This window comes from Ylistrum balloti, unplaced genomic scaffold, assembly GCF_031769215.1.
Source record: "Ylistrum balloti isolate Yb309-2 unplaced genomic scaffold, AGI_CSIRO_Ybal_v1 Utg370416, whole genome shotgun sequence".
In the NCBI taxonomy this organism is placed as follows: Eukaryota; Metazoa; Mollusca; class Bivalvia; order Pectinida; family Pectinidae; genus Ylistrum; species Ylistrum balloti.
In genome coordinates this window covers 715,357-787,445 of record NW_026782282.1, presented here as the reverse complement: position 1 = coordinate 787,445, position 72,089 = coordinate 715,357, and the positions used below count along the sequence as shown (strand labels likewise).

Genomic DNA, 72,089 nt, shown 5'->3' with positions numbered 1-72,089 from the left:
TCAATGCACCCGGATGGCCGCGAACAGCATGTAAACATAACAACACGTGACCATTTCCAATGTAAAAATAGCTTCCTCAAACCGTTAAGCCTGCCTGAAACAAAGTCATTTGATATTAAATATTACTTTACCTAATACTAATAAATACACTGTAATTACTATAAATTACATAAGACAGTCATAACTTATTATCTAATTTGCAAGAAAGCGGGCTTCAACCAAACTTAGGCCTGCTACTCTGTTTCTGTTAATGTATATAGATCTACCTGTAATTGAGCTTCAGAAATATATCATGCCACGATAAACAAAAAACGAATTCAATAGACTAAAAATACCCTAACAAATAAACTGAGGTTTTGGAAACAAAATAAATGTCTAGACTTACCATGTGCTCCGGTTAAAGTACCGTTGGCGCCTATACCAGTGTAACGAACGACGTCTCACGACCCCCTAGTGGCCGCACCGCGGACGTCACCTCTGTAGTTACAATAATAAAAGGGCCCAATGGGTTCGACTGCCGCTTTCGCTTGCAGATTTCACAAACAATTTTCGACCAAGCACTGGCAATAATGACGAGAAGAATTAAAACAGATTCAACAATTTATTATATATTTTACAAGAGTAAAGTTTAGCATGAAAGACATTTAACCGGCTCAGTGAGTGTTTTTAATTAACCCTAACAATTTACAGAAGCCACCTGAAATAAACAAACTTTTACCTAAACTAACTGTCAGGCAGGAACCAATGTCGTGGTTGTCGAAATTCTCTAGCTAAATTAACTCTCGGCCCACGGAATCTGACACCGTTCCTCGGAGCGAGTCTCAAACCTCGCCGAACGGACAAATCTCCGCCACGTGACCGACTCCAAATTTACAAAGTCCAACTCAACACTACCGCCTTCTCCTACGTTCGTCTTGGCGAGGGGGGCACACAAAATCAGCCTCACCGAACGAGAGAAAACTACTCCCCGAGAATACCAATTCTCGAATTATCCACTATTTAACAAAATTTCAACAGCTAGCGAACGTTCCCCTCAATCACGACACGAGGTTCCAGCCAAAACTTAAGTCCGCATAAGTCGAAAAATATACCAAAATACACGGTCGGAAATCAAACCTATCGGGTTGTAGGTGGCAACTGATGTTTAGTAAACCATTTTATAACATTTTAGGGAAGAGATGGGCGCTGACAACACAAAAATCTAACAGATTACCCTGCCCGAATTTCAATACCGACCTATCGTATCTTGGCCTCCAAAAGAAGAGGCTGTGACGTCACTTTTTCTCCCTGAGTTCCTCGCTTCCTCGGACAGGGTTGTACTAAATTCCGGAAAACGACACGAAGCGACCCACGCGTCGCTACACACCCCCCAACCACCCGGGCAGGCTACGACCACGTAGCCGAGACTCAACTTAATGTTTAAAAATCCGTAAAATATTTCTATGTTAAGTAATGGCCTTTGTCCTGGTAATATTGACCTTTGGTCCAATGACCTTGGACTCGACTGACTATGACTCATTTCCTCTCAGGATGTCTTACAATTCCACCAGTGAACGACATAAACCCCGACCTTGACCTTTACTCGGCAATATCAACCTTTGACCTAGTGACCTTGACTCCTTTACCTCTGATCCTTTCTATCTCATGATGTCTTGCCACAATTCCACCAGTGAAAGACAAACCCCGACCTTGACCTTTGACCTAGTTAAGGTTTGTCACCCATAATGGTAATGTATCACCAGGCTGGCCAACGATGGTTCCACATGGATTGCTGTTGAAACAACACGTGGTCCACAGGACAAACCAGGTGGGCCAAAGCCGCCCAAACTTCTCGGAACTGAACTTGAAATTAAAAGATTAGCCATGTGCTATCAATTGCCACATCCAACTCGACTCACAAGACAGTAATAATGAACTATTGCATTTGATTAAGTACCATCATTTCCTCACTGGCCAATAAATTTGAATGACATTTCATGTCTTTACATACGACAAAATTTCACCATTTGATAATAATACCCAATGGAGGCAGGCCCCTATAGCATGAAGTTCAAAATTACAATACAAAAATATTGGCATTATTACACATAATCTCAATTTCCAGATGACTCGGCCCAGTCTTGTCTTTATTACCATAATTGCTTGTACAATTTTAAATTACAATCTACTAAAGACAAATTGGTTGGTATCTAAATGTCACTTATATAAAGTCTTGCTCAATTGTAATTTAGTTAAGAGTCACAACTGTATAATCGGATTTTTCCTACTTTGGTGCAACTCCTGGAGTGTCAGCAATTAATTATTGCCAAACTTTAACAGTAAGTATTCCATATTACAAATATGTGCTTCCCATAAAATAATGGGTCATGACAGTCCTTGTCTTCACATGGTTGTTTGTCCGGAATGTTTAAAGTTCTGGGAAGCACCATAAAATTTATAATTTTAAGCAGATGTTCTCAAGGTGCAGTTAACTCAGTTTCTGAACACTTTCAATAACGACAACTCCTGATCTCTTCAGGCCGTCGACACAATTTACATTCTCTCCACTGTGGGGAAAGTTTTTGGCATCCCTAAGCATGTTAAGCATCATTGAGCATTTGCGAGCATCTTTTGAGCATTTTTCTATGAGTAGCACCAGATGTACATAGTAATGGTTGTTAAGCACAGATGAGCACAATTGAGTATATTTTAAGCATCTTTTGAGCATTTTTCTATGAGTAGCACCAGATGTACATAGTAATGGTTGTTAAGCACAGATGAGCACAACTGAGCATATTTTAAGCATCTTTTGAGCATTTTTCTATGAGTAGCAGCAGATGTACATAGTAATGGTTGTTAAGCACAGATGAGCACACTTGAGCATATTTTAAGCATCTTTGGAGCATTTTTCTATGAGTAGCACCAGATGTACATGGTAATGGTTGTTAAGCACAGATGAGCACAATTGAGCATATTTTAAGCATCTTTCTGAGATTTCCTAGTGCTTACGTTACAGATAATTCAGGCTAGCAGCCAATATAACAGTACATTATTTGATTAGTATAATTTGAATTAATACACTGTGGGCCATTACTGTCATCTCCAAACAATCGAATTTTTACACTTTTATCTCAACAAGTTTAACTTGACGGGACGACGGACGGATGGACGACGGACGCCGCGCTATGGCATAAGCTCACTTGGCCCTTTGGGTCAGGTGTGCTAAATATATGTCCACATATACATGTATGTCAGATTAAAAAAAAAGTATTTTATCCAGTTACATGTCTTAAAGTCCAGACCGTTGCGCTGATGGGTACAAAGCAAGTCCATAGTACCACTCTAACTTTACAGGAGTCTCCAATACATTTCGGTGCATCCACTGAAGAAACGCCCATGGATATTCAAGATTCCGGGCTGCACTGTTTACCTCGCAACGGTTGTCGGGACTATATTTAAATAGATTAAAGATTGCCATCAGAAAAACTACGTAGTATATTTGACAAAGTTTCATAAAGATGTACCGTATTTCTCCGCCAATAAGCCCAGGGGGCCTGTGCATGAAATTGAGTAAAGAGTAGGGGGTGGGCTTATTGCCGGATAAGAGCCTATACCTGACCGATATCCTCGGTCGCCATCTTGGATTTTTCACTACTGTTATCGATGAACAAATCTATTCAGGCGAACGAAGACTGGTTACTGGATGATTAAAATAAAAACAAGAAGAAATATATATACTGAACAAAATAAGTTAAGGATCATAAACTTGAAACAGTGCAGTTTTACATACAAATAATAATATGATTATATTTTAAATTTTAATGACAGAACATTCATTTTAGTCTTTAATTACACAAAACAAATTCATTTGTGGTAATTGCTACCAAGAGCAGATAACCCTGAGTAACAGCACCCTTGAAATCAAAGTGTAAGAGGAAGTAGAGCAAGTTAATCATGTAGACAAGGAAAACTCATCAAACTGCAATTGGCAGTTTAATAGGCAGTATGACCTCCGTTGACATCAATAACTGCCCTGCAACGTCTGCACATGCTCCTTATTAGTCGTCGGTGGCTGATCTGTGGGATGCGCTGCCATTCCTCTTGCAGAGCAATCATAAGCTGTTGGCGGTTCTGTGGCGGATTAGGTCGAGCTGAAACCCGGCGTTGCAAGGTGTCCCAAGCATGCTCGATAGGGTTCAGATCAGGAGAACGACTTGGCCAGTCCATGCGAACGATTGCTTCACGTTGAAGATAGTCGTTGACCACACGAGCACGGTGAGGACGAGCATTATCATCCATCAGAATAAAATCATGGCCAACAACTCCTGCAATGGGCCTTACTATAGGGTGTAGAATCTCGTCCCTGTATCGAACAGCTGTTCAAGATCCATTGTCTATGATGTAGAGGTCTGTATGGAAGTCAACACGGATCCCTGCCCAAACCATCACTGACCCACCACCAAAGCGATCATGCTGGACAACACAGCAGTCTGCATAGCGCTCTCCTTGGGTTCTCCATACCCTCCTCCTACCGTCATGGAAGTCAACACAAAACCTAGACTCATCTGTGAACATAACATTTCTCCAATGACGTAATTGCCAATTCAAATGATGAGTGGCCCATTGATGTCTGGATTGTCGATGACCTCTGGATAAAATTGGTCGGACTGCTGGTCTTCTAGCTCGTAAATTAGAGGCATGGAGTCTGTTTCTCATTGTCTGGGATGAAATCCTTAGATTTGTAGCACGCTGAAACTGAAGATTCAAGACAGGAGCACTCAAAAACCGCTGATGTCGTGCCGTGATGCAAATGAATCTGTCCTGTCGGGCTGTCGTACAGCGTGGTCGTCCAGATCTGGGGCGTTGACGGACGTTATTTGTCTGTTGATAGCGATTCCATAGCCTACTAATCACGCTCTGAGAAACATGAAGCTGTGCCGCCACATTTCGTTGAGTTTGACCAGCTTGAAGGAGCCCTATAGCTCGCGCGGCTTCCATATCATTTAAATGTCTTCGCATGATTAGTTTTTCAAGTTTTCGTTACAAATTGATTAAATGTTTCCAAATTCAACTTTTTTTAGCTTAGAAGTAACAGAATCAAAACCTGCAAGATTCCTCTGTAGTAATAGACCAGTCAGTTTTTCACACCACCATAGTTAACTAGAGCGGAACGGCAAGACCTTCAGATGCACGTGCTTTCACCTTTGACATGACTTTAGGTACATATTGGAGAAACTACGAGTGCAATTACCGGCAATACATGATTTGAATTTTTAAAGATATTATGGTCACAATTTATGATCCTTAACTTATTTTGTCCAGTATATAAAAACAGGTTTGTATTAATTCCATAACAAGTAAATCAAACAAATACAACAAAATCACCATAGCACTGTCAATGAGTCAACACGTTCATGAGCGATCGAAACCACCGAACAGAAGAGTCTCGTCGTCGGATTCCTCTGAATCAAACAGAATACCATCGGCCCTGATACCATCAATGTCCTCCTCAATGTCTGTATCCGCACCGCTGACACCTACTTCCTCGATAAGTCGTCGGGATTGAAGTGAGTTCTCGGATCCGGACAGTGAATTGGAGATCCCGCAGCTGAGAAAAGAGCCGATGATGGTCTCCTCGGTGACACTAGCCCAAGCTGTGCTGACCCACGTAATGACATTCTGGCGAGTCGGCTGCACGATGTTACCATTCTTGTTGCGTTGGGCGGTCCGGAACCAGTCTGTCCACTTTCGGCGGAGAAAAATGGAAAATAATAGATAAAAAGTTGTTGAAGGATACAATGTACAGGGATTTACTTATTCAAATTAGTTATATTGATAATCAATTGATATATTGTAATAATTTAATTTTGAAACGCATATTTTATACAGAGACAGCTCCCCGATTGGGACAAAATGTAACAATAAAATATAAAAAATAGAAAATAACAAGGGCCAATAACTCCTGAATTATGCAAAAAATAGTGTTTTTGTGCACTGCTCTTCACCTTGTTGAGGTCTGTCTACAGAAGGAAGTTTTATGTTGATAACTCTTTTTTTTTTTTGCTCCGGACAAAAGTATGATGGACGGAAGGACGGACGGACAAAACGACGACTATAAGCTCTCCTTTCAGCGAACAGAAAAACATGTGGAATGTATTGATTTATGTTGCACAATTGAACTATATTAACAAATATATGTACAATTATTTAAAAAACTAAAATTCAGCATTACTATTGATTATTGATAGAGATACGAGTATATCGTAAGCATCTGAAGTAATATTAATTATCATTAACATCACAAACCCATACCTTTACTTACACACACTCACCACCACATCCCTATTCCCACACACATTCACCATCGCACACAGTCCCTCACCTCTCGACTCACATTCCTCTTCCCACACACATTCACCATCACACGCAGTCCCTCACTTCTCGACTAACGTCCCTCTTCCCACACACACTCACCACCACATCCCTCTTCCCACACACATTCACCATCATACACACAGTCCCTCACCTCTCGACTCACATCCATCTTCCCACACACTTTCACAATCACACCCGGTCCCTCACCTCTCGACTCACATCCCTCTTCCCACACACATTCACCATCACACGCAGTCCCTCACTTCTTGACTAACGTCCCTCTTCCCACACATACTCACCACCACATCCCTCTTCCCACACACATTCACCATCACACACAGTCCCTCACCTCTCGACTCACATTCCTCTTCCCACACACATTCACCATCACACGCAGTCCCTCACTTCTCCACTAACGTCCCTCTTCCCAAACATACTCACCACCACATCCCTCTTCCCACACACATTCACCATCATACACACAGTCCCTCACCTCTCGACTCACATCCATCTTCCCACACACATTCACAATCACACCCGGTCCCTCACCTCTCGACTCACATCCCTCTTCCCACACACATTCACCATCACACGCAGTCCCTCACTTATTTACTAACGTCCCTCTTCCCACACACACTCACCACCACATCCCCCTTCCCACACACATTCACAATCACACACAATCCCTCACCTCTCGACACACATCCATCTTCCCACACACATTCACAATCATACCCGGTCCCTCACTTTTCGACTAACGTCCCTCTTCCCACACACTCACCACCACATCCCTCTTCCCACAAACATTCACCATCACACACAATCCATCACCTCTCGACTCACATCCCTCTTCCCACATACATTCACCATCACACACAATCCCTCACCTCTCGACTCAAGTCCCTCTTCCCACACACACACTCACTATCACATACAGTCCGTCACCTCTCGATTCACGTCCCTCTTCCAACACACACCATCACACACAGTCCCTCACCTCTTGATTCACGTCCCTCTTCCCATACACACTCACCACCACCACACACAACAATTACTACATGAATCATGGCATACGAATATGCATTTATTTATGAATGTCAACACTACACCTTACAGAGTCTGTAAAGGATATATTTATACGTTAAGATCAAAGTTCATCTGGTCAAATTCATGGGCAAATGAAACAGGCTAAATTCGGTAGTTTCCATGAGTCCAACTTGATTAGAAATTGAAATATTATTTCGTAAATGGTCAAATGACAGCATTGAAGCCGTTATCTTGACCAACAAGCACCAAAATCTAATCAATGGTAGAAATTGGCATGAATATCAGCTAAATCCATTGGGATGTTTATGAGTTATCTTGTACACAAATGCTTTATTTTGAAGGCGATATTGGAACATATAACCTTGACCAATGACCACCAAAATTTAGTCAAATTAATAAATTAATGACACCATAGTATGGTGTGAATACTAAGTGAATGAGACGTTCTGTACATTTCAAAAGTGTAACCTGTGACCCTTAGTCTTGACCATCAAATTCAAATCAGATGTAAACATCGATATTATAACACTGTGATGTGACAGTGAAGGGTCCTTGATATATCTTTTCTACCTTTTTGGTGGCCACTGGGTATAGCAGAAGCTTTCTGCTGTGGATGAAGATATGAACGGTCAAACGAACACTGAATGTCATTGATATGTACCCTATTTGCAAAGTGTGATACACAGGATTGAAAGCAATGTCATGGGGTTATGCTGTACTATAACGATTATTGAAAAGGCTTTTCTTCTTAATGTTGAAGCATGTAAACTACCGATAGAATTTGCTTACCTTTTCATCACAATTACAATACCAAATACACAAACAGCCAAGCAAGAAAAAGCAACCAAATACTGGGAACATCATTACCGACACCACTGCAAAACCAAGTGGGATTATGTGCATTAAAATGGATCTATTTCGCACTTCGGTTTCAAAAAATATATATACATATTGGAAGTCATAACCATTTAACTATACAAAAACCATACAACAATCTGAATGGTGGTATGGTATTTTTGCAAAATATAATTCAAATGATATGATATATAAATCAAAATATGTATGCTTCAGGACTCAATCAATTATTAGGAAATACGTTTCTTGTATTATTTAGGGAATTATTTAAGACGTAAAACTACCCTCGAGAACTTCAACAAATTGGTATTGTAGCCATTATGTTCCATTCATTATTATATTTTTGTAATTACATCATAATACTGACTTCACCTTCGTTATATCAGATAAATCAGAAACGTAATAAGCAGAAAAACGACTTTCCGTACCTTGGAAGTCTGGGTGAAGTCTTAGTGTTGTAAGTTATCTTACACTTCTTCAGGGAATCAATTCCTAGGGACAAAATAAATAAACAAAGGGTATAATACTGAGGTGAATCCAATGTCAATAAATAGACGCTGAATCATCCGCAACATCAAGTCTTATTCTTGTACTTTTTCAAGGGTTCCCTTGCAAATCTTGCTTTTGACAATTTATCCTAATTGAACGTGTGACCATATTTTCTATTTATTTATGAGTTTAAATTGCGCCAGCACAATGCTTTTCGGCGCATGTGTCACTCGACATGGAAACAATAATCAAAATAATGAACAGTGATAAGTGGGAACAGTTTTGAAATACCCGGGTTATTAAAATATAAAATTGTGTTTAGTGTTAAAACACGACCCTGTTGGAACCCTGCCTGGTGTTGACGCCAGTGACAACTGTATTGCTTTACTAATTTACCATGGCAAATGGGAACCGGGAACCACGTTGTTTAATTAGGCATTGACCTATAATAACCACGCGGCGAAGGTTATGTTTACATCGTAGTTTGGGGATGCTGGGGATGTTTTGCAATCCAGAAATGAAAAATTCATTTTTATCATACAGCTTGGTGGAAAGCTGTTGCAAGAAATGATCAAAGTAAGCGACTGGTAAGAGTCTTTAACTGTTCTGTGTTCCAATTCTGGTGGGTATATATGATGAAATGGTCAATAAACTTTTTGTTATTTTAAGACGAGATGTCATCATTTATCTAAAAGTGAAATTGAAGGACTTTGCGAAGTCTTTGCGATCTGTTTTCATGAGCTCTCTCTTTTAGATGCATTCAGCCAAATTTGAAAACAAAAACAAGTCAGCCACTGGAAGGTGTGTATCCATATGAATGCCTGATTTTCAATTTTTGCATTTCAAAGATTCCATTATCTTAAGAAACTACTCCTTTCCTTACCTGTAATGTTGCGAAGAGCCGGTCCACATTCCAAGTTGTCGTTAGCAATTCTACACTTCGTTGTGATATCGTTTTCATCATCACAGCTTCTGTAGCTTTTGTTGACGGTGTCCACTCTCATACACACTCTGATAACCTGGATTAACAAAGATTTTTTTTGGAAATGTAAAGAATTTCAACACATGACATATCAGGCGTCTATTCAAAATGTATTTATTTAACAAATGAACGTCGGTCATACTACATTTATTGTCAATAAGAACGCAATATATGTGACAGATAAATAAAATGACGTCCGTCAATGATCATATTTACATTTTTGATACTTTATCAATTTTTAAATTAAAAAAAAAATTATGCTGTTTGTTTACCTTCAAGAAAAGTTTATATATATATATATATATATATATATATCATCTGAATGATTTATGTAAGGCTACAATGCGTATTATCTTAGCCGACGTGCAAAGCGTTGACGTAACGTCGGTGAACATGAAGCAAACATGACGTCATGCGATTGTCCTTTAGTCCAGATTGCATCAATACTGCTGTGAATACAAACTAGATTAACACTGAATTAAAAGGAGGCCATCAATAATACTTAAGTTTATGTTGTTAAACTTATTAATCATCAGATACTCACTGAAATATTCTCACACCGTTCTCCCTTATAGATGTAATATCCACGTACTGTAAGATAAATTAAATGCCATGATATAATTCGCTAATTTTGTAGTTTTCTGAAGAAGATACATTTTGGTTTTATCAACTATGAGTATCATATTGCACTGGTCACTGTGATGTATCCGGAAAGTCAATCGGTTCCACCAGTCGACTCCGGCATTTAGTATCGCCGTAGAAAGCATTGTTATGAGCCGCCATGTTTGACGCTGTTTGTTCAGCGCGGTTTTCGGATGTTTGCAAAGTGCAATACGTAGAGATACACCACGAATCTTTTACCCTCACTGGAGGATGGATTAAACATCAAACCTAGAAGAGTTGTTTGTTCTCGCACATTTTATTATATCTCATCTATCTTATAAACTATAACCTAAACACACCAATCAGAACGGCATTACATACTCATCATTAATCACACATTATCAAAATGTATATAATTAATACGATTTTATGTTCAAATATTCAAATTTGAAATAATAATGCAAATTATAATGTAGGTATTTGTATATAGAAGGAATAAATTTTTCAAAAATCGCGAGATCATGAGCTTCAGCTCTGAGAATCAAATCATTTCCTGGTAAGATAAAGGACCTAAAAATTACCTGTTAATAAATCCTTCTTTCAATAGCATTTTTATCGTGAACTTTAATTCTAAGTATAAACATAGTGTCGGATAATGTATAATGAATTTCAATAATACTTTAGTTGCATGCTTTACATCTGGAATACAGCTTCAGGTAAAATAAAGAATATAAGATGAATTTTAAATAATACCTTTATTGTTAAATTTACTTACGAGTTAAGAATACAGCTTCAGGTAGAATGAAGTATATATAATGAATTTCAATAATATCTTTATTGCGAGCTTTACTTTGAGTTAAGAATGAAGTGTCGGGTAAAATAAAGAGTACTACATGTGTGTCAAACACATCATAGTCACATGTTTGTATAATGAACATACACAGACGAGCCTCGTTATCTCGATTTCGTATAACTCGAAGACCCTGTTCAATTCCCTGGCCAACTTTATACATAACATTTGAACCCTCTTAAATAAAATACTCTGTTATCTAGAAGTTTTCTCATGGCTCAACGATATCGAGATAGCGAGGTTCGACTTCATATGGTACTGTGTGAATGTCTTCTACGTACCTTGTGGACATGTACATCGGAAAGAGCTACAGTCAGATTTGTTTAGTTGGCCTCGATTAAAACACGATTGACTATAATGTTGACAACCTGGAATTAAAGTATGAATACAACAATTAGAGATATAAGTGAGGTGAGGTGTTTATATATTCTTTTTAACCATTAAATTACAGTATTGGCCGATCCAAAACTCTTCATGCGAAAAACAACGCAATTACCAGATTTGCAATATTTGTTTCCAGGGTCAACGATCAGAAGTGTTTCGAACAATCAGACCTTTGTAACAAGGCATAACAATATTATCAAGTATTCCGAACAATTTGTAGATAAATGTATGTATTTTACAATGAATATGAAAATAAACAATAATGTTATTATCTGCATGTGGGATTAATAGTATAATGACCTCGTCGGAAGTATGCACCTGCTGTGTCAAATACGTACAATATTCAGTTAAGTTTTTTAGATAGCATTCCATCCCGTCCAATGGAATCCTTTTTTCACATAAACATGCTAGATTCACACATACATGGCCGCCTAAGGAGTCGCAGCTAATTTCTTCATCGTTAAGGTCTGTTAAAAATATACAAACATCGGATGAAATGTGGAGAGCTTGATGCACTGTTTTATCATACGGTATTCTGATATTTCCAAGGGTATCAAAATGATAAGAATTAGAAATGTTAAAAAAACAAAACAAAAAAGATATTGACTTATTGTCGGGCTTGATCTAAAATTATTTGTAAAGTTATAGAATATTGGCCGAAGGTAATTTATATCTGTAAATTCTAACCTCATAATTTCGAACTCGTTTAATTTGAAGACCAGTTTAATTCCAGTATCAGATAATGGAGTTAGACGTTATACTGTGTTTTGAAGTTCAAATATGGAATATGACGTATGATATGTAGTTGTAATAAAACAGATACCGAAAATTATATTATTTAATATACCATTTTTGTGTGATAAGACGGTACAGTCGAACCTCGTTATCTCGAACTCGGCGGGGATCGACAAAATACTTGAATAGAAACAGGGTCTTCAAGATATACAAGTTCGAGATAAAAGAGATTCATCTGTATTTAATCAAAATCAAATTTCCTATTTGAACTTCCACATAGAGTATAGTGTTGTTTAACATAAAAGAATCATTGATTTAAGACGCAAAATGCCACACAAAGGAAACATTTCTTTTATCACTTCGTTTATCTTTGAATTTTGAAAAACACATTTGCTTCTTGTTCTTCGTGAAAATGTTATTATTTCATATAATCACACATATATAAACTCTTCTGTGAATTTGAATTTTGAATTATTTTGTCAACGTCTTTCCTATAAAAAGCATTGTTTTCCAAATTTTCTTATATTACATAAATACCAGTAAATTGTTTCAGTTGATAAAACCATTTCTGGGTGGGCTTCATTTCGCAAAATACATCTCGTGATTTAGGAAAGTAACACAATTGGATTGGAATGTTTGGTGTAATTTCAGGAAAGGTGTTTTAATGTGTTTGCAAAGTATGCTAATGAGTATTATGGTGTTATGGAAATCCTAAGTGTTCATCTTCTCACCACAAGATCTTTTGAAGCACATCTTGGAATCTAAAATGCAAACAAGACGACATATAGACAAATTTTAAACATTGCCATGAAACTGAAAACTTAAGTAGTGCCTTCAAGCTAAAAGATTGAAAAAAGCTTTTAAAATGCAAACTTTGCGGTATTTAAGTAAAGAATATTTCTAAGCATTGATTAACGGGAACATCCATTAAAAAGGTTTGCTTATACATATAATTGTATCATTCATTAAGTTGAATTCTCAAATATTTATCAAAAACAAAGTTTACCTTTTAGAGATCTTATTTTCTCAGAACTTTCTATTGTCTGGGTACTTGAAATGAACAAACATTGGTTTGGATCTGAAATTAGAAAAATGTCGCTTTTTTGTAATCAACATAGTAAAAAAAAAATATCAACATATTTCGAGAAATATTGAATCTCTCCCTCCCCCGCACACACCCTCAAACACACACAGAGTCGAATTTTAACGTATCAATAATATTTTATATGCATTTTTGATGCGCTTTCTGACGCTTGTAACGTGTCACGTTTACACATTTGTAAATAACAACCAACAAAACAGACTAAATATTTCTTATATATACATTTTGATTTTTTTTCTTTACTAATGCTCCTTAATAGTGGATCCTGACAACTGATGGAATGACAAAGCAGTTTATTTTAATTTCGCGGGAAAGTCTGTCAACTAGAGGAAGTAAACATAAAATAGGTTTAAAATAACGCAAAATCCCTCCCAGGATGCATTGCAATACCCAACAAACACAGGTAGGTTGACTGGTAAGGAACGACAACTTCATTTTCTACCGTAAGTGTGCAGCGGTCCGCCTTTCTACGTGTCATAAATCACGCTTACGTAAGTGGAGACATGCCTTGTTGGTAAGGCCAAATTCAGCAAATTGAGAATACACATCGAAATGCGGATAAAAGGATAAGCGATTGTGGGAATAAGGTGGAATATTTGTTTGGTATCTTAACGGTTTTTAACTGTTTTCTGATATTTCTTCAGCATACATGGCTCTTTGGAATACTAACTATTATCCATAAATGTAATGAAAAAAATGCATATTCACAACTTATCGTAAATAAATCCTGTCCATATTTACAGCATTACACATTTTAAACCCAGTTAAAAATGATATTCGTATTTGAGCGGAAAAGAATAATCCATTCGAGGTAATTGTATTCGATTGAACTCAACTAACCATCCCAATGAACGTGACTTACCTCTTGCCAGGTCATGCGTGTCAGCACGTGACTTATCTCCTGCCAGGTCATGCGCCTCAGCCAGGCCATGCGTTAACAATGGACATAGTACCAACCAATACATCTTCATTTCTGTAATGAAGGTTTCATGAATACTGATAAAACCGAATCATATGTGTGGTGTGTGACTCAAACATTATTGTCACAATCATCAGCAACAGAATTGGGCACAAGTTACTTCAACATTATTTAAGCCCTCTCCCAACACAAATTACACTTACAGAATTTGGCAAAGAAAGAGGGCATGTATCTAAGCTTATAATTAAATACATACTGGAATGTTACATTGATCTCCGAGCTAAGAAAACAAATCAGACTTACTGTAATTCAAAATATATTGCTAGATTATCATTAAACAAGTGTCCACCGGCAGATTTTCATTTCCTGAAGGAAGTAAGTCTGAATTCGAAAACAAGGCTACAAAGCAATCGTCTCTGTTGTTCATAATTGGGACGATCAAAGAAAAAAAAGCAATTTCACAAGAGTTTCCGCATGAGCATTTGGCGCCATCTGCCAGATTTACATAAAATTGAATCATATTTCAAAAAGCTACATTGATGACGTAACTTTGTGTGAATTATATTTAACTTCCTGTCACCGAACCATAGTACACCGGAGGTTTTGGTTGGTCTAGGATACTCTAGGTTGTTGGAAGTATCATAGTGTAATAATTCGAGTTATTTTAGGGAAATTAGCGGTAGATATTTCAATTCAAGAATCACACGGAGCAAAAACGTTTCCCTCTTTCTTTTTTTATTCCAACTCTCACTAAAAACAAAACGGGTCCGGTGAACCCGGATAAGGTACATTCTAATTTGATTTGAACTAAAATATCCGGAATGAGAGTTGTCTTTCCTTAGACCGTTAAGAAATATAATCGATAACAAATTTCCCTAGACCAGCACACCAGTAACATTACATGCCCCCCTCTAAAAAATGAACCCCGTGAATTTCGATAACTGGTCTGGAGAAATTTTATCGTACACAGAATACAAGATATATTTGAAAAGGAACTCTATCTAAATTCTGTTCAAAATCTGATACAATTAAATACAAAACAATCATACAACAATATGGTTGACCATAGTGCTTTGCAACTTTGTGAATAGTCAACAAATTGAGAAGAAAGACTGGGCTGCTGGTGCTATCAGTTACTAACAACATGTACTTGCGACTGTGAATAGAATCATCAGTATTTGCTGCAAGACAGCTGGTTATGAAAATGAGATATTAAAAAAAAACAAGACTGGTATAGGAATTTGTACGAGAACTATATCCTGACTAGAATGATCTAGGATGATTAGTGTATCAGTATATTGTATACCAACTATATATATCCCGACTAGAAACATTTATAATGAGTAAGGTACTCGGTGTAAAAAAAACATAAACAATCTTTCATAATGCGGTTTGAATAAATGTGCATATGAACATGCAAATTATAATATGTTGAAGGGTGAAACTATTAAATCTATGCAACAATAATTGAACGCTTAAAATTCAAAATTGAAAGGTAGAATTATGTCGATGAATACACATGTACAATGTCAGTATTATATATTCAAACGCATAGTAATGTATACACACATATGTAATTTAAACAAGGGGTGGAGGACGGGGCTTGAGTCCTTGTCTGGCATTGACAGCCAAATCAATTAAAGGGAGCCAAATAGCATTTTGTGCTGGCTCGCCTTTCAGATACTCAAAACCTGCACCATTGCGTCTTTTCGCTAATACACGCTGTGCTTTTCCAGAACCGCTGGATGATAAATCATCAGGGTTGATGTGGTCATGATCACGGAATCGCACAGGTTTCCGGATATTACGTTTTTGTCTGGGAAGAACTGGAAGTTCAGTACTATTCCCGACTATCCCGTCTGTTGACTTTGCCAGTGACTTGATTTGAAATGATCTGTGGCCGGTGGGCTCAACAGAAAGATCACTAGCATCTGTTGACCTGTGATTTGTAGACTGGGCACTAAGGGCAGGTAAGGAACGACGTTTGGACAGTTTGGACGCAAAAGAAGCGCGCAGAGATGGTATTGATTGTTTGTGATCAAAAGAAATATTGCCATGGGAATCAGCATGTGATTCTGAATGAGTAGGCTTGCAATGATGAATTTGGTCTGGACTCTCAGTATTCTGGCTATCAGACTTACAGGAGATGTGGTCAGTATTGTCTTCAAGCTCTGGATCATTTGCAAAGAATGTGACCGGATCCGTTGTACGAATGAAGGCCATCTTGAGTCTATTAATACGCACAGGTCTGGAGAGAATCTTGTTTGTCTCCTTGTTGCGCAAAGATACTAAATGTGGACTCGGTAAGTTCAAAACCTCAAAAGGTCCCACATATCGATCTTGCAGCTTTTGTCGGGGACCAGTAGGGTCATGAGCCATGTATACAAAATCTCCTGGACTGATGTCCAAAGGTTTAGCCCTTGCATTGATCCGGTCTTGTAGAGTTATCTTTGCTTTGATAGCATTGTCTTTGGATTCTTTGCGAATAATTTCAAGACGTTTGGTAAGATTTGCAATAAATGCATGAACATCTTTGGGAAGCTCTTGGAAATTGCTTGCAGTAACATGGTTTGACAATGGGAAACGTAGTCTTTCTCCATAGACTATTTCGAATGGTGAATAGCCCAGTGTACTATTCACTGTACTGTTCATCGAAAATATTATTGATGATAAGACATTGTCCCATTGATGTCCTTTCTTGAAGAACGGGGTGAGCCTTTCAGCTAGAGTGCGATGGGTTCTTTCAACAGAGCCCAAACAATGGTGTGCAAAACTGGGAGTGAAATCCTGTTTTACATCCAGTAATCTACAAACTTCAGCCGTACACCGGGACATAAATTCTGTACCCTGGTCAGAAATGAGCGTCCTACATGCTCCATATGTGGTGGTCAGAACATATAATCCCTCCGATACAGAGATGGCATCTTTCGCTGAAATTGGAAGAGCAAATAAGAACTTACTGTCTACCGCAGTAAAGATGTAAATATTTCCTCTTTGTGAACGTGGTATGGGTCCGTATAAATCAATTTTCCAAACTTCAAAAGGTTTTGCAGGAGTAGGATACATCACTATTCCAGCCTTGGTATGAACTTTCGTAATCTTGCGTGCTTGACACTGATGACAAGAGCGTACATACTCTGTTACCGTAACAGATAGTTTTGGAAAGTAATAGTTTTCCTTAATAGTATCGATGGTATGTTGGATACCACCATGTCCTCCCATAGTAGAGTCATGATAAAGGCGAAGAACATGTCCGACCATTGCTTGTGGTAGAGCTAGCTGGTATTGTTTTAGTGACTTGGTCCGTTTGCTTTTAGCAATACGTGAATGAAAGAGTATTCCATCTAATAGAATATAATCTGACCATTCCAGAAGAATTTCCCGACACTCTTTTTGAGATGCTGGCAATTCCTGGTTCTCCAGATAGGCTATTATTGGCCCAAAGGTAGGGTCACTCCGTTGAAGGTTGCATATATTTTCTTTCTGAAAATTGACCTCCTGTAAGTTTTTTATAGCCTTCTGCTTTGAAATGTTGTCGCCAGGTGGTGAATCAATGTCTGTTGATACCATGAAATGGTCAACATCTGTCACCTCATCTTGTGTGGTTAAGGCAAACTGTCCAATTTCCGAAACATCTTCCTTTGTAGTTGCTGTAAATGTAATATGATTATCCTCAGGATTAGGCATTGTCCTATGGGACTGTAAATCATGTCCGGCAACCTGCATGTCACTTACTTCACAACCAAAATCCATCTGGGAGTGATGTTTACAGTCGGTTTGGAAAGGAATATTGTTCTTCGGAACCAAAGTACCGCTATCTCCGGATGGCATGTTTCTCGACTCACAAGTAGATGAATGCTTTTTCAAAGTTGGGGTGGCCGAAGATACTGTGTTCTTCGTCGTTTGCCAGATTTAGTTTGATTCTGGTCCTCAGAATCACCATCATACCCATCATCTTCATCGTGACCAAGGGCTGGTCTCGAGGGAATAACCAAAACAGGTGATTGTAGACGGGCTGATTGTATATTGTTCACCTGGTCATAGCACTGACTTGAAGATAAGTGGGCTCTCATCAAATCACAAAGACGATGTCCTCCGGGCAAGTGAATATCTCCTGCATTGTCATCTGCATAAGGAAAGAACGGATCATCCTCAGCAGGACTTTGGATTGGGCAAGCTGAATGTTCCTCTACACAGCGGGATAGTGCATCTGGCACTACCATCTCTGTGGCTGGCTTATACTGTAATGTGAAGTTGAATTGTTGGAGTATCGCAACCCATCGTTCATAGATTGCCCCTTTCATCTGTTTTTGAAACAGTGGCCTAAGTGCCTGGTGGTCACACTCTACAAAGAAGTGTCTTCCTTGGACATAAGACTTACAATCCAATATTGCTGTCACCATGCCCAAAAGCTCTAACTTTGTAGGCCCATACGAACGCTGATAACGATTCAAGGATTTTGATCCAAAACGGACAATCCGCTTGACAGAATCCGATGTGTTCGACTCGCTGGGATAACACTTGTACAACATATATCCTATTCCCTGAGAAGACGTGTCAACTGCAAGATGAAATGGTATATTGTAGTTGGGAAAGGCAAGGACATCTGAATTTACAAGCAAGTCCTTCAAGTGTGTTAAAGCATCCTCTTGTAATGATGTCCATCGAAACGTGATCCCCTTCCTTGTCAAGCGTAGTAGTGGTTCCGCAACTGTACTATAATTCGGAATAAATTTCCGGAACCAATTGAACATCCCTAGAAGTCTTCTCAAACCTTTGAGATTTGTTGGAGGAGAGAAATCTTTGATTGCCTGTACCCGATCTGGAGGTGGTGAAATTCCATCCTTAGAAATTTTGTGTCCTAAAAATATGCAAGACTCTTGTGCAAATGAGCATTTATTTGGCCCTAATTTCAATCCAGCAGATTGAAGTCTCTGAAATACTTCAGAAATATCCCTCAGATGTTGTTCAAAAGTTGCAGAAGTTATTAAGATGTCATCCAGATAGTATAAACAGGATTTGAATGTTAGTCCTCTAAGCACTTTATCCATAAGCAATTGAAATGTACTTGGTGCTGAGCTCAGACCCATAGGCAGACGACGGAATTGGAATGTTCCAAAACAGGTATTGAAAGCAGTGAATTTGGAACTGTCTCGATCAAGAGGCATTTGGAAAAAGCCTGAACTTAAATCAATTGAAGTAAAGTACTGAGGATGTTGATTTGAAAATGATTCTGTCAATTCTTTCAAGTTGGGTATCTGATATTGAAATGTTTGTGTTTGAGAATTAAGGTTGCGAAAGTCAACACAGAACCTGAATTGAGATAAGCTAGACTGCCTTGTGATTGGTTTGTTTGGTTGACTGCTCTGTGCTCTCTTTGTGACTAATACAACTGGACTTGTTATGATGATTTTTTTCTGCTTCACTAACAGGGGCAATGATTCCCTGTTCCAGGAGCTCATCCAGCTGATGCCGAAGAACTTCTCTTTTGTCCGGAGGTAAACGATAAGGACGCTGGTGCTTAGGTTTTGCATCCGGTTTCAAAATGATTTTGTGTTGTACAACATCCGTGAAACAGTGAGACATTTCCGGAAATTGCCACACCTTAGTGGACACAACTGACAATACATCAGGGTACACCTGCTCGTACACAATCCCATACACCTACACACCTATCCCTATACACACACATACTCGCACATACGTAAGCATACTTCTCTCCCACTCTCTATGACAATGACTCATAAATGAACACACAGGGGAGATTACTGTATTCTCCTCTATTACCTGTAATCTTAGGACCCCATCATGATTATAAAAGTGTAATTCATACTTAAAAAGAATGAAAAGAGGGACAAGTTTTACACTGAAAACTTTGAACAAGAACAATGTAAGTACACATATATGACCATGTGACAAGCCGTTTTCGGAGAGATCACTTTCCTGCAACTGCTGGCTGTTTTAAAGCTTCAAATGTAGACGAAGTATGGGTTTAATTCAGATACTGCAAATGGATTTTTTAATGTATGGATTTACAGAACATCGCCTTTACCATCTCTGTACAACTTCAAGTGTCTCTCCCTACCTAGTATAAAAACTATCCCAAAATGAAGACCATATTTAATTCTAACAAGAGGCCTTGCGGCCTTGACGGTCACCTGGGATAAGCAATATTGAATATAAAGGTTAGAGGATAGTTATCAAGTGACAACACAGAAATGTGACACTGAATATAGACAGTGTCAATACATGCTTAACATCAAATCTGTCATTCTATACTGATAATTCTGATAAAGTTATTTCAAATGGGAAATAACCAAAGTTATACTAAAATGCAATTTTTTTCTATTTTTTTTTTTTTTTTTTACAGTTAAGTTGAAAAGGATATTTTCTCCCCAGGAAGTAATAGACTCATTTTGGTCACCTTAAGTTGCTTCCATCTATGGAGAGCATTTGATTATACCAGGGACGTATATATCACGTCCCTGATTATACCATATCTGGGTCTTTTTTTTTTTTTTTTTAAGTCAATTTGGCCCCTTTTGGCCCCGCCCATCAGTCCCAGGGGGGGTCAGTCTGGATCAAAATGGGCATACCATTAAGCCATTATCCTTCACTCATAATTCTAACCAAGTTTAAATATTTCTAATGGAAATTAAACAAATTATGCTCAAAAATATAGTTTTTCCTATAATATGAGACCCTGGGGCCATGAAATTCACAATTTAGGTAAAGGACCTTCCATTAATGAAAAGTCATTGATTCTACTATTTATGGATATTGAGAAAAATATTTTTGAAAATCTGAGTCAATTTGACATTTGGTTCATCTCAGGTTCATCTCAGGCCAGGGAAGGTTTCTGCAAAATTTTATTGAAAGCGGATCCGTCAAAAGTGTAAAGTTGTTTACGGACGCATGATGCACGACCCAGAATGAAAGGTATTAGAATATAGGTCACCATAAGTGGCGTAGCCAGGATCTAAAGTTGGGGGTGGGGGACAAAAATCTGGCAACGCCGGCGAAGCCGAGCCGTGCGTCGCGAGCGCCAAAGGCGCGAAGCTTTGGCGAGGGTTGGGGGGTCCTCCCCCAGAAAATTTTGAAAATTTTGGCTCCATTTTCTGCATTTTGAGCGTATTTTGAAGGAAAATAACGACACAATAATACTGGTTGCCCCACCCCTTCCCCCCACTTGCCTACGCCAGTGGTCACCATGAGAGAAAGTCCTCCGTATAATCTATTCCTTGTGCGATATGTATTCGCACGTGTTTGAAGTTTGTTAGTATGCCTGTTGGTTTCTTGTTATTTACCGCGTTTAATCCCAACAACATTTACAAAATGTGATAAACACTAATATTAAATCTTGCTTAAACTGTACTAGTCATTCAAAGATCTAAAAATTTATACTCGTGATCAATTGTAGTGTTACAGCACACGACAACGAATCGTTTATTGCACAGTTACCTATACAGCACGATTCAATTCGATTTTAAACACAATCATAAGGTATTATCAGTAAATTTACAGATATAATATACTTACAGATTAAATCCACCTTCGGATGGCTGATATCCTGTGCCGTTAATACTGAGGATAGTGCATTGATTTGTTTTCTGTTTATATCTAATGGATTACTATTAATAGATGGGGGTTTCTCCTGGAAATTCCTATATTTAGGATTCACGAATCGTTTATTGCACAGTTACCTATACAGCACAATACAATTCGATTTTAAACACAATCATAAGGTATTATCAGTAAATTTACAGATATAATATACTTACAGATTAAATCCGCCTTCGGATGGCTGATATCCTGTGCCGTGAATACTGAGGATAGTGCATTGATTTGTTTTCTGTTTATATCTAATGGATTACTATTAATAGATGGGGGTTTCTCCTGGAAATTCCTATATTTAGGATTCATGACGAATTTTCATGTTTGATTACATGTTTTCTATTTATATCTGCACAACTACTCAACTGCAAGGTCATACATCCAGCATGGAACCTCAGGATACAACGGTCATGGACTGATGATCAGTTGGATTCAGGCTTTGTAACTGACTGGTAGCTTCTGGAACCCAGTTAGGTAGGAAAAAGGGGATAAATAGCTTTCGATAAGTCTTTATACAGAGCAATTTATTCAACGCTGGACGAAGGGCAGTATGACTAAACACAATCCCAATAAATGCATATACAAACCAAACAACAAACATATTCACCAAAATACACAAGAAAACAAAACAACCCCATAAACATACTAATCTGTCCCCCACCTGCCATTCCCAAGACAAAACAACCCCATAAACATACTAATCTGTCCCCCACCCGCCATTCCCAAGACAAAACAACCCCATAAACATACTAATCTGTCCCCCACCCGCCAATCCCAAGACAAAACAACCCCATAAACATACTAATCTGTCCCCCACCCGCCATTCCCAAGACAAAACAACCCCTTAAACATACTAATCTGTCCCCCACCCGCCATTCACAAGACAAAACAACCCCATAAACATACTTATCTGTCCCCCACCCGCCATTCACAAGACAAATAAGACAGCATAAACACCACAGAAAACTCTCGCACGAGAAATAGAAAACTAACCTAAAGGAACACAACATACATAACATCGAAGACAAGTACACACTATCTAAACACATACAACCCAAAATCAGATATAAAGTAGCAGTAACTCAGATATCTGAACCCTTTAAACCCAGATAGTTATTCTAATAAACACAATAGGACTCATAGCCGTACAATAAGCAGAAATTATTACATATTTATTTCTCAGTCTTCTATACATCTATCTTCTCAGTCAAAAAAAAAAAAAATTTTAGTACTAACAAGGTACAACTTATAAAGACATAACACAACCTAATCCCCCACCCACACCCCGAGTATTGAATCCTGCTATCCATCTTGAAAAACCTTACACTAACATACCGCTTTCTACTCCAACATAACATATCGTCTTCAACGTCACTAACCCCTTTTAAAAATAAGCACATTAGCACAAATAGATGCAAGTCGGTAAGGTGAAACAATGTATGTTGAAGGGACAGAATGGAATTAGAGAAACGACAGACATTTTGGAAAGCAGAGCAGTTTACTTGTACTGTGGTCGGAAGGTTAAGCAGATGGGACGTAAAGTAGTAATTTTCACACCAGCAGCAACTAACAACTAATCATAGTCCAGCAGACAGGACTTTAAATGGAGGCCTGTGTGAGAATTGTCCAACCTCGCACAAAAAAGATCCTCCTGTGGTTATTGATAATAAGAGTAGGCACCTAACGCTGCCCATGAGCCTGTATAAATCCAAATTAAACATAACAACATTCTGCCTAATGTCATTTTTATTCTCTTTCGAAAGGACTTCTAAATTTCCCATGATCAAAAATTAATAATCATAGTAAGGCAGTCTGGAGATTCGGCAGGAAAAGAAGACGAGGACCCCCTCCACTGCCTGAAATCCAGACACATCACCACAAGATAACCTTTAGACTAAGAAGTAGTATCCAAATTACAGACCAGTTAATACCCAGACGACTCCAACCCATTAGGGGAGCACCCCCTCACGTCGCCAGAGAATCGACACATGTCGATTGGACAATGCCCGGCGACGGGCAGAGTCACAGAGACGATAAACTATTATCATCATCATCAGAAGTCAGGTGCTTTGGTACATCAAAAAAGTCAAATGCAAACTGTATGTTTGTTTGTTGGTTATAAACTCAAGAACAGTTTTCAGATTCTTCCTTATCTACTTCCATGAATTTTGTTTTTTTTTACTTGCCAATGTATTCAGTCTCTAAAATTTTTAGATATAATTCATTGAATTATGGGGCTAATGCACCTCCCCATTAAGATTTTAATATTTCTTCTCAACTACTTTGGTTTTCCTCAAATGCCAAATAGGTTTAAAATTTTAGGCCTTTAGCATCACTGACGAGTCCTACAAGCTGTTTGCTACATTTAAATCTATCATTTTGCTCTACAGAAATCCAAATTTATGTCATTGAAAAGTGCTATTCACTGGTGTGTCTTTTTGTAATCTCCCAAACTCTTACAAAATGACTTTTTTTCTTCCCCCCCCCCCCCCAAATTCCTACTGCGACCACCAATCCGCCAAATTTCTACATCCCAGAATGATTTGGTATTATGCCTGATCTTCAAAAGTGATAAATTATTCAGCATCATACTAACAATCCATACTCTAGTATTGAAAACTTTGTTTTAAATAAACATATTGCTACTATATTGGCACAGAAAGGAAACTTCTTAAGCATTGAACTATCATGTTCTTGCATTTACCGTCATTACAAATTACAGAGGTTTTTAAATATTCTATAAATTGAATCTCCAAGCAGTTATATGTCCTTAGATTTTATGTAATATGTGCATATCTATTTCTCTTTAATAGAAATAAAACATTATACAGAGTATATGATACAATTAAGGGTCCATGATTTTTCTGTCGTCTACGAAGCAACTTGATTCAAAATTTCTCGACCATTAAGCTGTGATCGTATATCAGGGTGTTTTACAGGATGAAAATATCACTTTGTAAGTAAATCGTCCATTTTTATTAATTTTGTAAGTATCTTCAGGCCTCCATACCTAAAATAGTTATTGTGAATCGTCTCAGACATTGTATCTGGTGGATTTGCAGGGAGGGGGCTAAGATTTGTTGTATCGACCTCGAGGGGACCATCATTGATAACAGACAGACTAACAGTTTGACCTTAGGTCACTGGCGCTGTCTGTGCTACATGGCTGGTCTTGTTATTACAATGGTTTTTTCGTCCACTATCTCAGCCCTTCAGCAGCTGACTAGTCTGGTATCACGAAAAGGTGGTGTGAAAGACTGGTTTGGGGCAGCATGTTATAAAACATGGTCTTGGTTTAGTTTTGTCCGAAATTTTGGCACTAGACACAATGAACCTTATGTTCTTTATGTGGAAAATGTCTTATTATTCATATACATTCATATGCTATAGTTGGAACTCCAGCTGTTTAGCATAATAGCAATAGTTATTTTAGTATCATGATTGCAATGTTTAAAATTTCTGCTATTTGTGACGTATAATAGCCGTATTTCTCATATAAAACATCCAATTTGTGTGATTAGACAAGACTATGTATTATTAGTATGTCATTTGGGGCATGGGGCGAGAACAGCAGACTAACAGTGAGTGACAACACTTTAAGAATATGCCTTTTTACAAAGTATAAATACATATGTAAAAAGACTATTTGCTTTTTTGTTATACAATCTGCAAGTATTATCCACCAGGTCACAATATTTACCATACATTTACATGTAAATAAACAAGTACTATGTATAACTACATGAATTAGAGAAAAATGTTTTATTTTATTATCAAGTAAGACAGCTACAAAATCTGGTGCTTGTGAAAATAATGATTAAAAAGTCACCAGTTTTCATGGTCTGCTGGCATGTTCTTGATAAGGCCCTGAATCCTTCCAAGAATGATCTCATTGGTACTACGACAGTTGTCGGGTCCATATGGAGGCTCAATGAATACAGCATCAGATATGGACAGAACTTCACCATTGTTTCCTGTAGCAGTGACTGGAAGAAGATTCTTCACAAGCCATAATTTAAGAACATGTCTTCGTCTTTCTATCTCTTCCTCTGTGAAACTTTCCTGTTCAAACGTTCTGAAGAGTTGGTCTAACTTATCTTTGTGAGTCTGTGTCTCACTGTTGAGAATATCAATTGTTCTGATAGCATGGCCCATAACTATCTCTAGTTTGGTTCTATCTTCTTCAAACATGAATAGAACAATGCTTTCTGAGACAGGGTCTATTGTATATACCCATCCTGACCACTCCGATCCATCTTCTGTCACAACTGAAACTTCTTTATTGATGTACTGCATCCACTGTTCGGGGTCTTTGTGAAAGATTGGATGCTTCTGCACATCATCTTTTTTAATGTCAGACATCTGAATGTTTCTTTTTTCCCCCCACAAAAATATACCAATCTAAGATTTGTACTCAAAGTAACAAAAAAAAAAAAAAAAAAAATCAAAACAGTAAAAATATATATACAATGGTATCAAAATAAGTATGTTTAAAAAATGGTGCTGTGATCACATCTAATGAGAAGATCTAACATACTAAATTATGTCTATTGATGCAGTGTTGATGTATGCCGACATTGGTAGGTGATCCTTGATGCTGATAACTTTACTGAGATAAATCAAATGTTTGCATGTGTTTGTACTTCTGAAGTAATTCTGTCTTGACGGCTAGTTGGTTACGAAGGACATCAATCTGTTTTAGCTGCTCTGTTTTGCTGTATTGAATTCCAGGCATTTTTTCAACGCATTCTCGTGCTCTCTGTAATTGACTCTTCAGGTCTGTCATCTTCTGTGACACATCGTGCGATTCTTTTTCAATACTAAACAGAAGGAAAAAAAAATCACAAAAGTCAATTCAAATAGATTTTGACAAAGCCTGATAACATTGGTCAAAATCAACAGATCAATAAAACATTAAACACATGTCCTTAGATAAAGGTCAAAGAGGTCAAATTAGGTGAAATGGCTTCTTTCATTTGATAGATATTGTACAGAATTAAACATGAAAAGTGGTCTGATGTTGAAGTTAAAAGGGTTTAATTATTTTTTAGTCTAAAATGGTATGTAAATCTGTATGCTGCTTCATAGTCCATGGGAAAATCTCCATGTGTTAAGCTTTTATTCTGTATGTAATTTGTAAGAATCAGTATGTTTTATTAATCTTTACCTGCACATTTTCCCCCCATAAGAGCAATAAGAAAGAAGATGCTTTTCAAGATTGCATAAAAAATCGGCTTTAAATGACTTGATTTCAATCATTCAAGTGACCTAATCTAGAAACTTTTTGCATTTATGCTAGCTTGGTTATGTTAACTTTTAGTAAAAGAGCAAGGTATCATTTGTGCAACTCTATGTTGACTGGTTTTGCAAAGTTTTAATTTGTTAAAAAAAGTCGTCCCAACGAACATTCATAGAATTAAAGATAGATCCCATATTTTCAGGAATATGACATTCAGAATACCATTAGGTAACAAAAGAAAACTAAACATCTACTGATATTTCAAAATGGAAAAAAACTTTGAAGATGATTTCAAATGGAAATTTTGTGACTGGGAAAAAAATTTTTCGCCCACGTAGGGACTCGAACCCTAGACCCTCAGATTAAAAGTCTGATGCTCTACCGACTGAGCTACGCGGGCTTCATACACATAGGTAAACCGTAATTTGTTATTATCCATAGAAAGCTTAAAACGTTTTTTGTCTACTAAAACAAAGTCAAAAGTGCGATTTATGTCTCCCTTTCCTTGTTTTTTGTTGATTATTAGCAATCCGATGCAAAATATTTTACGATCAGCTTCGTTGTCTTAAACTGCTTGTTCTCTCTGTTCTGGCGTCTGTTAAGCCTCGATCGTCTTTCAAAGCAACTCCATACACCATCAAAGGCTATGGTACGATAAAGTGCAATAAGATAGAAATAGTATTACAATTAGGCATACCTTTTGAGGACGTCACAAACCAAAGCCAAGAAACTCAATTCATTTTCTGCTGCTTGTTCAGCCATCGTTCGTAAAACGAACGAACTCACCTATGTCAGTTATTTCTGTTTTCGTATCTGATGTGATTGAAGAAAATGAAATAAAGTGTTATAGAAATGACTGACAATTATCCTATTTGTAAAATCACATTATAACATTAAAATTATTGTTTCATATATACGCCTTATCTATGAATACGAAACTAAAATGGTCAGGAGGCGTCCCTGTAAAGTCATGTGACATGCTTGTACAAAATGGCGACTTACGAATGGTTTGTTATGATTTCTGGTTCTTCTCAATTGTTATCCATCAGGTGTTACTCCAATCACCACTGAGATAAAGCACACACTATTTAGAATGTGTCAATATATTTCTTACGTACTTACTGTTAAAGTTACGATAATCAAGAAAAACTAGCATGTTCCTGTTACTCGTAGGTCGGAGCGATATACTTTACTCTTCAACGATGCCTGCTTAATTTCTTATTTTTCTTTTTAAACTTACAACATGTCTTTCTATTTCTTTGTTTGCTTTACCATAAGACAATACACAAAAAACGATATCCACGTAAAGTTTGATAAACCAGTAATGTTTTTAATTCAGCCGTTGTCATTACTTGTACTATACACTTGGAAAGTTTGTATATGAATGGATTTCCAGTCACTTGTCATGGTCATCGGTAGCAATTAACATTGTTGGATTTACTTCCTTCTTGTCTTCTTCACTTTCTTCACTTCAGTAACAAGTTGTAAAAAAGATAGAAGTAAATAAAGGAATCTCAACATCCACGGACAGTTCTTCTTTTTATTCCGTTTGGTACATCGTTGACCTGATGATGGCCGCATAGCAGTCCAAACATGTCGACGATGTACCAAACGGAATAAAAAGAAGAACTGTTTGTGGATGTTGAGATGCCTTTATTTTACTTATATGTTTATACATGACAAGGATCTCTAGTGAATACCGCATGGTATCCGTTCAGGAACATTGTCGCTTTTTTAAACAATAAGAGTGTTGGTTCTCCCTACTGTGTATCTCTCAAGTTGTAAAAAGACAATAGCAAAATACAACATGGGGACTGTTAACACCATTTCACTTAATGTTCATGTAAAGTTCTGCACCAATGCTGTAACTATATGTACTAGGATGGTACTTTTACATTTTGAAATGCAGTGATATATTGTGTCCATTGATTTCATTCCAGGGTCCCAAGAAAAAGAAACTATTATCTGGAAGCGAAGAAAAAAAATGTCCAACTTGAGGAGACTATCAGCCATCCATTGAAAACTATTAGTGTAAGAAATAAATCTTCCTTTTACTTTCATCATTTAATTTATTTTTGTTTTAAATTGTTGCAAGAATGTGATTATTATTGAATAATTTGTGAGGGTTATGAAATATTTTAAATATACAGCCCCATTCCCAATGCAAAATAGTTTTTTTTTTTACCCAATTTAGACCCCAAGTTTTCCCAATTCTAAGGAAAACAAAGCTATTTTTCCCAATTCTAAGGGCCCTGGGCCCCAGTCCCAAAATGGGGTGTGAGAGCCCTGTACTTAAATTACATGGGAAAATACATGTGTATTTGTTGTAACTAAGACATAACAGCTAATTTACCAACAGATTAATTTGAAGTTTTCTCCTTCAGGTTGTGGAAGTAAAAAGTACAGAAAAACGTGGGACACCTATAAAAGGAGCAGGGGCCAGCAAACCTGTAAAGACTGAAATATTTGATCCCTTAAGTTCTGCTTTGGAGGGTTCAGATCCATTGTCTATGTTTGCTGCTGAAGTCCACACACAGAGTACATCTAAGACCCGAAGCTCCAGTCTGAAGGTATTCCCAAGGAGGAATTTCAATAGATATATATAGATAATACATGGTCAGTGTCTTTAAATATAAGCAGTATTTTGGCAAGGGTGAAGAAAGAAAGTAGTGGTGATTTGCAATTAATTTTGCTGTTTTTTGTAACTTACAACAATTGAACACATCTTTTAAAGAAATTTGTTGTCTTGGAATTGCTTGAGTCGAAATGATTTTCAAGGCCTGATTTTTTTCCTTCTACATTTTTGTAAATTTAGTTCGGATTTCATTGAGTCAAAATTTTGGTTGGATCGAAGCGACTTTTCACTCCCTTCAATTGTAAAGCACAGGAAAAGTCATTCGTTGTCTCGAAATTATTTTTTTTCAAAACATCAGCACATTTTCTGACGAAATTGGTCAATACATACACAACGTAGAAAGTCACCTGTGTGTAAGACATGGCTTATTACTGCCTATCGGTCTATCATACACACAAAACTTCATCTCTGGCGATTAATTACCAGTTTAATTATCCAGTGAAAGGTTTGCTTCTTAATTAGTGTCAACATCCTGTAGCAATGACGTACCTATTTGTTAAAAAAAGAAGCGCGTTTACAAAAAACATAAAACCATTTAGCTTGGTTGTGTGCATCTTCAGGAACGATAAAGACGAAACCGCCAAACCAGTACAAACTTTTTGATGAAATCTGATTCCCAAAATTCCGTGAGAAACTAATTTTGAGGTTGTTTACTGAAGGACTGTGATCAGGCACCTTGTCAGGTTTAGCATTTGGACAATGAAGTGCTGAAAGTATTTTCATTGGTTGAGTCTATATCTGTGCATGATTTTTTAATTCTAGTGCTTGCACGATGTTTTCAGTAACAGGTAAAAACTTTCTAGGGCTGTGTTTTTCATATGTTTATTTATTCATAAAAAAGTCATATTGATATGATCTGTGGCTTTATACATCACTTCTTGTAGTGTATCAAAAGCAAATTTGTTTTTCTCGTTTTTTTTAATTGTCATTCCGTAAAATATATGATATATATGTGCTTGGTCAGTAAGAATATGTGAGTGGGACAGAACAACGTTAGTACAAATATATTTGAATAAAGTTGTTGTTACATGTTTGGTTGTTTGGATGAAAAGACAATAAAAGGAGAAAGTAGAAATAAATTGACTTGTTTATTTACTGCCATTTCAAACAACAAAATAAATTACACTGTTTGCGTGCTATCGCAGCCCTACTTTGTTCAACCATAATCAATGTCATGAAGCTGATATCGTCAACCTTATTATACACATAGTTTGAGTCGAAAGTAGGATAAGTGGAAATAATTCCCACAGTCCCTATAATTTTCGAGATAACCAGTTTTGACTGTATATTTCAGGAAACTGATATCATCAACCTTATTTATACACATGGTTTGAGTTGAAAATAGGATAAGTGGAAATATTTCCCACAGTCCCTTTAATTTCGAGATAACCAGTTTCGACTGTATATTGTGGCTGTTGCTTCTAAGCTCCACAGTCATTCTTTGCACTTGCTTGACATGTTTCACCAGTATATCTGAAAATAAATGCATGTTTACTACTACATGTTTGGTAGCAAGCTGCATTTCAATAGAATTGCCTACAGCACTATTTCATCGTCCTGTAATAAGCCAAACCCCTTGATTTGAGTCAGAGGCATCGTGTTGGCCCACTCATAGGTAAAGTAAATGTTATGACTAATGAAGGTGCTTACTTATTGCTTTGATTTTGTCGATATACCAGTAAGCATGTATAGCAAAGTATGCATTACATATCTTGCCTTGTAGGAGAATAGGACACACAATCCAAGTGATGATCTGGATGAAACTTTTGAACCATGGAGTGCCAAGAAAGCCAGCATTCTTACCAAGTACAGCACTTCAGAGAAACTCTCCATTACCACCAGCTTTTTGTCAGCTTCAGATAAGGAGAAAGGTATGAGAATTGCACACAAAAATTGAGGAGAATATCCAATGTATTTATCAAAGATAAACTATGGGTTGATATGATAGGGTTTTACAAGAGCTGCAGTTGAGTGCTCACGTTTGTTAAAAGTGATGCACAAAAAAAAAACAAAACAGTAAAACCTTCAGATATTGTCAGAGTTCCTTATTTGGCACAATCAAATTTTAGGGTGTAATCACTTTTATGGAAAATTAGTGCAATGGCATAATTAGCATGTCCAAAGAGTAGCCATATAATCAATGTATAGAATCTACAATTATATGAATCAGATTTGTTCAGTGCAAAAAGTGTTACAATAAAATTACAGCTGGTATATAAATACAAACAGTACACATAATTCCTGAAGAAGTGAGCTGTTTTACAGGGTTTTCTTTTGTATTGCTAGTCATATTCGGTTTTGTTTACAATGTGATTATAACAGGTCCACAAGAAAAATAACAACACCTGTGGTTAATTGTATAAACTAAGGCTAAGTACTAAGAACCACAAATCATAATCTTCATGCCATTTCACAGTCATCTTTGTGAATGGGTTCTGTGGAAGGTTATCACTTTCCCACCACTTCAATTATTATGCGAAAAAAAATCAGAATGATTTGGTCTTTAAATGTATATACGTGTATAGTTGTGATAATTATTAAGATAGCATCGTAATTATGACATTTTGTATTAAAATAGTTGTCATCAAGGCAGTGACGGCCACCACAGTGACAGACAAAGTCAGAAACAGACTGGAACAATTGGATGACTTTGAAGAGGTTTGTGTTTTCTTTTCTTTTTGTATTAGGTAAACATTAAGCATTACATGAACAACAATGAAAACACAATTTATAGACTTTGAGAAAACATTGTATTTTCCACCATTAAAAGTTATTTCAATCTCTAATTCAAGAAACGCTACTGAAAGAAAGACAGTGTGATTGGCTGTGAATTTTATCAGTTTGAGAGTGTGATTTGCTGTGAATCTTATCAATTTGCATCATGTGTTTATCATAAGGTTACGGGTTATGTTTCTTTACATTAAAATGTAGGTTGTAGTCTCAGGATTCAGTTTTGTCTAAATGATTTAAAAGGAAATATTGAATTTTATAGATGATGGTTAGTGTAATCACTCACTGTTTTAGGGGTCTGTTCAAGAAATGTTGAACCTTAGTCAACAGGATTATGTGAACCGCATCGATGAACTGAACCAAGCTCTTATAAATGCCTGGGACAATGATCAAAGAGTGAAGGCTCTTAAAATAGCTATCCAGGTATGATACATCATTCATTATCTAGTTGTGGTGTTATCTTTTTGGAAGGGGGTGGTATACCATGATTTTTTACAACCCCTACATAATGTAAAATTGTACATTTTCATCAGTCTCTGTTTCATAGATATTTGATTTTGTGGATGAATAGAGCTTATTACATCAACTTACACCTATATTACGAGTTTGTGGACATATGAATTTTTTGTGGATTAAAAATATATGAGAAATCAATGAAAATAAATTCCCCACAAAAATTAATGATTTCACAGTACTTCTAATTCTGAAATAGCCTTAAATTATCGTATTATGGAATTAGGCTGATTATCCTAGTAAATACACTTTTATACTAACAAATCTCGGTTCTAGAGGTGATTGCAATACATTGTCACGAAACCTACAGTGAATGCCATTGTATTATTACACTGAAGATAATTAATATATTTATCTCCTTGTTTTTAGTGTTCCAAGCTGTTAGCAGACACGTCAGTGATCCAATTCTACCCCAGCAAGTTTGTCCTTATTACAGACATACTGGACACATTTGGTAGGTGTGCCTTGCTGTCCATGTACTCTTTAACAACCTTCATTATAAATATTGTTGATGTCTACACATTTTCCTAGTTGAAGTTATGGTGCTGCACTTAAAAAATCTTACTCCCTAGGCTGAGATGTCTACCTCTACATCACACATAAGAGAAATGTCTTGTCAAGCTTTCATTTTATTTGAAGGAAAATATGAAATATGAAGAAGTCAGGAGATAACATCTTGAGCCATAAAAACAAAGCTGATATTTAAGAAATGTACCTGTTGTGATTTAGTGATTTTTCTTTCATTATAGGAAGATTGGTATATGACAGACTGAAGGAAAAAGCCATGTATTACCCACCAGGAAGTGGAGTTCCAGTCAAATTACCTGGTGGGTATGTCAGCAGAAAACAGGACAAAAATAAAAATTCTTCAGACTTTGCTGGACACTCTTTGCCCCTCTCTGTACAATTTTATCAAAAGAGCAAACTTTGGTTATTATCAGTGAGGTCAAACTGGAGTTTTTTAGGTCACCTGAGACAAAGTCTCATGGTGATCTATTCTAATACCCTTCATCTGGCATCACGTGCCTTGCGTTTGTAAACAATTTAACACCCTCCACTTCTAAAAAAACCCTGATCCGATTTCAATGAAATTTTGCAGAAACCTTCCCAAGCCTAAGATGAACCAATTTTGTGAATTATACAGTCCCCACCCCCCAGGGGCCTGAGGGGTAAGGTCAAAAGTGGTTATATTGACTCAGATTTCAAAAATCTTCTTCTCAAGACCCATATATGGTAGAATCAAATACTCTTCATGAGTGGAAGCATCTTAAGGTGCTGTACCAAAATTGTGAATTTCATGGCCTTAGGGTCTCACATTACCCCGTGGGGAGGTGGTAAATTTTACTACAGTTTATATATGAAAACTAGATTTTTGGGTATAATTTGTTTAATTTCCATTAGAAATATTTTATACATGGTTGGAATTATGAGTGAAGGGTGACCGCCTGATGGTATGCCCATTTTGATTCTGACTGACCCCCAGGGGCTGATGGGCGGGGCGAAAAGGGGTCAAATAGACTTAAATTTTCAAAATCATCTTCTCAAGACACAGATATGGTATAATCAAATGCTCTTCATGACTGTGGTGCTGTATACACTGTAGTATAAGTAATTACCCTATTTGAATATTCCAGGTAAGGTCATGGTGACAGATATTTTCTAGTCAGAATATACTATTAAGAAAAGAGAAAACTAATCTATTGACTCAGTAATAAAAACCTCTTTACTTTTTCAACACAGATGTTTACCTTTTCAAAACAGATGTTTACCTTTTCAAAACCTCTGTTTTGAAAAGGTAAACCTCTGTTTTGAAAAGGTAAACACCTTTTCAAAACAGAGGTTTACCTTTTCAAAACAGAGGTTTACCTTTGAGACAGTCTAATCTGTTTATACTTCACAGACAATTTCACACCTGACCAAGTGCCTGAGTCGGCCAAAGAGACATGTCGGAACTGGTTTTACAAGATAGCATCGATACGGGAGCTGATACCTCGATTCTATGTGGAAACAGCCATTCTGAAGTGTTACAGCTATCTCAACCAAGGGTAAATATTTCAAGTTAAGTCAGAATTTGCTTAGAAATAAAACTTATTACTATACTTAACCTTTTTCCTTACATTGTTTTACAGGTAAAAATGAAATCATTGACTATGTTATATGTAGTATACTGTTATAAGTCAGAACAATTACCAGTAGTACATTTTACAACAATTGCGAAAGAAGCTGTCAGTTTGTATGAATCGCTTTTGTTGGCCTGGATGGAAGTAAACAAGGGGGTCTTAATATAGGAGGAAACAAGAGTATTCAGGGAAAACTCACTTGTATCTTTTCACGTCCGCTCAGGGAATCAAACGCCAGACATCTCAGTGAAAGGCGAGTGCATTATCACTGTGACACCTGACCACTCATGTATATACTTACTATATGTAAAATCTTTGATATGTAGTGAATAAGAAAAATTAGAATTTTGATTGAGTGATATACTAATTACAGGATATTGTACCTGTAATAAATCTATACTTAATTTCCACTTTGTAGTCTTGTTGAAAAATGATCAACTGGTAATCTCACTGCTTGAAATATGTCAAGTTGATTTAAATCTAACTTTGTGGATACAGGTTTAATGAAGACTATGTAGAAATCTTACAGTTGCCATCATAATTTGATATGGAAATATGATATGGAGTACGATATACAATGAATCTTAATATTGTTATTTCTATGGAGTACGATATATAATGAATCTTAATATTGTTATTTCTATGGAGTACGATATACATTGAATCTTAATATTGTTATTTCTATGGAGTACGATATACAATGAATCTATAATATTGTTATTTCTATGGAGTACGATATACAATGAATCTTAATATTGTTATTTCTATGGAGTACGATATATAATGAATCTTAATATTGTTATTTCTATGGAGTACGATATACAATGAATCTTAATATTGTTATTTCTATGGAGTACGATATACAATGAATCTTAATATTGTTATTTCTATGGAGTACGATATACAAGGAATCTAATATTGTTATTTCTATGGAGTACGATATACAATGAATCTTAATATTGTTATTTCTATGGAGTACGATATACAATGAATTTAATATTGTCCTTTCTATGGAGTACGATATATAATAAATCTTAATATTGTTATTTCTATGGAGTACGATATATAATGAATCTTAATATTGTTATTTCTATGGAGTACGATATACAATGAATCTTAATATTGTTATTTCTATCTATGGAGTACGATATACAATGAATCTTAATATTGTTATTTCTATGGAGTACGATATATAATGAATCTTATATTGTTATTTCTATGGAGTACAATCTACAATGAATCTAATATAATAATATTTTATGAATCTAATGTTGTGATTTTTAGGGAGTATAGAGATGCGCTTAATAGATTGATGGCCATGATCAAGGGAATAGGAGATCCACTGGTTGCTATTTATGCTCGTTGTTATCTCAGCAGAGTAAGTGACGCTCAGATTGCTATTTACTGGTTTGAGTTCTTGATCATAAGACTATTAGTTAAAAATGATTTTAAATTGTTTCTTGTTTAATTTTCTTGTAACAACTCGAAGATTTTTCACAATCACAAAGTTTTGGCAGTATGTGTGTGTGTATTAACTTATAAGTGCATTTTGAATGTCTTTTGTGCATTGAGGAAACATGTTAGATCGGGCAATCTGTCACTGTTCTTCTATATACCAGGTTTTCTAAAAAGTGATTTCCTGGAAAAACAATTAGATAAAGACAAGTATAGCTGGTTGGAAGTTTGAATACTTTAAAATCGTTCCCATTTGTAGACAGTTTAAATACAATCTGTAATAAAAAGTGTATTTTGATGAGCTGCCTTAAATATCTATCTGATATCATCACATTTTACCTAGGTATCAGAACTTAATTTGTAAATTGTGCTTTGGTCCTGTATGAGTAATATCTTTTTTTTTTTTTTGTCAATATGAAGGTTGGGATGCTGATAGCTCCAACAATCAGTGACCACTTGATGCCCTGTTTTGATGACTTCCTTGCCTCCTACACACAAGTAAGTGCTGGGGTTGTGGTTTCCTACCCAATCTTGGAATGACCTATCCTGACCATTTTCTTATTACTTAACTTCAAATGTGCCACTTTTACATTTTGCTGGTTGACAGTAGCGTTAACTTGCTTGCTCTTTTTATTATTGACTACTTACAGCAGCAGATAAGGTCTCAATATACCTATACAGAAGGGACTTACTGCAAAGTCATAGATTTTTGTGAGTCTCCATGGATTGTTTTGTGGGTCTCGAATTTCATGGTTTATTTTTGTGGGTCTCAAATTTCATAGATTATTCTGTGGTTGTTGAATTTTAATTGATTTTCAAAATACAATTCCTGGGAGATTACCCACAAAATCAACAAAAATAAATTGCCCACAAAAATGAATGATTTTGCACTTCTGTGACACTGTCTCTTCCTACCAGATCCAAGGGGATCATGTACAGAATGTGCTAGCCATGCAGAAGTTGGAGATGCCTAAGTATCTGACACTGTTTTCTCCCGCTCTCGACTGGCTGCTACAATGTATTGCCAATAAATCATCCGAACAGACACTCATGGACATTCTACAAAAGTTCAAAAAGCACTGTAAAAGGTAGGCTAATGCTATCATAGTTTTCATGTTTGGAAATATTTGTTTTTGTTTTGTTACTGTTAGTTTGTTTGTGCTTTGTATTGCAGAGTATTAAATGACAATAGTAATATATTGATCAGTACAAATTTGTCTATTCATAACATCTTTGCAATGAAAATACAAACGTTGATAGTTATATTATAATGATGCAGTGCTCTGCTGTTGAACTCCATCATTTCTGCATTCAAACCGGAATATATTGCTGTTCGAGCTGTGGAGTTTACAGAGATGATCCGGGAAAGTGAAGACACTGGTTTTCCAAAGGTAGCATAACATAGATGAGTCTTAAATATATTACTTCAGTATAAATTCTTGGTTTTAAAGAGAAAAAAAAAAACATAAAAATTAAATGGAAAAACAACCCAGAAAATAAAAAAACTAAAGTCTCATGCCACATATATAAATGGGATGTAGAAATTGTAGTCTCTGTCTTGTGGCTGTTACTGAGAAATTGTTTTTGTATTCAAAGATCAAGCGAAAATATATAAAGTGATTACATTTTTCTTTGTTAGCATTTGTTGCATCGAACCTTAGGGCTGTGCCTTGTGATGGCTTCACCACCTGAGGAACAAAAACTTACTGTCCTTAATGAAGTATGGAAGGCCGTCATGAAATTAAAAAATCCAGCGGTAAGATCTAGTCCCACGAATATTGACAAACACATACATAAATTGTGACCCTGTTCAAAGTTCTTTGTTAATTTTTTTTAAAAAAAACCTTGTTATCTTGAACTCGTGTCACTCAAAGACCCCATTTGATTCAAAACATTTCATCAGTTCCTGTCTAACTTTACACAAAACATTCTTCAAACTCGCTTAGAACAAATACTTTGTTATCTCCAAGTTTTCTCAAGGTCCCGCTGAGTCTGAGATAACGAGGTCGGACTGTATTTAGAATTTAGGTCCAAACTGTTTTTAGCATTTATCGTATTTGTCCACAGATAAACACATGCCTTGTAATAAGACCATTCATTTGTTGTTTTGTGGAATTATAAACCAATGGTTTTTCCTTGTCTTGTAATAAGCCAACCCCCCTGACGTATGCATTGGCCCGCAGACTTATTGAAGGATAAACCAATAGGCATTTGTGACACATTTGATATGATTGATTTAAGGTTTTTGAAACACTGAAAACCAATACTGATTAATTTGTATTTTACTGGTTTAAGATACTGCTTCATTAAATGAACTTTTATTGGACTGCATTGACCTTCTGTCTACTCAAGACATTTTTTATTGTGACGTTACAAGTCTGAAGACCATTTTTTAAAATTGTTGAGATTCATAAAGTTCTAGGTTACCTGAAAGATGTTGGTTTGTATGATAGACTATGACCTGCCATTTTAATCTTTTGATAATATAATCGTTTAAGATTTTTAGCATTTGTCTTTTACTTTTTAGTTTGTATGATGTTATTTCCTTTTTGAATCACTGTGTGTTTTACTGGTTGATGGCCCTAATGACCTTTTGTGTGTTGACGGGCCGTTAAGAATGTCGTAGTAATAATGATAAGGAAAATTATCATTAAATTAATGGTTTGTGTTGATTTGCAGGATTACATTGGCAGTGCTGAGATATGGATTGAATATGTAGTTTTAAATTTTGGTGTAAGTATTAAAATTTCCAATTCAATATGAATTGATCATTTAAAAGTCTCAAATTTGAAACAAAAATTTCTTTCCATTTCTTGAATTGAGTTGTCTCCCTTACACAATAAAATATTGATAGCTGATACTGTGAACTAGTAGTTAGCGTCAGCCTAAAGTCTAATCTTGTTGACAATGAAATCTTGTTGACTGGAGGAACTGTTTAATGTTTTGTAAGACAAAATGGCCTCCCCTGGTTTGAAAATTTAATGTAAAGTTCTGTTTTTCAATTTGATTTTTTTACCACACTTCAATTGTGCAGATGAAATTTGAAATATGAAATCAATATTTCAAGTATTTCATACCTTTTGGTTGTAGAAGAGAGAAGTGAATACTATTCTAGCAGATATAATCAAACACATGACTCCTGACCGGGCGTTTGAAGATTACTACCCTCAGCTGCAGTCTGTTGTTGCCAAAGTTGTAACCCACATACACAACTTCTCCACACTGTTTTCATTGGTAAGTTCAAAACATTTTGTCCATTATTTTGCGCTGGGGCTTCCATCTGAAACTGGTTTCTTAGTTGTTGTAGATCATCTTTCACCTAGGAGCCCAGGGTTTATTTCTCCTATCAGATGTGAAAAAGTAAAGGGTCACCTGCCATGATCACATGGCTTCCTCATTGTTTCCAAGTTGAAAACTTGTTTCTCAGTCATTCTGAAATAACTATGAATCTCTGTTTTAGAATAAGTTTCTGCCATTCATAGACATGTTCCAAAAGGAGGCTGTTAAAGTGGATATTTGTAAGACTATAATGGAAGCGTTTGCCAAGTAAGTATCTACACTCAAGTTGTCATTGTATAAAAAAAAAAAAAAAAATAAACATATTTTTTTATATTGCTTTGAAAAAGGATAAATAGAACATGAGAGTTTGTCTTAACATTAAGCAAATGTCATAACTTATAATTTGTTGGTCAATCTTGAAGTGACAAATTATTTGTAGATCTATGTGAATGAATGAATATTTTTGCTGTATTTCAATTTCAATACAAAAATTACAAAGATATATCTTGTAATACAGTAAGCGTCATATTCATATCTCCTGTTGAGAATGGGTTTATAAGACAGGAACTGGCTGCTCAACAGACCATGACGAACTAACCATTATGTTTGATAGACATGTAAAATTTAGATGGCTAATTCTTATTAAAACTCTTCCTCTTTCTGACTTGTTTCACCTTTCTTCTTTGTGTTGTAATTATTTTCAGACACCAGATGGAACCCACAAATGATCCTGTGATTATAAACGCGTTAACATTCATCTGTAAAACTATGCATGACTCGGTCAAGTAAGTGCTTTAAATAGATATGTTTTTTTTAAAGGATTCCAAGAGTCCACAGTGCTCAAGCATAAGAGTCTTGACGCTTTATCTGTCAGGTGAAGATATATATCATGTACAATATTCAATTTTATACATAGAATTTCTTGTTTTATTCTATCCTACCAGATGTTGAGGCTATTCTAGTAAAACATCTATCCTACCCCAGGTTTTTAGGTTTTGTTAGGACTGTGTCAGTGAAACATCTGTCCTACCCCAGGACTCTAGGTTTTGTTAGGACTGTGTCAGTGAAACATCTGTCCTACACCCGTCCTCTAGGTTTTGTTAGGATTGTGTCAGTGAAACATCTGTCCTACCCCAGGACTCTAGGTTTTGTTAGGACTGTGTCAGTGAAACATCTGTCCTACCCCAGGACTCTAGGTTTTGTTAGGACTGTGTCAGTGAAACATCTGTCCTACCCCAGGACCCTAGGTTTTGTTAGGATTGTGTCAGTGAAACATCTGTCCTACCCCAGGACTCTAGGTTTTGTTAGGACTGTGTCAGTGAAACATCTGTCCTACCCCAGGACTCTAGGTTTTGTTAGGACTGTGTCAGTGAAACATCTGTCCTACCCCGGACTCTAGGTTTTGTTAGGACTGTGTCAGTGAAACATCTGTCCTACCCCAGGACTCTAGGTTTTGTTAGGACTGTGTCAGTGAAACATCTGTCCTACCCCAGGACTCTAGGTTTTGTTAGGACTGTGTCAGTGAAACATCTGTCCTACCCCAGGACTCTAGGTTTTGTTAGGATTGTGTCAGTGAAATGTTCTACCCCAGGACTCTAGGTTTTGTTAGGACTGTGTCAGTGAAACATCTGTCCTACCCCAGGACTCTAGGTTTTGTTAGGACTGTGTCAGTGAAACATCTGTCCTACCCCAGGACTCTAGGTTTTGTTAGGACTGAGTCAATGAAACATCTGTCCTACCCCAGGTTTTTAGGCTTTGTTAGGACTGTTGCATTGAAACATCTATCCTACCCTAGGGATGCAGGTTTTGTTAGGGCTGGGCCAGTGAAACATCTGTCCTACCCTAGGGATGCAGGTTTTGTTAGGGCTGGGCCAGTGAAATATCTGGTCTACCTCATTACTCCAGGTTTTGTTAGGACTGGGCCAGTGAAATATCTGGTCTACCCTAGGGATGCAGGTTTTGTTAGGGCTGGGCCCGTGAAATATCTGTCCTACCCTAGGGATGCAGGTTTTGTTAGGGCTGGGCCAGTGAAACATCTGTCCTACCCTAGGGATGCAGGTTTTGTTAGGGCTGGGCCAGTGAAACATCTGTCCTACCCTAGGGATGCAGGTTTTGTTAGGGCTGGGCCAGTGAAATATCTGTCCTACCCTAGGGATGCAGGTTTTGTTAGGGCTGGGCCAGTGAAATATCTGGTCTACCCTAGGGATGCAGGTTTTGTTAGGGCTGGGCCAGTGAAACATCTGGTCTACCCTAGGGATGCAGGTTTTGTTAGGGCTGGGCCAGTGAAACATCTGTCCTACCCTAGGGATGCAGGTTTTGTTAGGGCTGGGCCAGTGAAACATCTGGTCTACCCTAGGGATGCAGGTTTTGTTAGGGCTGGGCCAGTGAAATATCTGTACTACCCTCGGGATGCAGGTTTTGTTAGGGCTGGGCCAGTGAAATATCTGGTCTACCCTAGGGATGCAGGTTTTGTTAGGGCTGGGCCAGTGAAACATCTGTACTACCCTAGGGATGCAGGTTTTGTTAGGGCTGGGCCAGTGAAACATCTGTCCTACCCTCGGGATGCAGGTTTTGTTAGGGTTGGGCCAGTGAAACATCTGTCCTACCCCAGGACTCTAGGTTTTGTTAATTTATACCAGTCATAGAATTAAATTTTATTAAGAAGTTATAGACAAGACACTTGACCATGGATAGATGTGTTTTATTTGGAGTGCTTAGTTTTAGCAGATAATTTATTAGAAAAGTCTGTGTAACTGACATCACAAGATATCAGTTTCAGTTTGTTGGGTAAAGAGATATTGTAATACATTTACATGAGAGTATATTATCTAGTTCTTAACAGAAAGTTATCTATAAATCATGTCATTACAAAATTGAAGGTTCCTTGTGCTGCACCTTGTGAACAGGACGCGAAGACTAGCTTGCATCATGAGGTCGCATAACAATATATTGTAATGGTTTTGAAGTTGGGTGTCCCTACTTTGTAATCTTCAAAAGGAACATATCAGCTTGTGATTGGTCAGTTTTTTTTCCTCCTGGAACCAATCAAATTACTTCACTTGTGCCTTGTGATTGTAACCTGTGGAGTATCGAGGATGATAAATAGCTGTCATTTGGATTTGGAGACAGATGTGATGTTTTCTCCCCCCTGGAATTAGCACAGGGTTGTTGCCATAGTAATTAATGAACTGAACCCCTTATAAAAATCAATTGAAAGAACAATTCAGATTCTCTCATTATCAGATTCTTTTTGTTGATAACTTCACCTTTTTTTTGGGGGGGTGGGGGTGTTGTGGAAACGTTTTCAGAAGTTTTGACTGAAACTGTTGAACCTTGTTATCTCAAACTTTTACTTGGACCTGGTTTTATTCGAAGGATTTCATTGGTCCATGCCTATAACTTTACACAAAACATTCAAACTCACTTATATTGAATATGCCGTACCTCAGAAGTTTGGCAATGGCCTTGCCAAATTTGAGACGATGAGCTTTGCGTGTATCTGGTAATGGTCTGGTTTTATTTTTGTTACAGAGCTTTCATTGGATAGATCTAGTTTTGCAGTAGAACTTACATTGAAATTACTTTACAGTAACTTATGGTAGTTGTAATGAACTTGTCTACACAGAACCCTGGAAATTAGGAAACCAGCGTAAAGCAACTCCAGCTGTATAAAGTCATATCATGTGAAATGAGAATTTTTAAACCTGTCTATTCTGACTTAAAAATCAGGGTTTACCTTTGTCAGCCTACAATGTTTTAAAATGCTGCACTGTCTAAACCAGACACTGGGAATCAGAATATTTTTGTCTTAATTAGCTGAAGAATTCAATTATGAAACAAGTAGACTCTGCTAATCAGTAAAATCCTGTAAGCTGGACAAATGAGGTAATTCCAGGGGCGTGTCATATCTGTACAGAAGTATAGCAGAAAAAAATCATTTGTATTTTACTGATATTTTCCCTATTTGATTCACAGCGCACTCACCTTAGCTGATGAGAAAAAGATGGTGAGTCATCTAATTTCCAATTTTGTCCGCAAGATTTCATTTGGGAAAGATTTCGAACAGCAGCTTAGTTTTTACGTCGAAGCCAGATCAGCTTTCACGAATCTTGATCTAGTCCTCATTCAACTTGTACAGGTAAGAACGAAAGTTTTTTATTTTTACCTGACACGACGTTATTGACCTTCTTACTATGAAAATATACATGCATGTTTTATATATATATATATATAAATATGCTTATCTATTTTTGATGTTTTTTTTTTTACTTTTCTTTTCTGAAAATCTTACTCAATGTTTACATTCACACCAGCTCACTCTTAAGATGATTAATTTCATATGACTCAATGACACTAAGAAATATGATGGATGTAAATCCCTGCATGGTTTATACTAGCAAAGTAGGAATGATTTCCTAATGTTTCATGTGTCTTGTTTACTTTACATGTCATGCCCTATATTTTCAGAATGTAAACAATTTAGCCATAGAAACAAGAAAAGTTGTTCATGGAAATCACTCAAGAAAGACTGGAAACTTTGTACGGGTACGTTAATTTATTCTTCAGGTTGTCAAGTGAGAACGTGTTTAGTTTAGATAATAAATATATTACCTGTGGTGAAATTTGATTCATCAGCTGTGATATAATGTATATTATAGACATAAGTCTGAGGCCTCCATGTCCATATCTAATATTTATCAAATTTAAATTGGTCAGGATGAAGCCTCACTTATTAAGGGGAAACTAGTCTGCCATTTAATAAGCAACTCACTGGTGATGCTTGTGTATGTTGTGATTCAAGCTACCTTGATTCATTTATCTTATGTTTTATTTTGTCGCCCTGCTTACCTTTAAGTATCCATACCCAACGTGCAGCACCTCACTGATCAACCTACTTCAGGGTTTTCCATAAAAGTTGGTCGCCGGCCAATTTTACCGCCTACTTTGATCATTTGGCCGCCTACACAAATCCAGTTCCGTAATAATGTTCCGTACACGACTACACGTACACAGCAGGCCAGCCTCCTACTTTCACTACACAGCCTACTACTAACAAAATTATGGAAAACCCTGCTACTTACCCTAAAATTGATATTAGCTCTACTGTTCTAGTTCATTTAAATCGTTTGTATTAATCACTATAATTATGAATATATGCATATTTGCACTACAGACGTGAACCAGTGAGCTGCGGAATTATCTTCTGTAAATCATAAAGTATGATACGCGTATGTATCTAATTATAAAAGCCTTTCGTGTGATTATTTTCATTTTGTCATATTCCATTGTTCGTGTTTTTATGATTTTGATCAAAAACAGTTTTTTTTTTCACCTAATATATATCAGGACAATTTCCTGACAAGAGAATTGTAAAATAGCTTAATTGACCAGGAAATTGTCCCATACTAGTGTGACAATTCAAGCACACGCCTGGAAATAACCCTACTTGTATATAATATACAACACAGTCAAACCTCACTGACTGTGTCAATCATTGTTTATCTAAATCAAAATCAATATATTACATTTGATTGTCCTGCAATAAGCCCACCCCCAGACTTTGAATCCTAAGATGTATGTTGGCCCTTCAGTTTTATTGCAGCAAAAAGGTAATTTAATATTGTCTGATAGTCATTACTAGTATCAGTGTATGGTGTATTTTCAGGCCTGTGCTGCGTTTTGCTTCATCACCATACCCTCTCTACAGTCCACTATGGCTCAGCTTCATCTGTACCTCCTATCTGGCCAGGTAGCCCTGCTAAACCAGTGTTATAGTCAAGGTAAGTTAAAAATCAGGATAAGTTCTCAAAAAAATTCAAGGAATTCATCTAGTTGTTCTTGATACTCCAGGGGTTATGATTGCTTTCATTGTCTGTCATGGCAAAATAAAAGGCACAAACGGAGCAATTTGATTGGTTCCTGAATAAAAAAAAAAAAAAAACTGACCAATCTCAGGATGATGTGCTCCTTTTGAAGACTACATAGCAGTGACACTTAACTTCAAAGCCATTATAATAGACCTTGAAGTTTGTTTGATGTACATCAAAGGGTCAAATCAGTCTTTTCGTGTACAAGGTGTCTCCTTAGATCCTTCAGTGTGGCCATGACATGTTCCAGGGGTGTAGAGAGTGAAAATTATCATAACCCCTGGAGTATCAAAGATGTCTTCTAATATGTTGTTTGTTGATCCTGAGAATATCCCCAGAATATCTATACTTTTCCTCCTAGTGTACGTAAGATTATAGTACATTGGGAAAGTTTCAATTCATTCGTACCTTCTGGTCCACTAGCTGTATATGTTGGAGCCAGTAAGCTTCACTCTGTTCATTCTGATGTTGTAGTCAACAAAATGTCACAAATAAATGTCTAACTGGTGGTGATATAAGAAGTTCTATTCTGTATATACATATTACAAACCGGAAGAAAAAATCCTTTTGTCTGTTACGATGATACTTGGTTTAAAGGTGTTTCAAGGTCAAAAGCACAACAAAAAAGCAAAAACTAAATGACATTTACTGCAAATCCAGGTGATAACTGTCACTGTTTAGAGTATTAGAGGCTGTTTGTTGTGGACGTTGGTTAAAATTGATTGGATGCACTGGTTTTGGTTGAAATTGATTGGATGCACTGGTTTTGGTTGAAATTGATTGGATGTACTGGTTTTGGTTGAAATTGATTGGATGTACTGGTTTTGGTTGAAATTGATTGGATGCACTGGTTTTGGTTGAAATTGATTGGATGTACTGGTTTTGGTTGAAATTGATTGGATGCACTGGTTTTGGTTGAAATTGATTGGATGTACTGGTTTTGGTTGAAATTGATTGGATGCACTGGTTTTGGTTGAAATTGATTGGATGCACTGGTTTTGAAAGTCATAGGTGGAAGTGTTAATACATTAATGATGAACACCGATTCTATATTTGATGAATATTGAGTACAAGTTCAGAGAGGCCTCTTGTACATGGAACTATTTAACCTGTTACAGGAGACTCGTGTCTTAAGGCTGCAATATCGCTAATTCCTGATGTACCGAAACAGCTTGACCTTGATGGAAAGTCAAGGTCATCTGAGCCCTTCCTTATAGAGTTTCTCTACAACTTCCTGTCAACGCTGCTAGCAGTCCCGGTAAGTTATTTAACTTGTGTAAACTGACTCCTTTCTGTAAAATCTATTAGAAACGGCACAGGTGTCTTTTTACCCAGAGTCCTTCACAAATGAGACATCTGGTAAAATCATTTATTTCTGTAGGTGATGTTGGTTGAAATAAAAAAAAAACAATTCAATTGCCGAAAGATCACTAAAATAGAATTTTTATTTTTGTTTTGCAAAAAAAAACCAATTTGGTCAGAAATTATCTAGTAAATCAGAAACAGAGATGTTGATTGTAGAGTTTTGTGTTTCCAGGACAACCCTGACTCTGGCGTTCTGTACTTGTTGCGTGGTCTCCTTAACATCCTACAAAACTACACATGGGAACAGAGTGCGGACACCAAGGTACAGATTTACACACGAGTGTTGGCACAACTGTCCGCTGCCAGTCAGGAGGTGTATCTGTATCATGTTGATAAAGGTCAGTTAGATTCTGATAATTGTATAAGGACACCTTGTTTTGTGTGCTGTGTAGTTAAACACCAGCCCCTAGTTGTCAGTGTTCCTGGTACTGTATCGTCTGTGATATTTTATTACTGAAAAAGATGTTTTACTGATGACTGTGGAGCAAGGAGGATGGAATTTGTATGAGCAGTAAATTTTATGAGTTTGACTTCCATGAGTAATAATATATCTATAACAATAAAAACATTATGGTTGTGTGACTTTCTGCCTGAAAAAAAATTCGAAACCAGCATAAAATATTGAATTCAGTCAAGGATAACACAACCGCAACAGCTTCTGAGTTTTGAGTTCTTCAATTTATGACACTCTGCAACATGTTTCACCAGGCTTCATCAGAATGATTTACACAAATTTTTACCTTCCTTAAGTATAAAAATTGTGGGCGCAACTTTTCTATGTTTAATTCAGTTATAATGTGATTGTTACCATGCATTTTGCTAGAAAATGTCATACCTACTTGTCTAACAATATATGTGTATACAGTTGATGGAAATGATTCCATGTATGGATCTGACCCAAAGTTCCTAGCTGAGGTCAACGGTATTTGTTCCACACTACTAGAGGAAATCCTCAACCACCTGAAGACACTGACTGCACCAGAGGTAATCCTTAACTTGATATACAATTCCAAGATCAATTTCTTGGCTCCTGGAGATTGATTTTAACAGAATTTTTATGCAAATGGAAGCATTTTTTTTTCACTATATTCAGCCCCAAAAAGTACTTGTGCACACATTATGCAGGTGCACACATTATGCAGGCTTTTACGTTAAGCATCAAGTTGTCAATCTCTCTTTGTATGGTTTTAAATTGTATCAGCATGGAATGCATTACACAGATCAACATGGTGCAAGAAAAATAGAAAAAAAAATTATGCAAATGTTGAAAATAATCTTATGACGTTTGCAGATAATTGTTTATATGTGATGTTGCTTGCTTTTACGATTTCTGTCATCGCCATGGTGAAATGTATTTACGTAGACAATAAGTGTGTACAACCCTATGTTTGATTATTTCTTTCATGTTTTCAGATGCACAAAAGACAAAGTTTTCTAGCATTAGAGCTCTTCAATACCTTAATTTGTCATGGTGACATGGCCAACAAACAGTCGTTTACGTTGGCAACCAACCTTTGGAACCTGGCACAGAAACATGGCCAAAATGATACCAAACAAATGGTGAGATTTCAGGTTAAAATCACAGAATTTGATCTGTAATAGAAAGCATTGACAAAGATAACCTAATTTTTTTTATATTTGCTCAACTATTTAAGACTAACTGATCAGTTCTGAAGTTTTACTAAAATTCCATGAGTGCAGGTTTCACTTACGTTTTAACACAGTGTTGACAGAAGTACTATTAAGGTTACCAGAGAAATGTGGAATATTTTCTATCATGTAATTATGAGAGCTTGTGTAGTGGGGCGTTCAATGTCTAATAATGACAAAGCTGCTGAGTTTGATTGTTAGAACATTTATTACATCGAAGATGATGAAGACGTTCTGAAACATATATTAAAACACAATAAGAATCTCTCTCTCACATCTCACACATATGACTTAAATACGTATTCAAATTTCAACAAATTAACAATCAGAGTGAAGATAGTAAAACTTACAGAGATTTAACATTAACAATATTTACGGAATTACAATTAACGTAGCACGCGATGTCACATGATCACATCACATGATGAAGCTTGCACCAGAGACCTATGTCTCACACTCAGTCGCCAAAATACAAATACTACAAAGAATATAGATACACATTCTAACTTTTAAAGTCAAATACGTGCTATTCACAAAACGTACCATATATAAGAGATATTGCACGACAACATTACCGTACAAAATATACGCGATACATGAAACACTGTTCGCAATACATTGTTCAATTACATTCACTTTTCAAAAGGATATAAAATCAATTCAATACACAATTACACATTCATACAGGACAAATAAACCTGGGAAGCAATGAGAAATGAGAAATTATCAAACTTGCCCAAACATACGAAGGAACGATCCAATGACACAGGAATTCAACTAAACGGCTTGAAAGAAGAAATTCAAATGTACCGAGGCACTAAAGAACACTAAAGATGACCACAACTCACTCACATTCCACATGCTTACATACATGTACACAGCACAAATAAAGAACGTGCTCGCGCTATACCCGGATATATTTGCCAACCGGTAAGAACTTGGACTAATAAAACGTAACGCGGGTTTCATGGACAAAGCAATACAATAGTTTAATCATTTAATAATTTCGACCCTGTTACACTTGGACAGTACTATCATGTGATTATGAAAGCTTGGACAGTACTATCATGTGATTATGAAAGCTTGGACAGTACTATCATGTGATTATGAGAGCTCAGACAGTACTTGCATGGGATTGTTATATCTTGGACAATATAACATTGGCCGACACAACCTCTGATTGAGATCTGAGGTGTGTGGTTCGATGCTCCCTGCCAGTAGCAGTGTGTGAAATACAGCCCCTTTTGTGCTGACCTGTGTCTTTGTCGGGATGCCTTACCCAAATTGCTCTGGATGGCATGTGACAGTTCTACCTTAAACTGTTCAGTGTGGTAGCCACCGGCTACTAAAATAAGACTTGCCTCAAAATGACACTGGATGTTTACAGGGTGATAAACCCAGTCAACAAACAAACTGTTTTCTCTTGTCATGCAAGTTGTATTTCTACTCTAGTGTCTTTTAAATGAAATCTACTATAAAGTTAAATATTTCTGTCACACTTGTGTTTTCCTCCAAATCACAAATGGTTACCACAACAAGGTAAAAAAATTAATTGTTCTAGATTTAATATTTTTTAATTTTTTTTAAATTTAAATTTAAAAATTTAATAATTTGCAGGTGCGGTGTTATGATCTAGTGAAGAGGAAGGCTGATTGTACTGGAGATAGAGCTCTGGAGGAGTTGGTGAAGAGACTTCCACTGGATTCTCGAGCATAAAAAAGAGATTACTGAAAAAACATTTTGATCCACCAAATAGAGATAAATATATAGAGATTGTATTGTAAGTGGTCAGCTATTGGGGTTCACTTCTGGACTGCTAAAGGTATATCGTCAGAGAGTAGAGAATGGCTTTATCGTGCGACCTCTGTTCGACTTTTTCTTGTAAAGTATTATTCTGTCTGGCTTAAGGAGACAAGAGAATTTTTTATTTAGACAATCATTCTGGAATTTCAACAGCAGAGCTTTCACGTGTCAACTTAAATAAAATCTGGATTTTTATACAATTAACAATCATTAGAGTGAATGCAGAGGCTAAAATATTTCCAGTAAGTATGGAATCAAGACTGGGATTATCATTTTGCAAGTCCATTGTCATATTTATCGACTCCTGATAGTCTCAAATCTCAAATTTCATAGGTAAGATTCTTAAATATCTCAGCATTTGTCAAATATAAAGTATTGTAGCCATCAATATGAAAGCCAAAAAATTGTTTAGGCACTATAGATATAGTGTAACATTACATACAGCACTTACTATTTACAGTGAGGTATTGCGATATTACCAGACATTAGGAGTGCTTTAAGATCAGGTCCTATATCCATACATTCCATTAGTTCAATTTCTATGGTGTTTAGATACTGAGGAGGGTGAGAAGTTTTGTGATGAGAGTCCACTGAATTTATAAAGGTAACATTTTTAAGAAGTTTGTTTCAAAACCCTCATTAGATAGATGAACAGTGTGAAGCGTATTGTGATGTACAAAGTATGAAGTTTTGATGGAAGGAAAAGACTTTTCGCCAACAAATTTTACCAGTCGGACAATATATTTAGTGAAGAAGTATACAATTCTGAAATTACTTTTCAGGGACTGAATTACTGTTGATTGACAATTTTCAGTCCAGGTTTGGATTGACTCCACTTTTGTTTCCCGCATCGCTACGTTAATTGAAGGAATTATTTACACTAAGAGAAGCTACTGTTTCACTGACCATTTCAGTACAGATTTGTTAAGAAACTTGTTTAATTGGGAAAATGCTACATAACAAGTTGTGATAGAACAAAGTATGGGTGTATCGTAAATATGTTGTAAACATACGATGATTGAATGAATGACAGATGGAGAATTTCTGGAAGGGCGAGTGTAAAATTCGAATCGTGATTTAGATGTGTTTCTCTCAAAGATATCCCGATGTCTACCAGTATTTTTGTTTAAAGTAAAGAAGAAATAGATTTGGAGGTCTTGGAAGTGACAACGATTCTTTTGTTATATATCTATATAGGTAACGTACATCCTAATACATGTATTGCCAATTTCAATCTGTTAAGATCTAGTGTCTATTGTTGTTGCTTGCTCGAGACCCATGTTTTTTCGGAAGGTTGTCCTGACTCTTCAAACATGTATTGTTGTGCTAAATATCATGTTTAAAACTGATTTTTATATAAAACTATATTTAATATTAATTATATAAAAACAATATCTAGTGAATATACTGTAAAAATATGCGGATAATGTAGTGATTACTGTGAATGTGTGAATTTTTAATCATTGCGCTTACTTACTGAAAAGTGATACTGCGCTTAAATTTGATTACGCCAAATGAAGAATGTTTACAGTAAACTTTTTTGGCTTCACCAGTACTGAAGTGCTGTAGTTATTGATAAATTGTCTCTTATTTTTTACAATGTGCAATAAAACAATGCAAAATAAAATCTTGTTTTTGTCTTTTATCTAATTTTCTCAGGTATGTACAAAATAACATCTGGGAGATAGCATTAGTTCATGTGTCATTTGAACTTTTAGTTTCCTAATTATTACTTTTAATATATATAGCAGGCATGCCTGTTTTTGTGTCGACTGCAGAGCTGGCGGACCCTTAGGAATCACTTTGTCAGTTGTTGAGCGTCGGCACGAAAGTTTTCCAGACTTTTTTTGCTTATGCTTTGAGTTATCAGAATGAAATTTGGTATATGGCTTCTTGTTGCAAGGTCACAGATTAAGTTTGATTCCCGGCTGTCCGTGACCCTTTTTGGCAGAGTTACGCCCCTTTGAACTTAGAAAATTCTCTGGGAAAAAGGGAATATTGTTTTCTGGACTTTCTTTGGTTATGCTTTGAGTTATAGAAATGAAATTTGGTATATGGCTTCTTGCTGGAAGGGTACAGATTAAGTTTGATTCCTGGCTGTCTGTAACCCTTCTTGGCAGTTATGCCCCTTTGAACTTAGAAAATTCTCTGGGAAAAAGGGAATATTGTTTTCTGGACTTTCTTTGGTTATGCTTTGAGTTACAGAAATGAAATTTGGTAGATGGCTTCTTGCTGGAAGGGTACAGATTAAGTTTGATTCCTGGCTGTCTGTAACCCTTCTTGGCAGTGATATGTCCCTTTGAAAGTTCTCCAAGAATATTTTTTTTTCCTTTATGCTTTAAGTTATAGAAATGAAATTTGGTAGATGGCTTCTTGCTGGAAGGGTACTTTTTGATTCCTGGCTGTCTGTAAACCCTTTGAAAGTTCTCCAAATGGATGGTTTCATGGTCAATCATTACAGATAAGGTTCGATTCACTGCTTTCTTGGCAGTGATATGTCCCTTTGAATTTGGAAAATTCCTCAGGAATATTGCTTTGCGCAGTTTTCCCTTTATGCTTCGAATTATAGAAATGAAATTTGGTATTATAAGTTTATAGTTGAACGTTGCACATCCAGTTCGATTTCTGGGTGACTGTGACACTTTATGCAGGCGACACATACAGTTCCGAGGAACTCTTGTTGAAATTATGGGCAACTACACATATGTCAGCTTACCTAAAAAATACAAATATCCATAATGTTTTAAATGTTGTTGACTTCACGTCATTTCTAGGACACAAACAATTTATATTTCATATTTTTTTATCAATATTTATAACATAGATAAACATTGCAGGTATGAAACAATCTCCTCCTTGTTCTTCTCAGAAGTCTCCGTGTAGATCTTTCTTTTATTCTCATTTTGCCTTAGCTTCGTCAAATTGAAGTTTGAACAAGATTCTCTTGACATGAAGGTGTTTTCTTTGTTTATTTTAAAAGACTGAGAATTTCCGAAATGTGATTAAATTCCAAGGCCTCTTCCTCCCTGTTCTTAACTAGCGAGTTTGCCATTGTGTGGTTGTGACCATTTGTTTCACAATTAAACAAACTGAAAAAAGTATCTAGAAAAAACAACACGAAAATTCAAACTCAATAAAATTAGGGCAAAAATATGAACTAAAGACAAAAAAAGTGTCATCTACCCCATCAGTGAACCCACAGGTTCCTGGCAGATTTCAAAACATATTACATAAAATTCATGCTCATATTTATCCATACATTAACGTTTTAAAATTGAATGCATTTCTACGATAAGAAATAAGAAAAACATCCCTTTTCAAAAAAAAAAAATCTTCTCTGGACCAGAGACATATATATGTGATATATACGTCTATGTCTGAACTTATCCAAGTCTCTTTGTTAAACTCAGCGATTCCCCTCTCTGGTACCCCAGATGATTCTATAACCCTGTGACCTTCTAACAACCGCAATATGATTGGTCAAGTAGTTGCTTTATTATTTACATAGTTTACCGCCATAATGAAATCCCATGGTGTACATTTCGCCGTGAAAACACATGCAGGAAGACGTCCGAAGATTATTGTTGTAGATGGTGCAATTGTAAGTATGAGCTGTGGTGGCCGATATCTGTCCCGCACGTTAGATGTTGCCTATGGTTGAAGAAAACTCAACGAGTTTCGGAGTTTGCCAACAGAATGTTGAGCGTAAATCCGAGACTCGTACACGACATCTTTGACTTAATAAGATAAAAAGAGTGTCCATGCAAATATTTGGTTTGTGCCCGTCTCGACTTTTGGCAATATTTTTGGCCGTTATGTTCGGCATTTTGGTGATTATATACGGGATATTATTAAAATGCTCATTGCGGCAGACGTACTGTAGACGAGCTCTGACGTAACGAATGCGCCCGATAATGACAATGCATGTTGGACAGCGCGATGCAGACATTGTAGTGTAGCAAGGACTCGTTACTATGCCCTCCCCCATAGGCTGTGCTTGCTATTGAATGACTTTTTTGTGATCTTAACACTTGCCTGATGATTCTTTCAGTAAGTGATGTCATTATTGAATGCCTTACACCTACTCATGAATCATCCGATATAAATAGAATGTCTGTACTTTCCAATGAAATCAACAAAATATCACGTTTCACCCTCATGGATCACCGATTGTTAGTCGCGTGCTGTGTTTGTGCTATAGGTATTGCACGATTTAAGTTATGATAATTAGCCGAAGTTGTAACTAATTTGCTAAAGGCGTGATATGTCTGTCACTTCAGAACAGGTTTCAGGTTTTCTAATCTGAAAGTTATTTTTATTGATAGACTGAAGTAAGGAGCAAGTCTTTAGGGGGAAAAGAAATGGCTTTATATGGAATTTCCGCTGCTTAAATTTGTCAAAAACATGTAATTGACTAATGATGTTTGATTTTCAATACAGTTACAGCGTTGGGTAAGAACACAATTTTTATCTACTTTGTACTGTAGATAAAATATAGATAATTTGATGACGTGTTGTATATAAACATGGTTTTCACTGTAATATCTATATTGTGTAACCTTTAAAAAATTACCAACTGTTTACAGTAATTGATAATAATATAGGTTAAAAAAGTACTGCAAGAAAGATAAAGTCTGTTAAACTTAATTTAAATGTATTTAGTTGTCATTTTACATACAGTTCATACAAACATGTACAGTATATGCTATTGTTAATACCCGATTGGTATATAAACTGTATTTATTTGTAGTAACCAGCCTGTTCTGATGTTTGAAAGTTTACTGTTACAAATTAACATGGTGCTTTTTTAGGTTTTATTTCAAATGATAATTTGTACTAAAATTTGAAATGCACGTTAAAGAATAAATATTTAAATTGTATACATTTCTTTGTTCTTTTATTGATCAGAACATTTTATCAATTTTTAATGAAGAGTCTATCATCAGACAACAAAGAATTAGATAACAAGTTTTATAATAAACATGATATTGAAGTAGGCTGAAACTATTACAAATGAAACTAGTATTTCCACATATCCCACCTGCTCTGCTTGGCCAGCAACCATTGTGTGGATAATTTGAAAGTACCATATGATCTGTACATCAGAAGGCAATATATTGAATTAGAGCTAGTTGTACTGCCTTTAAGTTTCAAAGAAAAATAAAAAAAAAAAAAAAAAATGGGGAAATATTTGATGATTCGAACATGAGAAACATTTATCAATATTGTGTTGTAATTACTTATTCACACTAGTTTTATTACGATAACGGCTTAAAATGTTAAAACATCTAATGATATTTAAATAATTTCAAGTTTTAGTTGTAAACCATGTCCATTGTCTGTATCTAGGCTAAAAATACTTAACTAGCTGAGAAGCCAGGTAGCAAATAAAGTTATCTGGAATTGGTCGCTCCCTTTTCTGCGGTAACTTGACAGATGTTGTCCCAAAAGTTTTAATAGAAAGTAAAAATCTACATTCCATGTAGCCCAGCACAAAATGTTTGTGGGGAATATGGGATAATACTGCATTTCTTTGAGTGACTTGTGATCCAAAGTTTGCAAATATTGTATATTTGATATAGTTTCAAAGAGAGGAGACACTTGACATATTTCAAAAAGAGTTGACCTTGACATACTTTCAAGGTCACAGATAAAGTTCTGTGATTTTTCTTGTACCATCCTGTTGTTTACAAATGTAGCTCTGAAGTTTGGAACAGTAGATAACCTTACCTCCTTTAAATATTACTTGAAATATTGCCTTACATTTGTTCAGAACCATCAGACAGGTTATATTTTTACAAGTAAAGAACCACCATATACAAATTAACGCATGCCCCTCCTGAAGACTTTTATTACTTGTTACGTAAATTCAGAGCCAATTTATCTAGTTTTGAATATATACTACACCATCACATAATTAATATAAAATATTACTGTTACCTTTTTAGGTCATCGGACCCTTCTATAGTCATCATGCTTCGTCCGTCGTCGTCCGCCGTGCGCCGTCCGTAAACTTTTCATTCAAACGACTTCTTCTCAAATACTAGAAGGTCTAGGGGGCTAATACTTGGCACAGAGGATACTGGCATGGAGCTCTACCAAGTTTGTTCAAATGAATGACCTTGACCCACTTTAAAGGTCACAGGGGTCAAATATGTTAAAATCTTTAAACAACTTCTTCTCATTAACCAAAAGGCTCAGAGGTAGATATTGGGCCTGTGACATGCTGGGATGAAGGACTACCAAGTTTGTTCAAATGAATGACTTTGACCCATTTTAAAGGTCACAGGGGTCAAATATGTTAAAATCTTTAAACAACTTCTTCTCAATAACCAAAAGGCTCAGATTGCTGATATTGTGCCTGTGGCATGCTGGGATGAAGGGCTATCAAGTTTGTTTAAATGAATGACCTTGAACAACTTTCAAGGTCACAGGGGTCAAATATGTCAAAATCTTTAAATAACTTCTCAAATACTAGAAGGCCTAGGGGGCTAATACTTGGCCCATAGCATGCTGGCATGGAGCCCTACAAAGTTTGTTCAAATGAATGACCTTGGCCCACTTTCAAGGTCACAGGGGTCAAATATGTTAAAATATACAAAGGACTTCATCTCAATAAGCAAAAGTCTATGAGTGCCGATATTGGGTCTGTAGCATGCTGGGAGGAAAGGCTACCAAGTTTATTCAAATGAATGACCTCAACCCACTTTCAAGGTCACAGGGGTCAAATATGTCAAAATCTTTAAACAACTTCTTCTCATTAACCAAAAGGCTCAGAGTGTAGATATTGGGCCTGTGACATGCTGGGTTGAAGGACTACCAAGTTTGTTCAAATGAATGACCTTGACCCACTTTAAAGGTCACATGGGTCAAATATGTTAAAATCTTTAAACAACTTCTTCTCAATAACCAAAAGGCTCAGATTGCTGATATTGTGCCTGTGGCATGCTGGGATGAAGGGCTATCAAGTTTGTTTAAATGAATGACCTTGGCCCACTTTCAAGGTCACAGGGGTCAAATATGTTAAAATATACAAAGGACTTCATCTCAATAAGCAAAAGTCTATGAGTGCCAATATTGGGTCTGTAGCATGCTGGGAGGAAAGGCTACCAAGTTTATTTAAATGAATGACCTTGAACAACTTTCAAGGTTTCAAAATCTTTAAATAACTTCTTCTCAAATACTAGAAGGCCTAGGGGGCTAATACTTGGCCCATAGCATGCTGGCATGGAGCCCTACAAATTTTGTTCAAATGAATGACCTTGGCCCACTTTCAAGGTCACAGGGGTCAAATATGTTAAAATATACAAAGGACTTCATCTCAATAAGCAAAAGTCTATGAGTGCCGATATTGGGTCTGTAGCATGCTGGGAGGAAAGGCTACCAAGTTTATTCAAATGAATGACCTCAACCCACTTTCAAGGTCACAGGGGTCAAATATGTTAAAATATACAAACGACTTCTTCTCAACAAGCAAAAGTCCATGAGTGCTGATATTGGGCCTGTAAGATGCTTGGAGGAGAGGCTACCAAGTTTGTTCAAATGAATGACCTCAACCCACTTTCTAGGTTTGGCTTGCTTTTTGTCAGATGACCGTTAAGGCCCATGGGCCTCTTGTTAGTAAGCCACATCAGGAAATTGTTCTACGATTTTTACGCACCTATACTTCCAAAATAGCCTTGCCTATTCAACAAGTGCTTGTCAAATCATGAAACTTAATTTCCTATTTCTTTATGAAAATAGTAATATTTCGCCACAAGGAAATAATAATATTGTATCTCAAAATACGTTTGATTGCCACTTTTAAGGAATTCTAGTGTAATGGAAGCATGTCACAAAACCTGTGATGAAATTCTAGCGGAATGAAGCATTGGTTTTTTTAGCCGTTTTTACAGAGCATAAAAGGGAAACAAAAAAAAAGAAAAAGACTTATAACTTACAAATACTACCTTGATAATTTAGATTTCCCTCACTTTGAAATGCATTTTGATTCCAAGAAATGGAATTGACTGTGGCTCCAAACATCACCTATAAATAAAAAATAGTACTCTCCACAATCGGAATTCCATCTTTTTTTACTTGATCGTGTGGAAAATAAGGAGAAGTGATGTGACTGGTTTGTTATTGGGGAAAATTGTGGTTTTGGATCTAGTTTGAAAGGCAGCCATTAATTAGTAGGCTTTGGTGTATACTTTCAGCAGAAGTTGGCATAAAATATAGAAAGCCTTTGTGGTATATCTGTTCTCATACAATGACTTTGGTCTGTGTGTCAATTAACCGAGAAATATGATACATTGCACTTAATTGAAGGATGGGAATTCATATATCCACCTAATTAACGACAGCTCAGTCAAGGTCATTAAACGAGGAAGATTATTGAAGGGCAAGGTCAGAGGCTAAGTGCATAGGGAAGTAATAGAAAAACTTAAATGGGCATTGTTTAATGTATGTCATTGATAATGAAGACTGAAATTGTACACCATACTAATCCGGAAAGTTGGGGGGGGGGTAGAAGAGGGGACGCATCCTAAAACCAAGGTCAATTGGGGGAGAGGAGGGGGCAGAGCCTAAAATTAAGGTCAATTGAAGGGTAGGAGAGGGGGCAGAGCCTAAAACCAGGGTTAATGGCGGGGTTGGGGCAGACTATTTTTTACTATGTTGTATGACATCACATGGCTTATTGCTAGATATGGTATGGAATCAAGACCTATATATTAGACATGTTGTTACTTTGCTGTAATCTCAAGGGCGGGTGGAGGGTTATAATACATATAACCCAAGTGTCTGGGGCATCATGTCATCACCTACAACTGCATTTATTCAAACAGGACACTTACACTTTACACAAAGAAAAACTCATTTATCTACATTAGGACCAAGAGTAATTCATTCTGAGGATTTTATGGGTCAAATGTCAAGGTTACAAGAATACATTAAAATACGTTCTTGATCAATGCAATTCTTTTTCCATAGAATCAATACCCTTCTTGAAAACGTGTGGTTTGTGGTCCAAAGTAGAGATGTTTGGTCTGCATTTCACTAAGGTATGAAGTTTGAAGCATTCATAGAACACGTTATCAGGAATGTGTATCCAGCATCCATTTTCTTTTCATCCTTTGCTTTCCCTCTCATACAGCTTATTATAATTGTTGCTGAATATAGAACATCATTTTATGAAATCATTGAAGGGTGGAAGAAGATTCCTATAGGTTTTTGGGATATTCCATGAAAGTTCAAAGTGACTTATTAAAAATGTAAAGTAAAATGATAAATAAACACAAAATTCATTTTTAGTTAAGTTTCAATGTAATGCCAAGATTGTTTGGAAACAAAAAGAACGCAAACTAAAAAAAAACCTGAATTATTCTTGTCCACTTTTTGACCGGAGAACAAATGAATTCTCAAACTTCAGATGCAGTATGTGTTTTCCTCAATGGAATGAAATAAAGGGATTAGCTTTGGTCACAGAGAACGAAAGACCCCCACTTACTCTTTCACCTAAGATTTAACAGAAAATGAAAGAAGACAAAATCTCAGGACTAGCTATGAGCTGAAAAACAATGGGTGAGAGAAAAAGTCACCATGTATACATTAACTTACATATGGGATGAAGGGAGACCTGTTAATTAGGTTGGTTTTCTTGGTCATTGTAACTAAAATGGAACATTCTTGTTGGGGTCCTTCACTTCCAAATATTCTGGAAAAAATACCACTGAAAGATAAGATTTTCTATTAGATGGCAAAAAGAATGTTAGCTGTCAAAAGCAGTATGATAATGAAAATCAAGATACCTTAAATTTTTAACATTCCATTAGGGATCAAATTGAACCTTTTGACCTGTCATCTCGGAAAGGTTAGGCCATCCACAGCATCAGTTGAGGTAAGATCATTATTTAAGAATTAACCTGGAAATGAATATATTAGGCAAATTCAGTCTTGATATTGAAAACAAAGATCCCTTTACGATGTCAAGGTCATTTTAAAGAAATATATGGATATATATATATATATGTATGTAAACACTCACAATAAACATAACATAACCTTTCCAGTAAAAAGGGGCTTCCTGGGTCAGACTAAATGCATCTGTAGTGCTGTTACAGTTGCTGTCACTGTTATAACATGCTAAATAATTGGCCTGATCACTAGATAAAATATTACCTCCCTTTGGTATTTATAATTATCTCCCCTTGCACAAGGATTTTATGACTGTAGTTTAATTTAGCATGTCACAAATTCTCTTGGTAATATCAGGGTTTTCCATAATTTTGTTAGTAGTAGGATGTGTAGTGAAAGTAGGAGGCTGGCCTGCCGTGTACGTGCAGTCGTGTACGGAACATTATTACGGAACTGGATTGGTGTAGGCGGCCAAATGATCAAAGTAGCCAGTCAAATTGGCTGGTGACCGGCTCTTATGGAAAACCCTGTAATATTGATAATATATGTGTTAAATTAAGTAACAGTCTCACTAAGTATAATTTGTCATGGATGGATTGAGCAGGGCTTTCATTTTGACCACTTAGATATAGAAAAGGCCTGATGGAGATTGATTTTTTTTTATTTTCTAATACATTGTAGACAGTTATACAATTACAAGAAAATCATTACAGATACACAATGCTGCTGCATTCATCATCCTCATCATCACAACAATCATCATCATCATCATCATCATCATCATCATCATCATCATCATCATCATCATCATCATCATCATCATCATCATCATCATCATCATCATCATCAATAACATAATTCATCCATCATCATTATGATCATCAATATCATCAGACTTGCATGTATGACTCCATTTAACCACTTTAATTTCTATAAAATGTACATACCATATAAGTTATGCTATCTACAATGTATCACAAGACACACACACACACACACACACACACCATATTACACACGCATGCACACACTCTGTACACACACCAACGCTCAAATATATGCATGTATTTAAATATTCTATCCGAGTGGCCAGACAGGGAAAGAGAAAAGAAGAGATGGGAAGTTAAGGATAGAGAGAGAGAGAGGGGGAGGGGGAGGGAGAGGGAAAGAGAGAGAGAGAGGGGCGGGGGGGGGGGGGGGGGGGGGGGGGGTACTCTGGACAGGAGACACACAGCTTTGTATTTGAAGAATAATAGCATAGGAAGACAGAAGAAGCATTAATAAATTTTGTATTAGAAAAATACCTTTTTTAAGTGGACAAAAATTTATAGGCAAATTATGTTGGGGTCTTGACAAGCCATTACACTGTAAAACAGTAGATTACTAATAGTATAATTCCAATAAAAAAAATATATTGTAACTGAAGATGAACAATTTCCTGGAAAGACTTACTAAAGTTCCAGAATGAGCTTCCATTTACTCCAATCAACTTCAAACTGCTGTTTACGGAGATCTGCTTTACTGCTGTAGATATATTTTTGAGTCCAGTAATGGTCCTTTATGGCATTAATAACTGCATTAAGGTATAGAGAATTACTAAGACATCTACTTCTATACATGCCAAACTTGATAACAAGCAGTATTTCATTATCAACAGGAGCTGTTGGGGGTCTTGATTGAGTGTCCCAGTGGATGAAATCACTTTCATATTCATTGCAATATGCAATTTTATATTGGAGGTGTGTGATGCAGCATTTCTTGCTACGCAGTGTCTATTGCTCAGGATGGTATGTGGCAGGCCTCAAGTATGTTGTTCAGTAAGGTAACTACCAGCTGTTACAAGGAACACCACATGGAAATGATCTGGCTGCATGTTGATCACGCAATGAACTCGGCAAACAAACCAACCAAAATTATGTAAATAGGTTGTCTATTGTAATGTATTGGCACTGAATATGTGAATTAGCTGTATAGTCTTTTCGATTGGTAGGTATACGAAATATTTACAAAAATACTTGCATATATTTATATTTACTTTTAAAAAATAATCAAACTCCATCAATTTCTGAAGATCATATAGACGTTTGTAAAGCATTGTATATTCAATAGAAAAGTATAGGAAAATAAATCATGGTGTCTACACAGTATCAGTAACTGTCTACACAGTATCAATAACTGTCTACAGTATCAGTAACTGTCTACACAATATCAGTAACTGTCTACACAGTATCAGTAACTGTCTACACAGCATCAATAACTGTCTACAGTATCAGTAACTGTCTACACAATATTAGTAACTGTCTACAGTATCAATAACTGCCTACTGTATCAGTAAATGTCTACACAGTATCAATAACTGTCAACACAATATCAGTAACTGTATACATGGTATCAGTTACTGTCTACACACTATCAGTAATTGTCTACACTATCAGTAACTGACTACAGTATCATTAACTATCTACACAGTATTAGTAACTGTCTACAGTATCAATAACTGCCTACAGTATCTGTGAATGTCTACACAATATTAGTAACTGTCTACACAGTATCAATAACTGTCTACACCATATTGGTAACTGTCTACACAATATTAGTATCTGTCTACAAAATATCAATAAATGTCTACACAATATCAGTAACTATCTACACAATATCAGTAACTGTCTACACGGTATCAGTAACTATACAATATAAGTAAATGTCTACACAATATCAGTAACGGTCTACACAGTATCAGTAATTTTCTATACACTATCAGTAACTGACTACAGTATCAGTATATGTCTATACAGTATCAGTAACTGTCTACACAATATGAGTAAATTTCTACAGTATCAGTTACTATCTACATAATGTCAGTAACTTTTAACACAGTATCAGTAATGGTCTACACAGTATCTGTAACTGTCTACACAATATCAGTAACTTTTTACATCATATCAGTAACTGTCTACAGTATCAGTAACTGTCAACACAATATCAGTAACTTTTTACATCATATCAGTAACTTTTTACATCATATCAGTAACTGTCTACAGTATCAGTAACTGTCAACACAATATCAGTAACTGTATACATGGTATCAGTAACTGTCTACACAATATGAGTAAATTTCTACAATATCAGTTACTATCTACATAATGTCAGTAACCTTTAACACAGTATCAGTAATGGTCTACACAGTATCTGTAACTGTCTACACAATATCAGTAACTTTTTACATCATATCAGTAACTTTTTACATCATATCAGTAACTGTCTACAGTATCATTAACTGTCAACACAATATCAGTAACTGTATACATGGTATCAGTAACTGTCTACACACTATCAGTAATTGTCTACACACTATCAGTAACTGACTACAGTATCATTAACTATCTACACAGTATTGGTAACTATCTACACAATATCAGTAACTTTCTACACAATATCGCTCAATGTCTACAGTATCAGTAACTGTCTACAGTATCAGTATATGTCTACACAGTATCAATAACTGTCTACACCATATTGGTAACTGTTTACACAATATCAATTACTATCTACACAATATCACTCAATGTCTACATGATCAGTTACTGTCTACACAGTATCGGTAACTGTCTACACAATATCAGTAACTGTCTACAGTATCAGTAACTGACTACAGTATCATTAACTGACTACACAGTATCAGTAACTGTCTACAGTATCATTAACTGACTACAGTATCATTAACTGTCTACACAGTATCAGTAACTATCTACACAATATCAATAAATGTCTACACAATATCAGTAACAGTCCACACAGTATCAGTAATTGTCTACAGTATCAGTAACTGTCTACAATATCATTAACTGTCTACACAGTATCAGTAACTATCTACACAATATCAGTAACTCTCAACACAGTATCAGTAACTGTCTACACAGTATCAATAAGTGTACACCATATTGTTAACTGTCTACACAATATCATTAACTGACTACAGTATCATTAACTGTCTACACAGCATCAGTAACTGTCTACACCATATTGGTAACTATCTACACAATATCACTCAATGTCTACATTATCAGTTACTGTCTACACAGTATCGGTAACTGTCTACAGTGTCATTAACTGTCTACACAGTATCAGTAACTGTCTACAGTATCATTAACTATCTACACAGTATCAATAACTGTCTACACAGTATTGGTAACTATCTACACAATATCAGTAACTTTCTACACAATATCGCTCAATGTCTACAGTATCAGTAACTGTCTACAGTATCAGTATATGTCTACACAGTATCAATAACTGTCTACACCATATTGGTAACTGTTTACACAATATCAATTACTATCTACACAATATCACTCAATGTCTACATGATCAGTTACTGTCTACACAGTATCGGTAACTGTCTACACAATATCAGTAACTGACTACAGTATCATTAACTGTCTACACAGTATCGGTAACTGTCTACACAATATCAGTAACTGTCTACAGTATCAGTAACTGTCTACAGTATCATTAACTGTCTACACAGTATCAGTAACTGACTACAGTATCAGTATATGTCTATACAGTATCAGTAAATGTCTACAGTATCATTAACTGTCTACACAGTATCATTAACTATCTATACAATATCAGTTTTTTTCTACACAGTATTAGTAACTGTCTACAGTATCTGTGAATGTCTACACAATATCAGTAACTACCTACACAATATCAGTAACTGTCTACACAGTATCAGTAACTAGACAATATAAGTAAATGTCTACACAATATCAGTAACGGTCTACACAGTATCAGTAATTTTCTACACACTATCAGTAACTGACTACAGTATCAGTATATGTCTATACAGTATCAGTAACTGTCTACACAATATGAGTAAATTTCTACAGTATCAGTTACTATCTACATAATGTCAGTAACTTTTAACACAGTATCAGTAATGGTCTACACAGTATCTGTAACTGTCTACACAATATCAGTAACTTTTTACATGATATCAGTAACTTTTTACATCATATCAGTAACTGTCTACAGTATCATTAACTGTCAACACAGTATCAGTAACTTTCATATCAGTAACTGTCTACAGTATCAGTAACTGTCAACACAATATCAGTAGCTGTATACATGGTATCAGTAACTGTCTACACCATATTGGTAACTGTTTACACAATATCAATTACTATCTACACAATATCACTCAATTTCTACATGATCAGTTACTGTCTACACAGTATCGGTAACTGTCTACACAATATCAGTAACTGTCTACACAATATCAGTAACTGTCTACAGTATCATTAACTGTCTACACACTATCAGTAACTGACTACAGTATCAGTATATGTCTATACAGTATCAGTAACTGTCTACACAATATGAGTAAATTTCTACAGTATCAGTTACTATCTACATAATGTCAGTAACTTTTAACACAGTATCAGTAATGGTCTACACAGTATCTGTAACTGTCTACACAATATCAGTAACTTTTTACATCATATCAGTAACTTTTTACATCATATCAGTAACTGTCTACAGTATCATTAACTGTCAACTCAGTATCAGTAACTTTTTACATCATATCAGTAACTGTCTACAGTATCAGTAACTGTCAACACAATATCAGTAACTGTATACATGGTATCAGTAACTGTCTACACCATATTGGTAACTGTTTACACAATATCAATTACTATATACACAATATCACTCAATGTCTACATGATCAGTTACTGTCTACACAGTATCGGTAAATGTCTACACAATATCAGTAACTGTCTACACAATATCAGTAACTGTCTACAGTATCAGTAACTGACTACAGTATCATTAACTGTCTACACCGTATCAGTAACTATCTACACAATATCAACAAATGTCTACACAATATCAGTAACTGTCTACAGTATCAGTAACTGACTACAGTATCATTAATTGTCTACACAGTATCAGTAACTGTCTACAGTATCATTAACTGACTACAGTATCATTAACTGTCTACACAGTATCAGTAACTATCTACACAATATCAATAAATGTCTACACAATATCAGTAACAGTCTACACAGTATCAGTAATTGTCTACAGTATCAGTAACTATCTACACAATATCAGTAACTCTCAACACAGTATCGGTAACTGTCTACAGTATCAGTAACTGACTACACAGTATCAATAACTGACTTCAGTATCATTAACTGTCTACAGTATTATTAACTGTCTACAGGATCATTAACTGTCTACAGTATCATTAACTAGCTACAGTATCATTAACTAGCTACAGTATCATTAACTGTCAACACAGTATCAGTAAATATCTACACAATATCAGTAAATATGTGCAGTATCATTAACTGGCTATATTTTCATTAACTGTCTACACAGTATCAGTAACTATCTATACAATATCAGTAACTGACTACAGTATCAGTAACTGTCTACACAGTATCAGTTACTATCTACACAGTATCAATAAATGTCTACACATTATCAGTATCAGTAATTGTCTACACACTATTAGTAACTGACTACAGTATCAGTATATATCTACACAGTATCAGTAACTGTCTACAGTATCAGTAACTGTCTACACAGTATCAATAAGTGTACACCATATTGTTAACTGTCTATACAATATCATTAACTGACTACAGTATCAGTATATGTCTACACAATATCAGTAACTGTCTACAATATCAGTAACTGTCTACAGTATCAGTAACTGTCTACAGTATCAGTAATTTTCTACACAATATCAGTAACTCTCAACACAGTATCAATAAATGTTAACACAATATCCGTAATTGTTTACAGTATTATTAACTGTCTACAGTATCATTAATTGTCTACAGTATTATTAACTGTCTACAAGATCATTAACTGTCTACAAGATCATTAACTGTCTACACATTATCAGTAACTGTCTATACAATATCAGTAACTATCTACACAATATCAGTAACTATCTACACAATATCAGTTACTGTCTACACAGTATCAGTAACTGTACAATATAAGTAAATGTCTACAGTATCAGTAACTGTCTACAGTATTATTAACTGTCTACAGGATCATTAACTGTCTACAGTATCATTAACTGGCTACAGTATCATTAACTGTCAACACAGTATCAGTAAATATCTACACAATATCTGTTAATGTCTACAGTATCATTAACTGGCTACATTTTCATTAGTTGTCTACACAGTATCAGTAACTAACTTCAGTATCATTAACTGTCTACACCATATTGGTAACTGTCTACACAATATCAATTACTATCTACACAATATCACTCAATGTCTACATCATCAGTTACTGTCTACACAGTATCAGTTACTATCTACACAGTATCAATAAATGTCTACACATTATCAGTATCAGTAATTGTCTACACACGATCAGTAACTGACTACAGTATCAGTATATATCTAAAGAGTATCAGTAACTGTCTACACAATATGAGTAAATTTCTACAGTATCAGTTACTATCTACATAATGTCAGTAACTTTTAACACAATATCAGTAATGGTCTACACAGTATCTGTAACTGTCTACACAATATCAGTAACTTTTTACATCATATCAGTAACTGTCTACAGTATCAGTAAATGTCTACACAGTATCAGTAACTGTCAACACAATATCGGTAACTGTATACATGGTATCAGTAACTGTCTACACACTATCAGTAATTGTCTACACACTATCAGTAACTGACTACAGTATCAGTATATGTCTACACAGTATCAGTAATTGTCTACAGTATCAGTAACTGTATACATGGTATCAGTAACTGTCAACACAATATCAATAACTGTCTACACCATATCAGTACCTGTATACATAGTATCAGTATTTCTCTATAGTATCAGTAATTGTCTACACACTATCAGTAACTGACTACAGTATCAGTATATGTCTACACAGTATCAGTAATTGTCTACAGTATCAGTAACTGTATACATGGTATCAGTAACTGTCAACACAATATCAATAACTGTCTACACCATATCAGTACCTGTATACATAGTATCAGTATTTCTCTATAGTATCAGTAATTGTCTACACACCATCAGTAACTAACTACAGTATCAGTAACTGGCTACAGTATCATTAACTGTCTACACTGTATCAATAACTATCTACACAATCTCAATAAATGTCTACACAATATCTGTAACTATCTACACAATATCAGTAACTGTCTACAGTATCATTAACTGTCTACACAGTATCAGTAACTATCTACACAATATCAGTAACTCTCAACACGGTATCAGTAACTGTCTACACAGTATCAATAAGTGTACACCATATTGTTAACTGTCTACACAATATCATTAACTGACTACAGTATCATTAACTGTCTACACAGTATCAGTAACTGACTACAGTATCAGTATATGTCTATAAAGTATCAGTAAATGTCTACAGTATCAGTAACTATCTACACAATATCAGTAACTCTCAACACAGTATCAGTAACAGTCTACACAGTATCAATAAGTGTACATCATATTGTTAACTGTTAAATATCAGTAACTGTCTATAGTATCAGTAACTGTCTACAGTATCATTAACTGTCTACACCATATTGCTAGCTGTCTATACAATATCAGTAACTGTCTATAGTATCAGTAACTGTCTACAGTATCATTAACTGTCTACACAGTATCGTTAACTGTTTACACCATATTGGTTACTGTCTACACAATATCAGTATATGTCTACAAAATATCAATAAATATCTACACAATATCAGTAACTTTCTATATAATATCACACAATGTCTACAGTATCAGTAACTATCTGCACAGTATCAATAAATGTTAACACAATATCAGTAATTGTCTACACAATATCAGTAGCTATCTACACAATATCAATATCTGTCTACACAGTATTGGAAACTATCAACACAATATCAGTACCTTTCTACATAACTCAATGTCTACAGTATCAGTAACTGTCTACACAATATCAGTAACTTTTAACACAGTATCAGTTACTGTCTACACAACATCAATTACTATCTACACAATATGACTCAATGTCTACATGATCAGTTACTGTCTACACAGTATCAGTAAATGTCTACAGTATCATTAACTGACTACAGTATCATTAACTGTCTACACAGTATCAGTAACTATTTACACAGTATCAATAAATGTCTACACAATATCAGTAACAGTCTACACAGTATCAGTAACTGACTACAGTATCAGTATGTCTACACAGTATAAGTAACTGTCTACAGTATCAGTAACTGTCTACACATTATTAGTAACTGTCTACACAGTATCAGTAACTTTTTACATTGTATCAGTATCTGTCTACATAGTATCAGTAATTTTCTATAGTATCAGTAATTGTCTACACACTATCATTAACTGACTACAATATCAATAACTGTCTACACAGTATCATTAACTGTCTACACAGTATTGGTAACTATCTACACAATATCAATAACTTTCTATATAATATCACTCAATATCTACAGTATCAGTAACTTTCTACACAATATCAGTAACTTTCTACACAATATTAGTAACTGTCTACACAATATCAGTTAATGTCTACACAGTATCAATTACTGTCTAGACAGTATCAGTAAATCTCTACAGTATCGGTAACTATCTACATAATATCAGTAACTGTCTACATAATATCAGTAACTGTCTACACAATATCAGTAACTGTCTACACTGTATCAGTAACTTTTTACATTGTATCAGTATCTGTCTACATAGTATCAGTAATTGTCTATAGTATCAGTAATTGTCTACACACTATCAGTAACTGACTACAGTATCAGTATATGTCTACAGTATCAGTAACTGTCTACAGTATCACTAAATGACTACAGTATCAGTAACTGTCTACAGTATCATTAACTGACTACAGTATCAGTATGTCTACACAGTATAAGTAAATGTCTACAGTATCAGTAACTGTCTACAGTATCATTAACTGTCTACAGTATCATTAACTGTCTACACAGTATCAATAACTATCTACACAATATCAGTTACTCTCAACACAGTATCAGTAACTGTCTACACAGTATCAATAAGTGTACACCATATTGTTAACTGTCTACACAATATCAGTAACTGTCTACAGTATTATTAACTGTCTACAGGATCATTAACTGTCTACAGTATCATTAACTAGCTACAGTATCATTAACTAGCTACAGTATCATTAACTGTCAACACAGTATCAGTAAATATCTACACAATATCAGTAAATGTGTGCAGTATCAATAACTGGCTATATTTTCATTAACTGTCTACACAGTATCAGTAACTATCTATACAATATCAGTAACTGACTACAGTATCAGTAACTGTCTACACAGTATCAGTTACTATCTACACAGTATCAATAAATGTCTACACATTATCAGTATCAGTAATTGTCTACACACTATTAGTGACTGACTACAGTATCAGTATATATCTACACAGTATCAGTAACTGTCTACAGTATCAGTAACTGTCTACACAGTATCAATAAGTGTACACCATATTGTTAACTGTCTATACAATATCATTAACTGACTACAGTATCAGTATATGTCTACACAATATCAGTAACTGTCTACAATATCAGTAACTGTCTACAGTATCAGTAACTGTCTACAGTATCAGTAATTTTCTACACAATATCAGTAACTCTCAACACAGTATCAATAAATGTTAACACAATATCCGTAATTGTTTACAGTATTATTAACTGTCTACAGTATCATTAATTGTCTACAGTATTATTAACTGTCTACAAGATCATTAACTGTCTACAAGATCATTAACTGTCTACACATTATCAGTAACTGTGTATACAATATCAGTAACTATCTACACAATATCAGTAACTATCTACACAATATCAGTTACTGTCTACACAGTATCAGTAACTGTACAATATAAGTAAATGTCTACAGTATCAGTAACTGTCTACAGTATTATTAACTGTCTACAGGATCATTAACTGTCTACAGTATCATTAACTGGCTACAGTATCATTAACTGTCAACACAGTATCAGTAAATATCTACACAATATCTGTTAATGTCTACAGTATCATTAACTGGCTACATTTTCATTAGTTGTCTACACAGTATCAGTAACTAACTTCAGTATCATTAACTGTCTACACCATATTGGTAACTGTCTACACAATATCAATTACTATCTACACAATATCACTCAATGTCTACATCATCAGTTACTGTCTACACAGTATCAGTTACTATCTACACAGTATCAATAAATGTCTACACATTATCAGTATCAGTAATTGTCTACACACGATCAGTAACTGACTACAGTATCAGTATATATCTAAAGAGTATCAGTAACTGTCTACACAATATGAGTAAATTTCTACAGTATCAGTTACTATCTACATAATGTCAGTAACTTTTAACACAATATCAGTAATGGTCTACACAGTATCTGTAACTGTCTACACAATATCAGTAACTTTTTACATCATATCAGTAACTGTCTACAGTATCAGTAAATGTCTACACAGTATCAGTAACTGTCAACACAATATCGGTAACTGTATACATGGTATCAG

General features: G+C 35.9%; 4 protein-coding genes and 1 non-coding gene across 5 annotated transcripts; 1 reads left to right on the top strand and 4 right to left on the bottom strand.

Moving 5' to 3' along the window:
- Positions 1 to 5,235: 5,235 nt before the first annotated feature.
- On the bottom strand, positions 5,236 to 14,366 carry LOC132554572 (uncharacterized). The gene is made up of 10 exons (XM_060218896.1): positions 14,264 to 14,366; positions 13,306 to 13,377; positions 13,031 to 13,060; positions 11,903 to 12,031; positions 11,462 to 11,548; positions 10,272 to 10,318; positions 9,629 to 9,764; positions 8,685 to 8,748; positions 8,191 to 8,276; positions 5,236 to 5,724 (listed from the first exon to the last, which is right to left on the bottom strand). Exons 1-9 carry the CDS (start codon positions 14,364 to 14,366, stop codon positions 8,204 to 8,206), a joined length of 741 nt encoding a protein of 246 aa, XP_060074879.1. The 3' UTR covers positions 5,236 to 5,724; positions 8,191 to 8,203.
- Positions 14,367 to 22,382: 8,016 nt separating this feature from the next.
- Positions 22,383 to 52,202, top strand: LOC132554570 (VPS35 endosomal protein-sorting factor-like; the record flags this gene model as incomplete). Its single annotated transcript, XM_060218895.1, has 26 exons — positions 22,383 to 22,408; positions 29,114 to 29,204; positions 29,558 to 29,743; positions 31,532 to 31,679; positions 32,387 to 32,466; positions 32,833 to 32,961; positions 33,421 to 33,505; positions 33,801 to 33,878; positions 34,952 to 35,096; positions 36,456 to 36,549; positions 37,047 to 37,124; positions 37,545 to 37,714; positions 37,906 to 38,017; positions 38,266 to 38,382; positions 39,306 to 39,359; positions 39,717 to 39,860; positions 40,087 to 40,172; positions 40,610 to 40,690; positions 43,881 to 44,043; positions 44,373 to 44,450; positions 45,571 to 45,685; positions 46,891 to 47,030; positions 47,310 to 47,475; positions 48,003 to 48,121; positions 48,551 to 48,697; positions 50,405 to 52,202. Coding segments are annotated over 26 exons (2,931 nt in total), but the record flags the coding sequence as incomplete, so codon positions are not given.
- On the bottom strand, positions 25,678 to 26,320 carry LOC132554538 (gem-associated protein 6-like). The gene has a single exon (XM_060218863.1). The coding sequence runs from the start codon at positions 26,294 to 26,296 to the stop codon at positions 25,760 to 25,762; it is 537 nt and encodes a 178-aa protein (XP_060074846.1). The 5' UTR covers positions 26,297 to 26,320; the 3' UTR covers positions 25,678 to 25,759.
- On the bottom strand, positions 26,537 to 27,945 carry LOC132554539 (mediator of RNA polymerase II transcription subunit 9-like). Its single transcript, XM_060218864.1, has 2 exons — positions 27,871 to 27,945; positions 26,537 to 26,754 (listed from the first exon to the last, which is right to left on the bottom strand). Exons 1-2 carry the CDS (start codon positions 27,933 to 27,935, stop codon positions 26,541 to 26,543), a joined length of 279 nt encoding a protein of 92 aa, XP_060074847.1. The 5' UTR covers positions 27,936 to 27,945; the 3' UTR covers positions 26,537 to 26,540.
- On the bottom strand, positions 27,501 to 27,573 carry Trnak-uuu (transfer RNA lysine (anticodon UUU)). The gene has a single exon. It is a non-coding gene; the product is annotated as a tRNA-Lys (tRNA).
- Positions 52,203 to 72,089: the final 19,887 nt, after the last annotated feature.

What these genes read in the sequence shown, in the direction of transcription:
- LOC132554572 (XM_060218896.1), bottom strand. Translation starts at nt 14,366, where the DNA reads ATGTATTGGTTGGTACTATGTCCATTGTTAACGCATGGCCTGGCTGAG. An exon ending in CACGCATGACCTGGCAAGAG is followed by an intron (nt 13,378 to 14,263) that starts GTAAGTCACGTT and finishes TTCTAATTTCAG; the next exon opens with ATCCAAACCAATGTTTGTTC. An exon ending in AAAAAACTTAACTGAATATT is followed by an intron (nt 11,549 to 11,902) that starts GTACGTATTTGA and finishes CTTTAATTCCAG; the next exon opens with GTTGTCAACATTATAGTCAA.
- LOC132554538 (XM_060218863.1), bottom strand. Translation starts at nt 26,296, where the DNA reads ATGTCTGACATTAAAAAAGATGATGTGCAGAAGCATCCAATCTTTCAC.
- LOC132554539 (XM_060218864.1), bottom strand. Translation starts at nt 27,935, where the DNA reads ATGGCTGAACAAGCAGCAGAAAATGAATTGAGTTTCTTGGCTTTGGTT. An exon ending in GTTTGTGACGTCCTCAAAAG is followed by an intron (nt 26,755 to 27,870) that starts GTATGCCTAATT and finishes CCTTCTGTTTAG; the next exon opens with TATTGAAAAAGAATCGCACG.